Consider the following 62990-nt stretch of genomic DNA (forward strand, 5'->3'; position numbering starts at 1 on the left):
ATCAGAGGGCAGTTGACCTTTAATGAGGTGAATAGCCACTGTTAGGTAGATTGTAAATAGTATGGGGGCTATCACACAGCCTTGCTTGACACTGGTCTGGATTTTCAAGGTGCCTGTTTCGGATCTCCCACTGAAGACAGTTGCAGTCATAACATCATAAATCAGCTGCAGGATTGTGATGAAGTTTCTAGGACATCCAAAACTTCCGAGCACATTCCACAGAGCCTCACAATTTACTGAGTCAAATGCCTTGTTCTTGGATTTTACTGGCAACAAAGACCATATCCAAGTTTACTCTGGAAGGTCTAAAGCCGTATTGTGTCCCTGGGAGCATTTCCTCAGCTACAGGAAGTAGGCGATTCAGGAAAATGTGTGTTAGGATTTACCCGGCTATGGACAAGAGGGGAAAACCTCAATAGTTTCCAAAACTACCTTTCTTGAAGGTAGTTACAGTGGTCACATTGCAGAAGTCGGGGGGTGTTGGTCGTTGAGGGAATCAGGCCAGATCACCTGTGAGAAGGCTGTTCACAGAGACACAACTGATTATTGTGCATTTTCCTTTTCAATCTTTCCGACAACAATTTTGTTGTCCACATTAACAGTGGAAGCTGCCTCTGTAAACTCAGGTTGCAATGATATGATCCACCAGTGGTGGTGCTGTAGTGCCTTCACTGGAGGGAGGGTATAATTATAGAATAACAGCTTACAGAGGCAGTTGCCACTTTAAATGTAGACAGAGGAATCTATCTTGACTATTGCTGAAAAGCGAGACGTGTTGTTGAAGCTTTTTATCTTGCACTCATCAGGACAAACACAAAAATGCCAAATTTCAAACAATCACAACAATTTATACAACAGGAGAAAAGGGTGCTGATTGGTTGGCAAGTCAACTCTGATTGGCCAAGGCACAGCCATGGAGAAAGCAAAAGGAAACAATGGGCTCCCCAAGTTCCCGGGTAATTCAAGAAAGGTGCAAGGCCTGAACATATTCCTTTTGTTTGCAGAGAACAGGTCACTGTGTACAAATGCATGTCACTTACAGCAAGTATAAATGAGCCATGTTCAACTGATTATCTTAAATTATAGAATCATAGAAAGCTTATGGCACAGAAAGAGGCCACTTGGCTCCACGTGTCTGGTGGTTGTTACTGTAGCTATTAGCGCACTCAGGATTGTTCAGCAAGTGCAGCCCCATTGCAGAATCACATCTAACAGTAAATGTTTTGTTTTGAGTTTTGCAAGCATGGGCTGGTACGGTCCATATTGAAAATGTTAAAAATGAAGACAGAATGTATGAGTTTAAAATGAGGACTGAAATTAATGTGTGGCTCTGATCCAAACAGCCCTCCCCCCCTTAAACCTGCTTCATTTGAAGACTAGATTTGGTCCCACTCCCCAGGTACCAAAGTGACTGGGATCCCACTGTTTCTCTGTACCTCTTTCAGCTACAGCTGAAGGTCAGTCCAGTGGTGCCTTTAATGCTTTCCCTTGACTTTACTCCATTAAGCAAGCAAAACAGTAATCTCATTGAAACAAGGAACTTGACAGGGCAGCTGCTCTGTGGATGTTTCCTCTGGGTGGAGAATTTAGAACACAGGATCACAGTCTCACAAAAAGGGGTTGGCCACTGGGGCTGAGTTGAGGAGAAACTTCTTCACTCAAAGGGTTGTGGACTTTTAGGATTCCCTACCCCAGAGAACAGTGGACGTCCCATTGTTGAATATATTCAGGGCTGGTGATGATAGAATTTTGAACACCAAGGGAATTAAGGGGATAGCGTGGGAAGGTGGATAGAGGTAGATCAGCCATGATCTTAATGAGTCAGTCAGAGCAGGCTCGTTGGGCCAAATGGCCTACTTTTTCTTCTATTTCTTAAGTTCACAGAACAACAGAATTGTTACTGCATGGAGGGAGGTCATTCAGCCCATTGTGTCTGCACCAGTTTTCTGAATGAGCAATTCATGTGGTGCCATTCTTCTGTCTTCTCCTCATAACCAAGCACACTCTTCTTTTTCAGTTAATAATCCAATTCCCTTTGAATGTCTCGATTGAATCTGCCTCCACCAAACTCTCAGGCACTGCACTCCAGACCTTAATCACTCGCTGCGTGAAAAAGTTTCTCCTCATGCCTCCATTGCATCTTTTGCCAATTACTTTAAATCTGTGCCCTCTGGTTCTCGATCCTTCCACCATTGGGAACAGTTTCTCTCTATTACTCTGTCCAGACCCCTCATGATTTTGAACACCTCTATCAAATCTCCTTCTCTTCTCCAAGGAAAACAGTCCTAACTTCTTCAGCCAGAAGTGCCGAGTGGATGATCCATCTCGGCCTCCTCCAGAGGACCCCAGCATCACAGATGCCAGTCTTCAGCCAATTCGATTCACTCCATGTGATATCAAGAAATGACTGAAGACACTGGATAGTGCAAAGGCTATGGGCCCTGACAATATTCCAGCAAAACTACTGAAGACTTGTGCTCCAGAACTTGCCGCAACCCTAGCCAAGCTGTTCCAGTACAGCTACAACGCTGGCATCTACTCGGCTATGTGGAAAATTGCCCAGGTATGTCCTGGACACAAAAAGCAGGACAAATCCAACCCGGCTAATTACTGTCCCGTTGGTCTACCCTCAATCATCAGTAAAGTAATGGAAGGGGTTGTTGACAGTGCTATCAAGTTACACTTACTCAGCAATAACCTGCTCACTGATGCCCAGTTTGGGTTCCACCAGGACCACTCAGCTCCTGACCTCATTCGGCCCATCGTGTCTGCACCGCCTCTCCAAATGAGCATTATGGCCTAGTGCCATTCTCCTGCCTTTTCCCTGTATCCCTATTCAAATAATCATCCAATGCCCTCTTGAATGCCTCGATTGAACCTGCCTCCACCACACTTCCAGGCAGTGCATTCCAGACCTGAACCACTCTCTATGTGAAAAAGTTTTTCTCACATCACATTTGCTTCTTTTGCAAATCACTTTAAACCTGTGCCCTCTCGTTCTTGACCCCTTGACAAGCGGGAACAGTTTCCCCCATCTACTCTGTTCAGCCATCTCATGATTTTGGACATCTCTATCAAATCTTCTCTTAGTCTTCTCTCCTCTCCAAGGAGAATAGTCCCAACTTTTCCAACCTATCTTCATAACTCCAGTTTCTCTTCCCTGGAACCATTTTTGTTCTCTTCTGCAATGAGATCACATCCTTCCTATAGTATGGCACCCAGAACTGTACACAATACTCCAACTGAGGTCTAACGAATGTCTTATATAAGCTCAGCATAACCTCCCTGCTCTTGTACTCTATGCCCCAGTAATAAAGCCCAGGATACTAGGTGCTTTATTACCTGCTTTCTCCACCTATCCTGCCACCTTCAATGATCTATGCACATATACACTCAGGTCTCTCTGCTCCTGCACCCCCTTAAGAATTGTGGTCCTTATTTTATACTGTCTCTCAAGACCCCCTGAGAGAAAAACTTTTGCCTTACCTCTGTTTTAAATGGGTGACCCCTTATCTTTAAACAGTGACCCCTGGTTCTAGATTCTCCCACAAGAGGAAACATCCTCTCCACATCCACCCTGTCAAGACCCCTCAGGGTCCTAAAGGTTTCAGTCAAGTCACCTCTTACTCTTCTAAACTCCACCAGATACAAGCCTAACCTGTCCAACCTTTCCTCATAAAACAACCCGCCCATTCCTGGTATTAGTCTTGTTAACCTTCTATGAACTCCTTCTAATGCATTTACATCCTTCCTTAAATAAGGTGACCAATACTGTACACAGTGCTCCAGATGTGGTCTCGCCAGTGCCCTGAAGAGCTGAAGCATAACCTCCCTACTTTTGTATTCAATTCCCCTCACAATAAACAATAACATTCCATTAGCTTTCCTAATTACTTGCAGTACATGCATACTAACCTTTTGTAATTCGTGCACTAAGACACCCAGATCCCTCTGAATCTCAGAGCTCTGCAATCTCGCACCATTTAGATAATATGCTTCTCTTTTATTCTTCCTGCCCACAATATACTCCATTTGCCAGATCTTTGCCCAATCACTGCCTATCTATAATTCCTTTGTAGCCTCCTTATGTCCTCTTCACAACTTACCTTCCTACCTAGTGTCATTAGCAAATTCAGCAACCATACCTTTGGTCCCTTCTTCTAAGTCAATTATATAAATTGTAAACAGTTGAGGTCCCGGCACTTATCCTTGTGGCACACCACTCATCACACTCTGCCAACCTGAAAAAGACCCATTTATGCTTACTCTCTGTTTCCTGTTAGCTAGCCAATCTTCTATCCATGACAATATGTTAACACCTACACTATGAGCTTTTACTTTCCGCAATAACCTTTGATGTGGCACTTTATCAAATGCCTTCTGGAAATCTAAGTACAGCACATCCACTGGTTCCCCTTTATCCACAGCACATTTGGCTCCTTCAAAGAACTCCAATAAATTAGTTAAACTTGACTTCCTTTTCACAAAACCATGTTGACTCTGCCTGATTGCCTTGAATTTTTCTAAGTGCCCTGCTATAACATCTTTAATAATAGCTTCTAATATTTTCCCTATGACAAATGTTAAGTTAACTGGCCTGTAGTTTCATGCTTTCTGTCTCCCTCCCTTTTTAAATGAAGGAGTTACATTTGCTATTTTTCCAATCTAATCAAAACTTCCATGAAACTAGGGAATTTTGGAAAATTAAAACCAATACATCAACTATCTCACTAGCCACTTCTTTTAAGATCCTAGGATGGAGTCCATCAGGACCAGAGGATTTGTCAGTCCGCAGCTCCAACAATTTACTCAGTCCAATTCTCTGGTGATTGTAATTTTCCTGAATTCCGCCCTCCCTTCCATTTCCTGACTTACAGCTATTTTTGGGATTAATATTTAATTCACAATTTCCTTCCCATTTTCCTGTCCTCTTCTGAAAGTGCTGACTCTCACTGCGATCTGGTTTATGGGTTAATGGCCATTGGGGTGTGCGGATTGCCACTGTCAAAAGGGCCTGGGGATTCTCACAGGAAACTGCAGTGCTGTGGAACTATCAGTGGGTCGTGGGTTCAAGTCCCACTGCAGAGACATACACACAAGTTCCAGGCTGACACTCCCAGTGCAGTACTGAGGGAGTGCTGCACTGTCAGAGGTTCTGCCTTTCAGATGAGACATTAAGGCCCATCTTCCCTCAGAGGTGGATGCAAAGTATCCCGTGGCCACTATTTTACAGAAGAGAAGGCAAGTTCTCCTCATTATCCTGGTCAGTATTTATCCCTCAACTAACATCACTGAAACACCAACCTTGCTGTTTTTAGGATCTTGCTTTGCGTAAATTGGCTGCTGCATTTTCTACAGTACAGCAGTGGCTGCACATTGGCTATGGCATAGCGATGAAAATATAAATTTCTAAAGGGGGCTCTATGTGAATTTGTCACATGCAACGATCTGGTCCTGTCAGTGGTGGTGATACAGTGTCTTCACTGGAGGGATGGTGCAATTGCAGGTTTTTAAAATCTCATCCTTGTTTTCAAATCACTCTACTGCCCCGCCCCTCTCCATCTCTGTAATCTCCTCTAGCCTCAGAGCCCTCAGTCATTTCTGTACTCCTCCAACTCTGCCCCCTTTAGCATCCCCATTTTAATCACTCCAACATTTGTGGCTGTGCCTTCAGCTGCCTGGGCCCTAAGCTCTGGAATTCTCTGCCACACTGTCTCTCTCTTGCTTTAAGACTGCTCTTAAAAGCTACTTCCTTGACCATGCTTATGATCACCTGACCTAATATCTCCCGATGTGGCTTGGCATCAAATCTTCTCTGATTACGCTTCTGTCAAGCACCCTGTGATGTCTTGTTCACAGGGTTAAAGGTGCTAGATAAATGCAAGTTATTATTGTTGTTGTGAAGGGCATTAAATCTGATCGTGCCCACGCACACGAGTATCCCCACATACAGGGGCACCAGTTAGTTCCCAGAAGCAGGAATCCTGTTTTTATCCCTTTCCTTGGCAATACAGGAAGACTGAGATCAGTTCACTCAGCAGAGCTGCGGGATTGAACCTGAGGTTCCTGTCCTCTTCTTGTTTTCCTCATACATCTGAATCTCAATCTCTCTCTCTCTCCCAACCCAAACAGACCCACAGTTTTACTTCAACCTTTTGATGTTTGTCTATACATAACCGCCTCTGTTTCACAATTAATTGGTGTGTATTTAGCTGCTTGATCGGTGGGGCTTTAAGAGACCGTGTGCCAGCCAATCAGCATTCCACAGATTGGAAGTTAGGGACCGTGGCTAAATATTTGACAAAACAGCAGCCAAACCTGGAGATGAGTGGGAAGGGCGGGAGGGGGTGGGGGGAGTCTGATTTTCTAATTGTGACGTTTAGATCAGATCCCCGATCTGGGGCTGAGAGTATTGAGACTTTATCAAATGTTCATCCTGGCTCAGTGAATGGCACTTGCCACTCTCCCTTCTGAATCCCTGCTCCAGACTATTGAACACAGTTCAACTCCTGGAGCAGTTGGAGATGCTGTCTTTCGGGTCAGACCTTAAACCAAGGCCCCGTCTGCCCTTTCGGGGTGGAGGCGGGGGCGGGGGGCGTAAGAGGTCCCTGGGTCACTATTTTGAGAAGGACAAGGGAATTTCTCCCTGGTATCCCGAACCAATATTTATCCTTGTACAGAGTTGCCAACCCTCCAGGATTGGCCTGGATTCCCCAGGAACTGAAGATCAATCTCCGGGACACTGCTGCGTGTAATCCTGGAGAAAAATCATCGGGACATTCAAAAGGATTGTTTTTTTTTTGTCATTTTCTTTGAACATTTCTCTTACCAGATATAAAAAAATTGAAAATAGGGGGAAAAGGCTGTTTGGCTTCACCAAACATCATCCAATTGGGTAATGAGTCTTTTTGCTTTCCGATTGGCGTAGGAAGGCCATAAGTCACAAGGATTGATGTGTTGGCCGACTGATGACTGGAGCACGGGGGAAATTCATGTGATGAAACCTCCAGTTGGCACAGTTGGCAACCCTATCCCCCAAGCAACATGACTACAATACGGACTATTGAGTCATTCCTGTTTGTGGGAGCTTGCTGTGCACAATTGGTTGATGGGTCTCCTACACTACAAAGTGATTAACCAGAGGACACAGATTTATTTCTTATGTTCTTAAAAGGGCCAGAGGCAGAATGAGGAAACATTCTTTTAACACAGCGAGTTGTTGTGATCTGGAAGGCGCTGCCTGAAAGGACAGTGGAAGCCGATTCAATAGGAACTTTCAAAAGGGAATTGGATAAATACTTGAAGGGGAAAATTTTTTTGGTGGCCTGGGAAACGATCAGGGGAATGGGATTAATTCAATCACACTTTCAGAGAGTGGGCAAATTTGAAGAGAACACAGGTAAAAGAAACAACTAGGGCCATGGTTAATGTGTAGGAGACCATAAGTGATGGAGCATTCAGACAGTTTAGCAGGTTGGGCAGAGAGATGGTCAACAAATCATATTTCAGGGAGTGAATGGTTAACCTACGGAATGGGCTTCTTAGGGACACATGGGAGCAGTTAGTATTGATTTATTCAAATGCAAACAGGCCAGTTTCTATGAGGAAATATCATTTTAGGATACTGCCTAGGGGTAATTTGAGACATGATGTGCGGTGAGCGTGGGGTGACTCGGGAGGAACAGGTGACTTTGGGCTGCTGGTTCCCAAATCTCTCCACCCCTGGAGGTTTTCCTCACCTCACGTCTGGGTCTGTCGTAGACTCAATTGATAGAGACTGATCACTGCGATTGGTCAATAACTCCATTCACATTGGACCAATAACTACTGGGATGGGTAGAGGTGAACAAGGTGGACTTTGGCCTGTTTTTGTCCAACAATTCCTATTTCAGCTGAAATCTAATCGGGGAGGTGGGTGTGGTAGGTGGGAGAGGTGATTTATTTTGAAGAGAAATGGTAAAAGTGGTGGAGGAGCACAGGGCTTCAGATAGCCAGATCTTTAAATGTGGGAGCATAAGCTGCCAAAGAGGACACAAGATCCTGGCTTTTACAAGAGTGGGGTATGAATGTGGAGATGTGATGCTGGACATTTTTTTCAAATTCTTTCATGGGATGTGGGCGTCACTGGTAAGGCCAGCATTTATTGCCCATCCCTAATTGTCCTTGAACTAAATGACTTGCAGGGCCATTTCAGAGCCACCCACATTTGCTGTGGGTCTGGAATCACATGTAGGCCAGACCAGGGAAGGACGGCAGATTTCCTTCCCTAAAGGGCATTAGTGAACCAGATGGGTTTTTACAACAATTGATGATAGTTTCATGGTCACCTTTACTGAGACTAGCTTTATACTCCAGATTTTATTAATTGAATTTAATTTCATGCCAGACTGGAATTAGCCCTGGGCCTTGGGTTTACAAGCCCAGTGACACCACTGCTCCACCACCATCTTCCCCCTTGTAACAGGTTGCTGGCGGGGCTGCAGTTTGACACTGGGCTGGATTTTGTTGGTATTGGGGGATGGGGATATCTTGCCATATCCCAATAGTTGGATGACTCCCTTGCCCTTCAGCTCAAAAATATTTTGCGTCAAAATACGGTGGGTGTGGGGGGGGATGATAACAGCACAGCAAGGGCAATGGGGCATTGAATCAGAGAATGGTTACAGCACAGGAGGAGGCTGTTCAGCCCATTGTGTCTCTGCTGGCCCACTGAGGGAGCCATTCACCTTGTACTGGGCTCCTGCCTTTTATCCATTGCCCTGCAAATTTTTTGTATCCATTTCTTTCCCTGCCTGCAGCCTTTGCTCTTTGATATCTTTGATGAAATCTATCCCATCCTTTTCACCCTTTCTTCTGTCTAGTCGCCAAGTAAACTCCTCCAAACTCTATCCTAATCGGAAAACTAAAAAGAAAAATGGGGACCTCAGTGAATGATGGGACTGACATCTCCTTAACCAATGAAAATCGGGTGAATTAGAGTCAAATCAGAGGAACAAGGAAAGGAAAACATTGGGTTAAAAGAGGAAAAATTGGGTCACAAAATCACAGAATTGTTACAGTGCAGAAGGAGGCTACTCTGCCCATCATGTCTGCATAGGCTCTCCGAAAGAGCAATTCACCCAGTGCCATTCTCCTACCTTCTCCTTGTAACCCTGCACATTCTTCCTTTACAGATAACAGTCCAACTCCCTTTTGAATGCTTTGATTGAACAACCTAGCAGCTGAGGAAGACTATGGCATAGTGGTAATATCACTAGACTAGTAATCCAAAGGCCCAGACTAATGCTCTGAGGATATGGGCTCAAATCCCACCCATGATATGAAATTAAATTCAATTAATTAAAAAAATCTGGAATTGAAAGCTAGTAACAGTGACCATGAAACTATCCTGATTGTATAAAAACCCACCTGGTTCACTAATCTCCTGTAGAGAAGAAATTCTGCTGATCTTACCTGGTCTGGCCTGCATGTGACCCCAGACCCACAGTGATGATGTTGACTCTGACATGGCTGAATAAGCAACTCAGTTCAAGGGCAATTAGGGATGGGCAACAAATGCTTGCCAGTGCCACCCACATCCCATGGATGAATAATATGAAACACTTTCAGACAATACATTCCAGAGCATAATCATTCACTGCATGAAATGTTTTTCCTCATATCATTTTTGCTTCTTTTGCCAATTACTTTGAATCTGTGCTCTCTTCATTCTCGATCCTTCCATCAATGGGAACAATTTCCCCCTCTCTACTCTGTCCGGACCCCTCATGATTTTGAACACCTCTATCAAATCTCCTCTCAGCCTTCTCTCCTCCAAGGAAAACAGTCCTAACTTTTTCAATCTGTCTTCATAACTGAAGTTCCTCATCCCTGGAACCATTCTTGTGAATCTTTTCTGCGCTCTGTCCAGTGGCTTCACATCCTTACCAAAGTGCGGTACCTGAGACAAAGACACAGAGAGGAAAATATATAAACTTTTAAAATTTGCATCCATTTTTTAAATGTGGAAATCAGATTAAATTGTTCCTTTTTCTGGACTGGAGAGATTAACTCATGTTGCATTAATAGTGATCAAGTCAAGAAGGTTTACCAGACTAATACTTAGGAATGGGCAGGTTGTCTTATGGGGAAAGGCTGGACAGGTTAGGCTTGTATCAACTGGGATTTAGAAGAGTAAGAGGCAACTTGATTGAAACATTTAAGATCCTGAGGGGTCTTGACAGGGTGGACGTGGACAGCATGTTTCCTCTTGTGGGAGAATCTAGAGCTGGGGGTCACTGTTTAAAAATAAGGGGTCACCCATTTAAGACAGATGAGAAATTTTTTCTCTCAGAGGGTCGTGGATCTTTGGAACTCTCTTCCTCAAAAGGTGGTGGAAGCAGAGTCTTTGAATATTTTTAAGGCAGAGCTAGATAGATTCTTGATTAACACGGGGGGGTGAAAGGTTATCGGAGGTAGGTGGGAATGTGGGGTTGAGGTTACATTCAGATCAGCCATGATCTTATTGAATGGCAGAGCAGGCTCGAGAGGCTGAGTGACCGACTCCTGCTCCTAATTCGTATGTTCCTGTGCAAGTCCAACACCAAGGTGTTTATTACGAACACTTGCTTTCTGCAGCTGGTTTAATGGGCAATTCCTATGCATACCCAGCAGGTTGTTTAAAGTAATGGGGAGGTGGCGAGTGAGTTTAAAGGCAGGCAATGTTCTAGAAATTCACAAGTCATGGTGTACCTCTTCAGCCACTGGATAATTTGTGCATTAATATCAGCATGTACTGTTAACCCCTTACTCATCAAGATTCAGCCTAATGTGTCTTGGTCACATTCAGCTCTGGTCACCTTAGTTTAAGGGAGAATGTCAAGGCCATAGGAACAGTGCTAAGAAAGGCACCCAGGTGATTACCGAGCTGCAAGAGCGGGAGGCTGGAGAAACTGGGTGCATTGGAACAGAGGAGAGGAAAAGAGAATGTGCTGGAAATATTCAGCAGGTCAGTCGGCACCTGTGGGGAGATGAACAGAGTTAACGTTTCAGGGTCTGTGACCTTTCGTTTGAATCCTGATTGACCTGAAACGTTAACTCTGCTTCACTCTCCTTGGATGCTGCCTGAGCTGCTGAGGTTTCCAGCATTTTCTCTTTTTCCTTTCTCAGCACATGCAGTATTCTGCTTCAGTAAGAGGAGGTCTGATATGGAGGCATTGAAATTATGAGGCTCTTTATTAAATCAGTGGAAGCCAATGCCGCGGGTCAGTGAGTGGCTAACTGGAGCGAATAAATTTCACATCATCACCAAAATTTAAAGGGACAATTTGTAACATGGAACGCCATTCATAGCCTGTGGCAGCAGCAGAACCGACAAAAGCTTCTAAAAAAGAAAGACTTACATTTACATAGCACCTTTTACAAGCTCTGGATGTCCAAAAGCACTTTACAGCCAATGAAGTACTTTCAAAGTGCTGTAACGTAAGAAATGCAACAGCCAATTTGTGCACAGCAAGCTCCCACAAACAGCAATGTGCCAATGAGCAGGTAGTCTGTGTTTAGTGATGGTGATTATGGGATAGATACCGATCCAGGATTCTGGGGAGAACCCCCCTGCTCTTCTTTGAAATAATGCCATAGGACCCCTTGCACCCACCCTGTGAGAGTAGGCAGAGTCTCAGATTAACTTCTCATCTGAAAGATAGCACTGCTGACAGTGCAGCACTCCCCGATCAGTGCCAGTACTGAGAAAGTCAGCCTGGATTATCTGCCCAAGGATCTGCAGTGGGGCTCTGGTCCACTAACTTTTGAATGTGTTACCAACTGAGATAGTGCTAACTCGTAAACACTAGAACTAGACAAAAAACAAAAATACCCGGAAAAACTCAGCAGTTCTGGCAGCATCCGCAGAGAGGAGCACAGTTAACATTTCAAGTCCGAATGACTCTTCAACAGAACTAAGGAAAAATAGAAAAGAGGTGAAATATAAACTAGTTTAAGGGGGGGTGGGACAGGTAGAGCTGGATAGAGGGCCAGTGATAGGTGGAGATAACCAAAAGATGTCACAGACAAAAGGACAAAGAGGTGTTGAAGGTGGTGAGATTATCTAAGGAATGTGCTAATTAAGAGTAAAGAGCAGAACAAGCAAGGTACAGATAGCCCTAGTGGGAGTGGGGAGGGGGGAAAGAATCGAAATAGGTTAAAAGGTAGAGATAAAACAATGGATGGAAATACATTTAAAAATAATGGAAATAGGTGGGAAAAGAAAAATCTATATAAATTATTGGAGAAAAGGGGAATCGGAAAGGGGGTGGGAATGGAGGAGACAGTTCATGATCTAAAATTGTTGAACTCAATATTCAGTCCGGAACGCTGTAAAGTGCCTAGTCAGAAGATGAGGTGCTGTTCCTCCAGTTTGTGTTGAGCTTCACTGGAGCAATGCAGCAGGCCAAGGACGGACATGTGGGCAAGAGAGCAGGGTGGTGTGTTAAAATGGCAAGTGACAGGGAGGTCTGGGTCATGCTTGCAGACAGACCAAAGATATTCTGCAAAGCAGTCACCCAGTCTGCGTTTGGTATCTCCAATGTAGAGGAAACCACATTGGGAGCAATGAATGCAGTAGATTAAGTTGATGGAAGTGCAAGTGAAATGCTGCTTCACTTGAAAGGAGTGTTTGGGCCCTTGGACGGTGAGGGGAGGGGAAGTGAAGAAGCAGGTGTTGCACCTTCTGCGGTTGCATGGGAAGGTGGCATGAGAGGGGGTTGAGGTGTAGGGGGTGATGGAGGAGTGGACCAGGGTATCCTGGAGGGAACAATCCCTATGGAATGTCACTGGGGAGGGGGGAAGGGGGGGGTGTGAAGGGAAGATGTGTTTGGTGGTGGCATGACCCAGACCTCCCTGTCGCTTGCCATTTCAACACTCCACCCTGCTCTCTTGCCCACATGTCCGTGCTTGGCCTGCTGCATTGTTCCAGTGAAGCTCAACGCAAACTGAAGGAACAGCACCTCATCTTCCGACTAGGCACTTTACAATCTTCTGGACTGAACATCGAGTTCAACAATTTTAGATCATGAACTCTCTCCTCCATTCACACCCCCTTTCCGATTCCCCCCCCACCCCCACCCCCTTTTTTTTCAATAATTTATATAGATTTTTCTTTTCCCACCTATTTCCATTATTTTTAAATGTATTTCCATCCATTGTTTTATCTCTACCTTTTAACCTATTTCGATTCCTTCCCCCCACCTCACTCCCACTAGGGCTATCTGTACCTTGCTTGTTCTGCTCTTTACCCTTAATTAGCACATTCCTTAGATAATCTCACCACCTTCAACACCTCTTTGTCCTTTTGTCTGTGACATCTTTTGGTTATCTCCACCATCACTAGCTCTACTTGTCCCACCCCACCCCCACCCCACTACCCCCCCCCCCCACACGCCCCCCCCCCACCCCCCCCAACACACCCCCCCCAAACCAGCTTATATTTCACCTCTCTTCTACTTTGACTTAGTTCTGTTGAAGGGTCATTCGGATGGATGGGTTGTTTGAGGGGGGGTGGAGGGGTTATGCGCTCCCTCCGAAGCCTCGACTTCTCCTCTGCACATTCCCGATGGAGTCTCTCCGTGTTCGGTGCCTTCCCAAATGAACCATCCCCATTCTGGATGGTCTCCCGTGGAGTCGATGGGGATGTTTAACCTTTTCAGGGAAGCTTTGAGGACATCCCTAGAACGTTCCCGCTGCCCTCCTGGGAGTGTCCAAGTTCCAAGTGGAGCAGTTACTTCGGGATTCTGGTGTCAGGCACGCGAACGAGGTGTCCCACCCAGCGGAGCTGGTTTTGGGGTGATTAGCGCCCCGGTGCTGGGTGAGTTGGCCTGGGGAGAAGACACTGCTGTTGGTCCACCTTTCTGGTCAGTGGATTTGCAGGATGTTGTGAAGGCATCGCTGGTGGTTACTTCCCCAGTCTTCCCCAGCGCTTTGAGGTACCGGCTGTAGGTTGTCTAAGTCTCTGAAGCATTTCGGAGCCCAGTGATCACTGCTGCTTGGTAAAGTAAGAGAAAGAGAGGCAGCACAAACACAATGGTTGAATAACCTCGCATGCTGTAAAATGCTATGCCCCTTCATAATTTTTTTATACTAAGGTAAAATCTGTATAAAACGCCAAAAAAAAACAATGTCTGTTTTCTCTCCTACGATTACCGCCAGGGAAGAATTTAGCTTCTCCAAGCAAGAGACCGCACTTTGGAGACGATCCCTAACCCTGGGGGCTCCAGCGCCGCTGTTTCCAGGCTCCCCCCACGCATCCACACCAACTCCCATCAAAACAACCTCCGAGAGTGAGGGTGTTGAAGGCTTCGAAACTTTGTTTTTAAACACAAAGAAAACGGAGCCTGGGATCGCGAAGCACAGCCACGATAGTGAGGAGGCGAAGGGAGGGAGGGAGGGAGAGAGAGAGAGAGAGAGAGGGAGGGAGGGAGGGAGGGTGGGGAGGGGAGAGGAGAGGAGGGGAGGGGAGGGGTGGGGAAGGGAAAGAAGGAGGGGGTAAGGAAGGAAGGAGGGAGGGAGGGAGAACTCCGCCGCCTTCCGAGCCTTCAGAAGCCGAGCCTTGAGCTTGGAAACGCGGCCGCATCCTCTGGGCTGAGTCCCTCCCTCCCCGCCTGCAGCGGGCCGCCTTGAAACCGACACTGCCTGACGATCCATGTTAGTTTCGTGCCTCCGCTTTGAAACTGACGAGGAAAGGTTTCCATGTTGTGAGTGACTCCTGAACCGCGCTTTCTCCTCTTCCCCCCCTCCCCTCCCCTCCTCCATTTTAAAAAAAAATATCTATTTTTTTTTCTCTGGGGAGGAGGGAGGGGGGAAAGGGGAAAAAAAAAGACTTTCTTAAATCAAAAAAGAAGATTTAGCTCATGGACAATCCGTCCATAATCACCCAAGTCAGCAAAGAGGAGGCGAAAACCCCGCTACGAGAGAAAGGTAACAATTTTGTAACAATGTATCTGACACAGCAACAATGTATCAGCTTCCCTGTTGTTGTGGTTTAAACAGAGAAACTTTGTAGTAAACTCAACCGCAACATTGTTGCCATTCCTCCTCTTACTGTGTGTTTGTGTTTCCCTCCCTCTCCCTCCTCTATTTCCCTCGTGAATTCTGATATCTGCGGTTTCGTCTCTTTTTAAACTGGATTTGATTGGGTTTAGATCAAAAGAGGGGCTTTTTAAAGAGAAAAAAAAGTCCCATCCCTCCCCCCGCCCCCCGCTCTCTCTCTTTTTCTCTCTTTCTCTCTCATAAACAGAGTCAATGTTGTCTTCCCTGTCTAATCTCCCTCCCCTCTTTCGGCCCCCCTCCTCCTCCTCCTCCTCCTCCCAGAGAAGCGGTGGGGGGAAGAGAGAGGAAAAACACCGCCCCCACTTAAACCAGCTCTTGTTCTGGACGGGAGTGGAGCTGAACTCCGGGCGGGAGGTTTGTTTGTTTTAAGCAAATTCGTTTATTTTTTTTTGTAAAATGTCAACATTTTGAAGAATCTCTTTTTCGCACCCTAGCTGATGTTGCATCAGTTGGTGCCCTGATGGCGATGTGTTTTTCTCTTGTGTGAAGAGAGAGCGGATGCGTGTGTTTTTGTGGAACTTGGCTAGTGGGTGTGTCAGTGTTTTTGATTCTTGTGTTGGTGGTGGCGGCCGGGAGGGAGGGGGGTGGGGGGTGGTAGAGAGAGAGAGGCAACTATACCGTCTGTGTTTCAGAATGTTGACCCCGCCTCCCTCTCCGAAACATTCAGTCTCCAAAACATCCATCTGTGCCTGGGCTTTTTTTTTCAAATCTGGGAGTCCCCTACGATCTGTCTGTTTGTCCGTGTGCTTCGGCCAGTCGGTACTGCTTCTGGGAAGCTGGAGAGGGGTGGGGGGAGGGGGGGGAGGAGGGTGCATTGGGGGGAGACAAGTGGGCAGGATTCTGCCGCTGTGTGGGGGGCTCAGGGCCCCTTGGCCCGCCTGGACTCCAGACTGAGGGTCTCTCTCTGCCACAGCACCGCTCCCCGAAATCGAATCGAGTGACTTCCTGGTCCCCATGGGGTTGAGAAGGCTTTGAGCTGCTGAACTGTCATCTGGGCGAAATTTGTTGCGTGTAACATTGCTTCTAACCACTCTATATTTAACATGTGCCTGCTTCCAGAGTTTAATCGTGAACACTCGCATGCTGTCAATCCTTCATGACTTTGGTCCTCTCAAATCCCCCTCCATCTAGCCCCATTGTTGGTCTTTAGCTACCTTACCAGCTCCTAGGAGTCTCACACTCACCTCCTCTAAATCAGGAGGTGTGGGTTCGAGCCCCTCGCTACAGAGATGTAACCTCAAAGCCCAGGCCGACGCACGCAGGGCCAGTACTGAGAAAGTGCTGCACTGTTGGAGGTGCCATCTTTTAGATGAGGTGACAAACCAAGGCCCTGTCTGTCCCCTCGTCTGGATGTAAAAGATCCCATGACACAATTACAAGCGAGCAGGGGTGTTCCCCCCGCTCTCCTGGCCAATATTTATCCTTCAACTGACATCACTAAAGCAGATTATCCATCATTACCACATTGCTGTTTGTGGGATCTTGCTGTGTGTAAATTGGTTACCGAGTTTCCTACAGTTGACAATAGTGACTACATTGCCAATAGTACTCCATTGGCTGAAGAGCGCTTTGATATGCCCTGGAGTTGTGACAGCCGCTATGGTAAAGCCAGTTGGTCTTTCTGTAATGTGGCCACCCTCTGGGAATGCCTTTCTAAACCACCTTCTCCTCATCTAAACCTGCCCCTTTGTCCAAACTTTCAAACTGCCTCTCCTTCTCAGGCTAAGTGGCTATTGGCTACCTCACTCTCCCTGTAGCATTGCTGTGGGATGTTTGCCCATGTTGAAGGTGCTATGTAAATGCAGGCCTGCCTGACCATTACAGTGGTTGAGGTTACAAATCAAAAAGTCCCGGTTTGATTCCTGATCTGTGTTGAAGTTCCTTGTTTTGGTGCAGCAGCATTTAGGAACAAGAGTTGGCTTCACATGCAGATGTGATGAGTGGTTTGCCACAGGGATCAGAGCTGGGCCCTCAACCCCTTACAATTTATATCAATGACTTAGAGGAAGGGACTGATGCTGTGGTTGCTAAATTTGCTGATGACACAAAGATAGATAGGAAAGTAAGCTGTGAAGAGGACATAAGGAGGCTTTGAAGGGATATAGATGGGTAGGTTAGGTGAATGGGCAAAGACCTGGAGTATGATATGAGAAAATGTGAAATCATCTATTATGGCTGGTCAAATTTAGAAAAAAAAAAAGAGGCATTATCTAAATGGTGAGAGATTGCAGAGCTCTGAGCCGCAGAGGGATCTGGGTGGTCCTAGTGCATGAATCACAAAAGGCAGGTACAGTAAGTAATTAGGAAAGCTAATAGAATGTTATCACTTATTGCGAGGGGAATTGAATACAAAAGCAGGGAGGTTATGCTTCAGTTGTACAGGGCATTGGTGAGACCACATCTGGAGCACTGTGTACAGTATTGGTCTCCTTATTGAAGGAAGGATGTAAATGCATTGGAAGCAGTTCAGAGAAGGTTTACCAGACTAACACCAGGAATGGGCGGGTTGTCTTATGAGGAAAGGTTGGACAGACTAGGCTTATATCCACTGGTGTTTAGAAGGGTAAGAGGCAACTTGATTGAAACCTTTAAGATCCTGAGGGGTCTTGACAGGGTGGATGTAGAGAGGATGTTTCCTCTTGTGGGAGAATCTAGAACTAGGGGTCACTGTTTCAAAATAAAGGCTTGTCCATTTAGGGCAGAGATAAGGTAATAACGTTTCTCTGAGGGTTGTGAGTCTTTGGAATTCTCTTTCTCCCAAGGTGGTTGAAGCAGAGTCCTTCAATATCTTTAAAACAGAGGTGGGTAGATTCTTGATAAGCAAAGGGGTGAAAGGTTATTGGAGATGGGGCAAGAATGTGAGGGTAAAATCAGATCAGCCATGATCTTATTGAAAGGTGCAGCAGGCTTGAGGGGCCGAGTGGCCCACTCCTAATTCATATGTTCATACGTGCCCCTGGGCTGGCGGAGGGGTGAGGTGACAAACTAACTAAGATTCCTGCTTCGAATCACTGATTTACAGCACCCTCTCCAGTAAACTGCACTCGGGTAGATGCTGAATGAAGGCACGAGTGTTCCCATCATGGTTGAATATGCCGAGCTTATTCATTGACGGGTGACTTGGGGAAGCATTGGAGGTTTGCTGGAACATGTGGAATTGTTCATTGTGGGGGAGGGGACAGGAATTAACTCAATTCCATATATTCAATCACGGGATATGGTCTTCACTGACTGGGCCAGTATTTATTGCCCATCCTTAATTGCCCTTGAGAAGGTGGTGGTCAGCTGCCTCCTTGAACTGCTGCAGTCCAGGTGGTGTAGGTACACCCACAGTGCTGTTAGGGAGGGAGTTCTAGGATTTTCACCTAAAGAAATGGCGATATGGTTCTAAGTCGGAATGGGATGTGTAAGAATTGGAATATTTTGGGAGGTGATGTGCCTTTGTCCTTTGGTACAGACTGTGGGTTCAGTAGGTGCAACTGGTAGCTGATAGGGTGAGATGAAATAGGAGTTGGAGGAGGCTAGTGTGAACATAAACACCAGCATAGATAATTTGGGCCACAGGGTCTGTACAGTTAATTCTTTGTGATAATACTACAATCAGGCAGCAGGAATGTCCAAAGTTCTCTAATTCATGCCCACTATGGTATTAGGAAGGTCAGCACTCAATGTGTTACATAGAGGAGAGTGTATAGATGGTGCACTCTGTACTGTGCACAGGTTAATGGCCCTATCCTGAAAGCACGCAGGGACTGAACAGAAAGTTGGAGAGGGGTCAATGCTATTACATGACGCAGTAATTGACATCACAAACTTTCAGGAAATATTGTAAACTAACAGAATTATTTACTCTGCCATGTTCTTAACCCCCACTCCCATTAACAGACCTGTCCCCACCAGTACTGTACCACAGTGTTATACAGTGACAGACCCATCCCCACCAGTACTGTACCCCAGTGTTATACAGTGAGAGACCTGTCCCCACCAGTACTGTACCACAGTGTTATACAGTGACAGACCCATCCCCACCAGTACTGTACCCCAGTGTTATACAGTGATGGACCTGTCCCCACCAGTACTGTACCCCAGTGTTATACAGTGACAGAGCTGTCCCCACCAGTACTGTACCCCAGTGTTATACAGTGACAGACGTGTCCCCACCAGTACTGTATCCCAGTGTTATACAGTGACAGAGCTGTCCCCACCAGTACTGTACCCCCAGTGTTATACAGTGACTGACCTGTCCCCACCAGTACTGTACCCCAGTGTTATACAGTGACAGACCTGTCCCCACCAGTACTGTACCACAGTGTTATACAGTGACAGACCCATCCCCACCAGTACTGTACCCCAGTGTTATACAGTGATGGACCTGTCCCCACCAGTACTGTACCCCAGTGTTATACAGTGACAGAACTGTCCCCACCAGTACTGTACCCCAGTGTTATACAGTGACAGAGCTGTCCCCACCAGTACTGTACCCCAGTGTTATACAGTGACAGACGTGTCCCCACCAGTACTGTATCCCAGTGTTATACAGTGACAGAGCTGTCCCCACCAGTACTGTACCCCCAGTGTTATACAGTGACAGACCTGTCCCCACCAGTACTGTACCCCAGTGTTATACAGTGACAAACCTGTTCCCACCAGTACTGTATCCCAGTGTTATACAGTGACAGACCTGTCCCCACCAGTACTGTACCCCAGTGTTATACAGTGACGGACCTGTCCCCACCAGTACTGTACCCCAGTGTTATACAGTGACGGACCTGTCCCCACCAGTACTGTATCCCAGTGTTATACAGTGACAGACCTGTCCCCACCAGTACTGTACCCCAGTGTTATACAGTGACAGACCTGCTCCCATCAGTACTGTACCCCAGTGTTATACACTGAGAGACCTGTCCCCACCAGTGCTGTACCCCAGTGTTATACAGTGACGGACCTGTCCCCACCAGTATTGTACCCCAGTGTTATACAGTGACAGACCTGCTCCCATCAGTACTGTACCCCAGTGTTATACAGCGACAGACCTGTCCACACCAGTACTGTACCCCAGTGTTACACAGTGACAGACCTGTCCCCACCACTACTGTACCCCAGTGTTATACAGTGACAGACCTGTCCCCACCAGTACTGTACCCCAGTGTTATACAGTGACAGACCTGCCCCACCAGTACTGTACCCCAGTGTTATACACTGAGAGACCTGCCCCACCAGTACTGTACCCAGTGTTATACACTGACAGACCTGTCCCCACCAGTACTGTACCCCAGTGTTATATAGTGACTGACCTGTCCCCACCAGTACTGTACCCCAGTGTTATACAGTGACAGACCTGTCCCCACCAGTACTGTACCCCAGTGTTATATAGTGACTGACCTGTCTCCACCAGTACTGTACCCCAGTGTTATACAGTGACAGACCTGTCCCCACCAGTACTGTACCCGTGTTATACATTGACAGACCTGTCCTCACCAGTACTGTATCCCAATGTTATACACTGACAGACCTGTCCCCACCAGTACTGTACCCCATTGTTATACAGTGACAGAGCTGTCCCCACCAGTACTGTACCCCAGTGTTATACAGTGACAGAGCTGTCCCCACCAGTACTGTACCCCAGTGTTATACAGTGACAGACCTGTCCCCACCGGTACTGTACCCCAGTGTTATACAGTGACAAACCTGTTCCCACCAGTACTGTACCCCAGTGTTATACAGTGACAAACCTGTTCCCACCAGTACTGTATCCCAGTGTTATACAGTGACAGACCTGTCTCCACCAGTACTGCTCCCCAGTGTTATACAGTGACAGACCTGCCCCCACCAGTACTGTACCCCAGTGTTATACAGTGACAGACCTGTCCCCACCAGTACTGTACCCCAGTGTTATGCACTGACAGACGTGTCCCCACCAGTACTGTACCCCAGTGTTATACAGCGACAAACCTGTTCCCACCAGTACTGTATCCCAGTGTTATACAGTGACAGACCTGTCCCCACCAGTACTGTACCCCAGTGTTATACAGTGACAAACCTGTTCCCACCAGTACTGTACCCCAGTGTTATACAGTGACAAACCTGTTCCCACCAGTACTGTACCCCAGTGTTATACAGTGACAGACCTGTCCCCACCAGTACTGCTCCCCAGTGTTATATAGTGACAGACCTGTCCCCACCAGTACTGTACCCCAGTGTTATGCACTGACAGATGTGTCCCCACCAGTACCGTACCCCAGTGTTATACAGTGACAGACCCATCCCCACCTGTACTGTACCCCAGTGTTATACAGTGACAGACCCATTCCCACCAATCCTATTCCCCAGGGTTATATGGTGACAATGCCTCCACCAATACTGTAGCCCTGTGTTTTCTAGCTCTACAGTTTCCTTCAGACCCATGTATGGACTGACAGGATGTCAGAATGATGCTGTGGGTATTCCTCACAGTTTGTAAATTTATTGGGTGTGTAATACAGTGAAAATGGGTGTTCCCCAACTATTGCCATGAAGAGGGAGCATTCCAAATGCCTGACCTTCAGTGTTGTCACTCAGCACTGATCCATGTAGCATTGCGTGTGTTTTGTGAAAACATCTGAAGCAAAAGTGACAAGTGTCTGCCTTCCTGCTGAGTTTGAATGCATGTTGATGTCCAGGGTGATTGGATGGTTCTTGGTATCTTGGTATGTGTGGGGCTGCAGGGATCTGTTATTGGCCCAGAGGGTCCTGTTGTCATGGCAATGTGTATCCATTCTTGCCCCCCTTTCACTTTTCTATAGGTACAGTACACATTGAGTAAAAGGTGAAACACAGTGCTCCCATCTGATATCTCTTTATGGCAGCCATGCCCCTCTGGCTCACCCTGTGTGGGTGAAAAGATAAGTTGATTACAGAGATTCTGGGGAATGGCTGCATTACTGCAGATAGCTACATCTTTAAATCGTTCCCATCAATTTAAAAATCTCTTTTTCCATTTCTCAGAGATTGTTTGGGTCAGTGTAGAGGGAGCTTTACTCTGTATCTAACCCCATGCTGTACTTGACCTGGGAATGTTTGATGGGGACAGTATAGAGTGAGTTTTACTCTGTATATAGCCCCGTGCTGTACCTGTCCTGGGAGTGTTTGATGGGGACAGTGTAGAGGGAGCTTTACTCTGTATCTAACCCCGTGCTGTACCTGTCCTGGGAGTGTTTGATGGGGACAGTATAGAGTGAGTTTTACTCTGTATCTAACCCCGTGCTGTACCTGCCCTGGGAGTGTTTGATGAGGACAGTGTAGAGGGGGCTTTACTCTGTATCTAACCCCGTGCTGTATCTGTCCTGGGAGTGTTTGATGGGGACAGTGTAGAGGGAGCTTTACTCTGTATCTAACCCTGTGCTGTACCTGTCCTGGGAGTGTTTGATGGGGACAGTGTAGAGGGAGTTTTACTCTGTATCTAACCCCGTGCTGTACCTGTCCTGGGAATGTTTAGTGGGGACAGTGTAGAGGGAGCTTTTGAAAGTTCCTATTGAATCTGCTTTCACCACTCTCTTTCAGGCAATGCATTCCAGAGCACAGCTTGCTGTGTTTAAAAATAAAAACTCCCTTGATCCGTGCTCAGTTATTTTGTGTGTGATTATGCTATAGTGTGACTGGCCATTGTCCAGAACTAGCCCACCTCATACATGCAAGCTCCCCAGCAGGAATGTGGTTAGGGATTAGGAGCAAGAGTCCTGGATTATTCTCTTCCCAGCTCCACCGCCCACAACCCCAGCCCCTCTCCCAGATTTTTAACTGATCCAATGACACTGAGGCCAATTGTAACAACAACGATCGTCTGTATTCAGAGAGGTGCCTGGTAGAAAAACAACACGTCCATTGAACCATAGAAATGTTACGGCACAGAACAAGGCCATTCAGCCCATCGTGTCTGCGATGGCCAAGAAATGTAAAAATGAAAAACTAGTTGCCCATTTTAATCTCACCATCCAGCATCTGGTCCGCAGCCTTGGCAGGTTACTGCACTTTAGGTGCAGATCCAGGTGCCTTTTAAATGAGTCGAGGGTTTCTGCCTCCACCACCAAACCAGGGCAGTGAATGCCAAACACCCACCACCCTCTGAGTGGAGAAGTTTTCCCTCAAGTCCCCTCTAATCCTTCTGCCGATCACCTTAAATCTGTGCCCCCTGGTAATTGACCTCTCTGCTAGGGGGAAATAGGGCATCCCTGTCTACTCTATCTAGGCCCCTCAATCTTGTACTCCTCAATCAAGTCACCCCTCAGCCTCCTCAGTGCCAGGGAAAACAACCCCAGCCTATCCAATCTTTCCTCATAGCCGCACTTTTCAAGCCCTGGCAACATTCTTGTAAATCTCCTCTGTACTCTCTCCAGAGCAATTATGTCCTTCCTGTAATGTGGCGACCAGAACTGTCCACAAAATGTCCCTAGGTGCTTTCACAGCAGCATCAGCAGACACACATTGACATGGAGCCAAAGGAGGAGATATTGGTCCCATATTTTAGATCAGCTGTTAAACTGAGACCCTGTCTCCCCACCAAATGACATCTAAGACCAGTTGATCTGGCCCTTTTCATGTTGCTGTTTTTGGGAGCTTGTTCTGCACATGTTTTGCTGCCAACATTTCTTGCGTTACTATATAATTTTTATTTGAAGAAAAGTACTTCATTTGGGACATCTGAGGCTGTGAAAGGTGCTATATAAATGCAAGTTGCTTTTCTTTGTATGGGAATAGGGGTTGGTGTGTGGGGCGGGGAGCCATTGAGATTCCATGTTGTGCATCTGGGTGATTGGACTTTCTGTATTTTGGAAAGAGCCACTTGCTTTACAGCTAAACTCTCATCATCTGCCTGCCCTAGTCTCTCCTGTCACTGGGGCTCCAGGGCATCTATCGTGCATTTCAGTAATTACTAAGAGGGTTATTAATCACGGATGTGGAGAGATTGTATACCCTGGACAGTCCTGTTGGCACCAGTGGAACTGCACTAAACCCCCTCCTTAAATGTCAGCTTGTCTGAAACTCTCCTGACCATATCCTAACAGGTACATAAACAATCCCGTTCACCCCTCATCCCTGAGCTCAGTCCCAGTCCAGCAATACCTCAGCTTTTAAATTCACATCCTTGTTCCCAAGACTGTCCTGATCTCTGTAACACCCTTCAGCCTCCCAAGATCCCTCCTGATCTCTATAACCCCCCTCCAGTCTCCAAGGTCCCTCCTGATCTCTGTAATCCCCTCCAGCCCCTGAGATCCCTGTGCTCCCCCCAATTCTGACCTCGCGCCACTCGGATTTTAATTGCTCCCCCATTGGCAGCCATGCCTCCAGCTGCCTGGGCCCTAAGTGTTAATGTGCGGAGTAGGCGTCTGGTAAGGTAAGAAGTTTGAGCCAGCCAGTGTTCGACATAGGGTTGTTCATACTACTCAGTATAACAAGTGCAGATTACTTTTCCCTTCCTCACTGCTTCTTGTATCTGTGCGCTAACCTTTCCCCTATTAGTATCAACTGCTCTTAATCACAACTACAGCGTGTGCACAATTGTCACAGCATTTGCAACATTAACGCTGAGCTCTGGAATTCCCTCCCTAAGCAACGCCTCTGCCCCGTTCTCCTTAACAAACTTTTCCTCTTCTGTCCTGATATCTCATTTTGGTCCTCGGTGCCAGTATTTTTGCTTGACGTTCCTGCTGTGTTAAAGGGGCTGTATAAATCCGAGTAATTGGCCACTCAAGGGGAATTGGGAGTAGTGTTTGTGTAGAAAGCGCCCCCCTCCCCCCCAAGTCCTGGGGACATTGGAGGTGTGTCTGCTGTCTCTCGTACAGTGAACCGGGGCACAAAACAAAACATAAAGCCACAGTAAGAGCTTTCGGGCTTGTGACACCAGGGGGGGGGGGGGGGGGGGGGGGGGGGCGGGGGGCGGGGGTGGGGGGAGGAAGTCTGAGGAACACCACCAACCCCCCCACCCCCCACCCCCCACCTTCTGCTGCAGAGGCAGCGCCCACAACAGGAAACCGTGAGGATGGAGGAAGCACTGGGCCGAGCTTCGAACGAGGGAAGTGGCCAATAACCGTTGACAGGCACGGAAGCAGTGAAGGCAACGGCTTCCTGTATGGGGAGAGAGTTAGACATGCTCACCTACCATTACCAGGCTGAAGATCACCTCCCTCAGCCCTGCTCCCCCTGCCCCCTACCTCCCCAGCAGCCCCCTCCATGACTGACATCCCCTCCCTGCAGCACCCTGCCCAGAACTGATCACAGTTACTCCAGATGGTCTCTGACTAGTGTTTTATATGGTTGTAGTATAATATCCACCACCGCCCGCACAACATCCTCTTCCACTTTATGATCCAGGGAACGTGGGGGCTAAATTTAATATCTTCGATGAAGAACGTTGCGTCTAACAATGCCACCATCTGCTTCAGACATGTGATGTGTCAGTCTCGCTAACATCTTTTAAACTGGGACAAGGGACTTGAACCCAGGACCTTTGCACTCGATGAGTGTGCGGCCAATTCAGCCATGCTAAGTAAGACTTGTATCTATTAACTATAGGCAGGGAGTGCCAAATGATGGGTTTATGAGGGCATTTCGTATGATTATACAGCAGAGGAGATGAAGGCCATTTGCTCCATTGTGTCTGTGCTGACTCTTTGAAAGACATATCTAATCAGTATCAAATCTCATCTCATAGCCCTGCAAATTTCTGCTTCTCAAGTATTTAATCAATTCCCTTTTGAAAGTTCCTATGGAATCTGCTTCCACCGCCCTTTCAGGCAGCGCCTTCCAGATTATAACAACTCACTGTGTAAAATTTTTTTTAAATCTCCTCATGTCCGCCTCCAATGCTTTTGCAGATTATCCTCAATCTGTGTCCCTCTGGTTACTGACCCTCCCGCAGCCACTGAGATCATCCCCCATTCCTGCCCACTCCTCCCACCCTCTACCTCCTCTTCACACCCCCCGCTCCCAGACGCCAATAGATCCAGTGTATAGCTTCGCCTTACTCTATCAAACCCCTTCGAAATTTTGAACGCCTCTATTAAACCTCCCCCTTATCCTTCCTTGCTCTAAGGAGAACAATCCCAGCTTCTCCAGTCTCTCTGCATTAACCAAAGCCCCTCACTCCTAAAACCTCCACATTCTCTCCAAGACCTTGACATCGTTCCTAAATTGTGATGCCCAGAATTGAATACGTTACACCAGCTGGAGTGTAACCAGTGATTTATAAAAGTTTAGCATAACTCCCTTGTTTTTGTACTCTGTCCCTATCGATAAAGACATATTCTTTTATTAATAGCCTTCCTGATTTGTTCTGCCCCTTTTGATGATTTCTCTCTCTGCACCCAAGGGTATCTCTGTTCCTGCAACCCCTTTAAAATTGTTCGGCTTAGTTTATATCAAACCTCTCCATGATCGATTGGATAAAGGCCCCACCCAATCAGATACCAGTTTGTATAAGTTAGCAGGTCAAAGGTTCAAATTGGATCTGCGCAAAGTTCACTAGCACCTTCGGCTGAGCTGACACTGGTCGTTGCTGAGGTGGGGTAATCAGTCAAATCTCACCCCGCACCCCCCCCACCACCCCGATTCCTCTTGCTGCAATGACTGTGTCGTGGAACCTCCCCATTGCCCCTCAGGGGGAAAGAACATTGGCTTTTGTGCACCATGTGAGTTTAGCCGGGGGGTGTTGGGGGCTAGAAATCAGATGGCCGATCACTCCCGCGGGGTAAGAGGAAGGGGTACTGAGGAGGAAATGGCAATGGGTGGAGTCGGGGAGAAATACAAATGAAAGAATGTGCATTTCTAAGGCACCTTTCACAAACTCTGGATGGCCATTCCAGGCAATGTAGTATTTCTGAAGTGTAGTCATTATCGTAAGTAAGGAAATGCCGAAGCTAATTTGCACACAGCAAGATCCCACATCGAGGTAATAACCAGGTAACCTGTTCAGTGCCGTTGGACGAGTAATAGATGATGGCCCAGTACTGCTGGTGGGAGAAACTCTCCTCTTCACTTGTGGAATCTTCTAAGTTCACTTGAAAGGGCAGATGGGCCCTCGTTTTAACTTCTCACCAGAAATTGGCACCCCTGACAGTGCAGCACTCCCTCAGTACAGGCACTTGAATGTCAACCTGAATTTTAGGAGGGAGCCTTTGGTGTGGAGCTTGAGCTCGGAGATGGGAGAGGCACAGCTGACACTGCCACAAGTTTGGGTTCACACAGAGCCAGGTGGCTGAGTTTTATGTTCCTCTGTATCGTGCTGCTTTGCTAAAGAATGGAAAACTTGCATTTATATAGTGCCTTCCGCAGCCACTGGACTGCTCACTACTGACTTACACCCAATGAAGTACTTTTGAAGTATAGTCACTGTTGTAACGCTGATTCACCACCAGAGGCACTGTTTTGCTAATTGCAGTGCATTCTGGGCAAGATGAGCATGTTGACCTTTGGTGCCGCAGTTCACCAGGCTCAGTGCATTCTGGGCAAGCTGGCGGGGTGGGCAGTGCTGCCTCCCACCCACCCCTGCTGGGATTGATAATGCCTGCCCTTCCTGTCTCTAACTCCCTCGGGATGCCTCTACCTTTCAGGACACCTGCCCGTCTCCAGCAAGAAACCACGGCGACGGAGCATCTTCCATGCCATCTTCTGCTGCCTGCCCCAGAGCGATGACAATGCCAACCAGGTCCTGGGCAGCAGCAACAACAACACTTCACTGCTGCCCGATGGCAAGAGCAGTGCCACCCAGGTAAGGTGGTACCCCAGGGGTGGGCAAAGCTGCCTGCTCAACTGTGCAGGCTCTGGGTGGGGTTAGATATGGCTGAATCAGACCTGGGGGGTGGGGAGGGGTGGGGGGTGGGGGTGGTTTGGGAGGGAGAGGGTGATGGAGGTGACAGAGGGGAAGGGAGAGGAGGTGGGAGGGGGACAGGGCTTGGGGTGGCGAGGGGATTGGATTGGGATTGGGGAGGAGGAGGGCAATGGAAGTTGTTTGGAGGGGAGGGTGGGATGGAAGGGAGAAGATGGGGCTACACTGTCAGTGGAGGAGGGGGAGCAGAGGAAACAGTGATCACTATTCTAATCAACCCACATTTCCTGCTGCTTCATCACAGCTGCCTTGGCAGAGTGTAACTTCCTGGGAGAGGCCAATAAACCAAAAAAGTCCCCATGGCCAATAAGAATAAAAAAACACTCCGAAAATTCCTCTCTGACTACCCTCAGGCGATGGAAACCCAGTCCAGGACGTCACCCAGACCAAATGATCTGTATAGAGACACTTAACTTCCATATGATCTGATCTCTGCCCCAATCAGGAGCTGGTCCAGCTCCCACTCGAAGGGTCAGGGAGTCAGTACCCACCACACCAGCTGGCATCACATTCCTGAGGCTCATTGCTTCCAGGGAACAGGAACTGACCAACACCCAGTGGGTTTCAACTCTTAAAGAGTTTAGCCTCATGTCCCCTGGCCCCCTCTGATCTGTGAAACTGGGATGATCCCTCAATAGGACTATACCCAACTATTCAATTTGTTTCTCAATCCTTATTGGATCACCTCTGTGTCTCTGTTGCTCTAAAGTGAGCAGAGCTCATTCCTTAAGCCAAACTGAGAATTTGTAGTTCTTCATTGTGGGAATCATTCCTGTATCCAGTAAACAGGCAAGGGCCTGGGTTCTGATTTAGAATACTACTTCTGTTTTAAATAATGAAGCTTTCAAACGATTTAGTGCATTGGATAGGATATAGGAATGAGCTACCATGGTGCAAGTAATTGTGGGGAGGGGGCTAATGTGGGTCACAACTAATGTGTGAAGCAAGGAGCTTGGAGTATGGTGGGGAGGGGGGGGTTGGGGGCGGGTAAATACACGGCATGGTCTTATTAACTTCAAATATTCCAAATTATAAAGGGTTTTGATAGAGTAATTATGGAGAAACTGTTTCCACTGTCAGGAGAGAGGACACAGATTTAAGATAATTGGTGAAAGAACCAGAGGGGGAGGTGAGAAAGCATTGCAGGCAGCTAGTTATGATGAGCTGGAACATGCTGCCTGAAAGGGAGGTGGAACCAGGTTCAATACTAACTTGCAAAAGGGGAACTGAATCAATACTTAAAAAGGAAAAAAAAAATAGCAAGGGAGTGGATTTAGTTGGATAGCTCTTTCAAAGATCCAGCACAGGCATGATGGGCTGAATGGCCTCCTGTGCTGTAAGACTGTCTCGCTCAAGTATTTGGTACTAACCAATATTGGCCTTTTGGTTTAGGTTCTGTGCAGCAATGAGGCAGAAGCATTAGGAACAATCGAACACAAACCTCCAGAGACGTTTAATTCATTCTGCAAAAAGAAGCAGATAACTGAAGTAAGCTGAAAGTAGACTGGAGCTTGAGGGGTGACACCAGGGGCAAGGCTGCAGTCTAACTCCACCCTGGCTCTGGGATTGGACCCTGTGTTAACGCCAGAGGCACTCTGAGAGCTGAGCTCTTCTTACTCCTTTGGGTAGAAAGATAGAACAGGGTGGGTGGGGGTGGGGGGGGGGGGGGGGGGGGTGGGTGGGTGGGGTGGTGGGTGGATACGATCCAGCTTCCTATTCCTTTTTTTAAAAAAGGAAGATCCCAAATGGGCAATTCTGAAAAGTGAGGAAAAACTGGGAAACTCAAAATGGAAACCGGAAGGACCAGGATGATCATTCCAAGGTGTCCGAGTGTCTAATCGTCAATTGGCTAATAGACGACACCATCAGGTTGGGGGAAAGGATGATGAAGAGCCACCAGGTTCATTGTGTGTTTAGGATAGCAAAATATGTTATAGGGCTGCATGTATATACAGCAATATCCTACACCATGGAGGAATGCAGTGTGCCACTGTGTTGTACCATTGGACTAGTTGGTGACCTGTTAACAATATAACCACACCCTCCACACTGGCAACATTTAGTCCACAGAGTGTCTTAGTTTATGCTCAAAAACAAAGATTCCTGTTTCTGATTGACATGTAGTCCCTCCATTATGTGCACTGGGTATAGACAGGAAGGGACTCCAGCCCGCTAATACTTTGCCTTCTAGACTCGTGGGAGGTATAGCAGTGCACCTCATGTAAACCCAAAATATTTAATAAGAAACAGGAGCAGGAGTGAACCCTTTGGCCTCCTTTCCCCTCTGACCCATGGTAACCATTGTCTGCTCCATTCGAAAGAGACCCATGGCAAACCTGTTCTTCAAATTCTGGGCACCACCACAAGTCAGCTTGCACAATAAAGGATAACGTGGATCAAAGCTGCAAAGAGACATTGATGGAGCCAGTGAGTGGGTAGAACTGTGGCAGAAGGAGTTCAATGTGGGGAAGTGTAAAGTCATCCAGTTTGGGGTGTGAAAGAGAGTTCAGAGCATTTTCTACCTGGTGAGAACCCTGGAACTGAGGAAGAGCTGAGAGGTTTAGGGACTCAATTACAGAAATTGAGGGGAAAAAAGCAATGGACACGTACCAAAACAAAAAGGAAAGGGCTAATGGAATGTTTGCCTTTATCTAAAGAGGTTGTGGTTTAGTTACATAAATCTCTGGTTAAACCCCCCCCCCCCCCATCTGGACGAACTGGGTTCAGTTCTAGGCCCTGCACCTCAGGAAGGACCTATTGCCCCTGGAGGGGGGAGCAGCGCAGATTCACCAGAATGATCCTGGGGCTGAAAGGGTTAAGTTATGAATTTGCAGGTTGCACAGACCAGGCTGGTATTCCCTTGAGTTTAGAAGATTAAGAATTGATCTAATGAAGGTACTTAAGGAGGTCAAAGTAGATGGAGAGAAACTATTTCCCTCCGGCAGGGAGATTGAGAACAAAACTCAAGCCAGGCTGTTCAGGAGTGATGCCAGGAGGCACACCTTCACACAAGAGAGAGTGAAAATCTGGAACTGTCTCCCCAAAAACCTGTTAAGGCTCAGGATCAATTGTAAACTTCAAAACTCAGGTTGATGGAACGTGTTGGGTGAGGGGATAGTAAGGGTCACAGAACCAAAGCATAGAGTTAAGATTGCAGATCAGCCATAATCTAATCCAGAGTAGACTAAAGGGGCTGTCTGACTTCCTGTTCCCATATTCCACGGGCAAGAAAGAGGGTTAATGGTGCAGCAATTTCATCAATGTGACAAGCCAGAGGAGGGAACTGTTTTTTTTTTTTGTTTTGACTGCCTCAGTTGATGTGTGAAAGTTAAATACAGAATGGCCAGACCTGGAACTGGGCCCCCCCCACCCCCACCTCCCCCTCCCTGTCTTGTTTTGTTCCTGTAGTATCCTTAGCTTTGCCAGAAGGTGGCAGTGCTGCGCCACGTCAATTTAATGGCGCAACTCCCTGTTGGAAAACAAAATAGCAAGGCGAATGGAATTTCAGGAATGTGGAAGCTGCAGAGGGGGACCCCGGGCTGATTGAAAGCAGCGATAATCGGAAAGCTGAGCCGGAATGTTAAAACCTCTCATCTTTTTTCTGTTTTGTCCACTCCCCCTCTTTTGTTACAAGGTTGAATTCTACAAGTGCTGACCCCCCCCCCCGCCCCCCCGGCTGCATGTTTATATTGGACTTTTTGGGGGGAAAAAATGTCCTTTTTGACAACTTTTTTTTTAAAGTGTAGCAAGAACCTGGACTTTTCGGATTCTGTTTCTCAGCTTCAAGTCGGGTAAAACTCATCATGAGCCAGATGACCGAAGGAAATACTTTTTATTTTAATAAGGCCAGGGCTGCTAAAGGCAATGCAGGGAACTGAGGACGTTACACGAGGAGATTATGTCAGAACTGAGGGGCTGTAACCATCAGGAAAGCTCAAAACAGGCTGAGGCTCTCCTCGAGGGTAGAGGAAAAACGGGCTGAGGGATTGCCTGACACAAGCCTTTAAAATTTTGAAGGGGTTTGCTAGACGCAGATAAGATGTTTCCACTTGTTGGGAGAGGTTAGAATTATGGTCCATCGATATAAGAGAGAGTTCCTAACTCAGGAGAAGCTTCTTTACCCAGGGACTGGTGAGAATGTGGAGATCGACACCGCAGGGGAGTAATTGAGGAGTGAACAACCTCGATGCATTGATGGAGAAGGGGAAGGTGGATAAACGCATGAGGGAGAAACGAATAGAAAGATGCACTGAAAAACCCGCAACTCGATTTGGCCAACTCTCCAGAAACAGCCACTCGCATTACTTAGCACCTGTAACCTTGTCAAATATCCCAGGGAGTGTTACCAAGCAAAGCAATTTAACACTGAAGCTGCTTAAGGAGCTATTAGTGCTGGTGACCTAAAGCTTGGTCAAAGAGGCAGGTTCTGAGGAGCACCTTTAAGGAGGAGGGAGAGGTTTAGGGAGGGAATTTCCCAGCTTAGGGCCCAGGCAGCTGAAGGCACGGCCACCAGTGTTGGAGTGATCAAAATCAGAGGTGCTGGAGAAGCGGGAATGAGGGATCTCGGAGGGTTGTGGGGCTGGAGGAGATTACAGTGATAGGGAGGGGGTGGGGAGGCCTCTGTTTCCTGACTAAAGAGGAATATTGTGGCCCTGAGGTACCTGGTTGGTTCTAATCTCCCTGCGTTGTCATCACCTGGGTTCTTGCTATGGTTTTGCCACTGTTCGTCGTCTGTATTGCATCCTTATCGTTTGAACCACTGCAGCTTTTGTTCTCCTCTTCTTGTGTCTTTTTTTTATTTAAAACAAACAGACTGCTGTTACTCACCACCTTCTCCCAGAAGTGAAAGCTCAGGACAGTGGGAAGAAATGTGTAGTGATCGACCTGGATGAAACTTTAGTTCACAGTTCATTTAAGGTGTGTTAATGTTTTATTTTCTCCCTATATTCTTGAAGTTTTTTGTTTTTGTTTTATTTTGCTGTCAATCTTCCTGCCCTCTTGTTTTGAAGACATTGACTCCTCGCTGCAGTCTGGTGTCCAACACGTGGCTAATGTGAGTCTAGGGTCATGTGGCAGGAACAAGTGACCCTGGACCTCTGGTTCCTGATATCTCCACCACTGGGACTTTTATTCTTCCATGGGATGTGTGGGTGTCACTGGCAAGGTCAGCATTTGTTGCCCATCCCTAATTGCTCTTGAACTGAGTGGCTTGCTAGGCCAATGTAGAGGACAGATGAGAGTTAACCACGTTGCAGTGGGTGTACGAACATACGAATTAGGAGCATGAGCAGGAGCACTCGGCCCTTCAAGCTTGCTCTGCCATTCAGTGGGATCGTGGCTGCTCCCAATAACCTTTCACCTCCTGGCCCTTGTAGGCCAGACCAGGCAAGGACAGCAGATTTCCTTCCCTAAAGGGACATTAGTGACCCAGATGGGTTTTTTTACAACAATTGATAGTTTCGTGGTCACAATTACTGAGACTAGTTTTCAATTCCAGATTGGCTAATCGGATTTAAACTCCACCAGCTGCCAGGGTTGGGATTCGAACCCAGGTCCCCAGAGCATTAGCCTGGGCCTCTGGGTTACAAGTCCAGTGACATTACCTCTACACCACTGGCTCCCTATGTCTCACCTCATGCCTGTGTCTGTTGTGGACTCATTGATAGAGATGAATCATTGTGATCACTCCACAATGCCACTGCCCTCTTCCCCACCTCCCCCACACCCCCACCACCCCCCCCCCACCCCACTACCCAAACCACTCACCCCTGCCCCAACTAGCAGGGTGATTAGGATGTGGATGAATCTCGGGCTGTTTTCACCAGGAAATTCCTGTGGGAAGTTAAGCGCCAGAGACCCTGTTGGTCATTTGTGGAAACCCTGAGTCATTGACAATCCGACCCTTACCATTGACAGTCATCTTGCTCTGTGAGGGGGAAGGCTGATTAGATAGCAGCCAGGACCAGGAGCTCCAAGGGGGGGAGATGGTGATCGTGGTAATGATAGTGGACTAGTGACCCAGCCTAATGTTCTGGGATTATGAGTTCAAATCCCGCTGCTGCACACTGCCTTGCATCCAATCTCATGTAGGGAAAATTCAGCCCAATATTTCTGTTTCAGAATTTAAAAGGTGTATAAAATTATGATGGCATAGATAGGGTAGACAGGAAGGAACTTTTCCCCTTGAGGGAGGGATCAATAACCAGGAGGCATAGATTTAAGGTAAGGGGCAGGAGGTTTAGAGGGGATGTGTGGAAGAATTTTTTCACCCAGAGGGTGGTGGGAATCTGGAACTCACTGCCTGAAAGGGTGATAGAGGCAGAAACCCTCATAACATTTAAGAAGTATTTGGATGTGCACTTGCGATGCCAAGGCATACAAGGCTACGGGCCTAGTGCTGGAAAATGGGATTAGAATAGTTAGGTACTTGTTTGACCAGAGCAGACTTGATGGGCCAAAGGGCCTTTTTCTGTGCTGTAGACCTCTATGACTTTGTGACGTGTTTCTCTCTCTCTTTCTAACTTAAAAGGGGTGGGTTGAATGACCAATTTTTTTTATGACCTCCAATTCTGGCCTCTGAAACATTCCTGATTTTAATCACTCCAACGTTGGTGGCCATGCCTTCAGCTGCCTGGATCCCAATCTCTGGAATTCCTTCCCTAGACCTCTCCATCTCTCTCCCCTCCTTTTAAAATGCTCCTTAAAGCGTGAGCCAGTGTGGATCAGAGAATGGGGGTGGTGGGGAGCAGTGTGGGTGGAGGAGGGGCTGCCCTAATTGTGCAGGATATGGGTAAGGGGTGGCTTCCCTCCCTCATGGGAATGGGAGGGATCATCGTTCCTCTGTGCCCCACAGGTTGACTTGAAGGAGACCTGTCTTCAGCTGAGCATCTCCACAGGGTCAGAATGTGGTGTGAATAGGCAGAAAGTGCTGGGAAAACTCAACAGGTCTGCAGCATCTGTGGAGAGAAACAGAGCTAACGTTTCGAATCGTACGCTCTGAAGGAGAGTCATACGGATTCGAAACGTTAACTCTGTTTATCTCTCCACAGATGCTACCAGACCTGCTGTGCTTTTCCAGCATTTTCTGTTTTTGTCCTTTTAATAATGTTTGTTGAGGGATAAATATTGGCCCAGGATTCCCCTGCTGTTCTTCAAAATAATGACCAGGGGACGTTTTGCATTCACCAGAGAGGGGGAGAAACAACCTCGGTTTAACATCTCATCGGAAACAGGCAGCTGTGGCAGTGCAGCACCCTCTTAGTACTGCACTGGGAGTGTCAGCCTGGATTAATGTGCTTGTGTGTCTGTGGAGTGGGACTTGAATCCACAACTGTCTGACTCGGGCAGGAGTGCGACCAGTTGAGCCATGGGTGACAACAAGGTGTATGAGGAGGATTATGGGTGAATGAAGGGTGGTCCTTGTCTGAGGCATTGTGGGCTGGTGTGGAGGACAAGGGTTCGAAACAGATTCTATTCCTTCCTGATTGGATGATGCCTTTTCCTCCCCCCCACAGCCGGTGAATAATGCGGACTTCATTATCCCAGTGGAGATCGATGGCAACATGCACCAGGTGAGAGTGTGTAACATTGCAAGACAGGAGAGTCAGCAACAAGGTCTCTGCCATTCTCCCTCCTGGCAAAGGTGGGCAGGTGGATTGGCAATGGTACCATGGTGGTTATCACCACCCAGAGGCTGGGAATTACAATGGACATCAGTTCCGATCCCACCTCAAGCAATTTGGGAATGACTGACAAAAGTAACCATGAAGCTGTTGGATTGTCATAAAAAACCAAACTGGTTTATTAATATTCCATTTATACACAATCCCAACAGTCCAAACCCCTTCCCTTTCACTCCCATTATATAGAATCCCAATGGATCCAAACCCCTTCCTATTCACTCCCATTGCAGAATCCCAATGGACCAAATCCCTTCCCAATCACTCCCAGCATAGACCCAATTACTCAACCTCTCATCATTGGGTGACCCCCTCATCCCAGGGACCAATTCAATGAACCTTCACTATAGCACCTCCAATGCAAATATAGCCTTCCTTAAATGTGGAGATCAAAACTGCTCAAAGCATTCCAGATGTGGTCTCACCAAAACCCTGTACAATTCTAGCAAGACTTCCTATTCCTGTACTCCAATCCATTACAATAAAGGCCGACATGCTATTTGCCTTTCGTTTTGCTGGCTGCACCTGCTTGCTCGTTTCCTGAAGTTTCTTGTACAAGTACATTCGAGGGTCTCTGAATATCAACGTTTCTCTCTTGTTTCTGCTTTTCTATTCCTACAACCAAAGTGAATAACTTGACACTTCCTCACGTTATACTCTGTATGCCGACTTGTCCATTTATTTAACCTGTATTTAACTCTCGGCAGCCTCTGTGTCCTCCTCACAGCTTTCCACCTAGCTTTGTATTATCAGCAAACCTAGATACATTTCTCTCTGTCTAAGTCCTTTAAGTGACAAATAACTGAGGCTGCAGCACTGATCCTTGGGCCCGCTCTACTTGTCATATCCTGCCAACGTGAAAATGCTCTGTTTATCCCAACTGTTAACCAATTCTCTACCCATGCTAATAAATTGCACCAAATTGTGTAATAATTTTTTATGTATCATCTTATTGAATGTCTTTTGTAAATCCAAATATATTATGTTTACTGGATTCTCTCACATCTGTAAAGAGCTTGGTTTGACCATCAGCATCAGGAGGACAAATGCCCTGGTCCAGGCTGCTGCCACCTATCAGCATTGACAACGTAACGCTGGAGGTTGTAGCTAGTTCCATGTATCTAGGCTCCACCTCACCAGTAACCTGTCTACTGATGCTGAAATAACTCGCACATCACAAAAGCTGCAGCTGTTCCGTCCAATCTGAGTGAGAGAGTGAGGAACAACAGCAACCTGACTGAGAACACCAAACTGTGAGTCTACCAAGCCTGTGTCCTCAGTGCACTCCTCTACAGTGCTGAAACCGGGACAACGTGTGCTAGAAAGAAGAAAAGACTGAACAGTTTCCACCTTCGCTGCCTCAGATATATCCTCGGTATCTCCTGCCAGGGCAAGGTCACTAACTGAGAGTTCTGGAGCATGCTAATTCCATCATACACTCATTGCTAAGCCAACAACATCTTTGCTGGCTTGGCCATATTCGTGGGATGGATGAAAGCCATATACCAAAATACCTTCGGCACTGTGGATTGGTGACTTGGTGTCCATACCTCCACTACAAGGATGCACGAAGATGGTGGACATTCTGAGGACTGAGTGACAGTTGCTGGCGACCTCTGGAGTCTGACTGTTTGGAAGGACGTTGGAAGAGGTGAGCAGAAATGAAACACTCGGCTGGCCAAGCAGAGGTCTCGGAGAAAACAGAGGCCAGTGAATCTCCTCAGCCCACTCTCTCCCTCTGCAGCCAATGCAGCAGAGACTGACACGACAGAGTGGGGCTCCTGAGCCCACACCAGGCGATGCTTAACATAGAGTTAACCACCACGGCACAAACCTTCATCTTACCAGACGGACGGCTTCCCCTTTACCTGGCCCTACTAGTTACACCTTTCAGTTACATTTGTCACAAACACAATTTCCCTTTTGTAAATTCATGCTGACTTGATCTAATCACACTACACTTTTCTGAGTGCATTTTGAGTCTTCCAAATAATAGATTCCAGCATTTTCCCAATGACTGATGTCAGCTTACTGGCCTGTAGTTCCTGTTTTCCCCCCTCTCCTTTTCTTGAATAGAGGTTTAAACATCTGCCAACTTCCAATCTGCTGGGACCATTCCAAAATTGAGGAAATTTTGGAAAATGATAACCAGTGCATCCACTATCTCTGCAGCTACCTCTCTTCCAACCATCAAGTCCTGGGGATTTATCAGCATTCAGGCCCAATAGTTTCTTTTATAGGTTTTCCTCTTATTAATTACAAAGATTGTCAATCTCATTTATCTCTTGGCTACTTTCTGGTATGTCTTTTTTGTGAATTCTACTGCGAAGACAGACCCCAATTTTTTTTTTATGGACTTAATGGGGCCCACGACATAAGGTCAGTGGCGCTCAGAGGATTCGTGAGGCGGTGAAGGAGGGGAAGCGCGATGCATTGTGATGCATAGAAGGTTCTAGAGCTCCCCATGGACCACCAAATGGCTACCAATCAGTTACTGAGGAACTTGGGATTAAGAGTCGTCACTCCACATGGACCACGCCTCCACACACAGGATTGGAGTCCAACCGGGGGATGGGCGCAGAACCTGGTTCTGATCTTCAACTGAATGAATTCCGTCACCGGCTGGATCTCTGCTGAGGCTGTGACTTGATTCAAGTAATCCAGGATAGGCTGTTCAGTGAAACTCTGGCCTGTCCTTGACTGCTTGGCTCAGGAGGCAGCCCATGTCCTTCATTCACAATCGGCTCATCGCGTACCTGCTGCTTCTGAGTGACCATTGAGCAGCGTGAGTGTGCGAGCGTATCTTCTGGTAATGCTTCATTGCTGCAGTTGTCTGAATGTGAATTAATGTAAACCTAACCTAAGCACAGAATCCCAATGGACCCAAATCCCCTCCTCATTCACCTCCAATGATCCATTAGAATCCTTTCATTGGAATATTCTGCTCCAGCTCTTCCCCAACCTTCTCTTTGTTCTTTTCCCCCTCCTCTTTCCTTCCTTATCATCCTCCTCTTCTCTATTTCTTTCTTTACTCTTTCCCCTCTTTCTCCCCCACCACTTTGTTCTTTCCTGTCCACCCATTTCTCCTTTTTCACTTTTATCTCACCCCCTCCCCTTGCCCTCTTCTCTTCCCTCCGTCCCTCCCTTACCCCTTTTTTCTCTCTTCCCACTGATTTGTTATATAACCGTGAATATCACAGGCTGAAGGAGGCCATTCAGCCCATCGCACCTGTGTTGGCTATACAGTATGTAATTTGTCTCTCTGCTCCCTCTGCCTCACCGGTACCATTCTGTGTTGCAGGTGTATGTCTTGAAGAGGCCTTACGTAGACGAGTTTTTAAAGAGAATGGGTGAGCTGTTTGAGTGCGTGCTGTTCACAGCTAGCCTGTCCAAGGTGAGTCCTCCCTCGTTGGCAGCCCTCTTGTCAGTCACACACTCCGTGACTCCAACCCTCCTGTTTTGTCCATGTCCCTCTGCTTGCAAGATCCCACCTTCAGGTTCGAGGTATTTCAGGGTAGGGTGGGCCTGGGGAACCTTCTTCCTTTGTTTAAACTCTTTGAACAACTATTAGTACTTAGAGAGCCTATTTAACCCCGGAGAGTGTGCCAAGGTGCTCCACAGAAGCATCATCGACCAAAACCTGGGCCCCAAGGCACATGAGATATTAGGACGGGCGATTAAAAGCTTGGTCGGGAAGGTCGATTTTAAGAAGCGTCTTGCAGGAGGAGGGAGAGGTGGGGGTGGGGAGGGAGGGATTCCAGAGCTAGGGCCCAGGTAGCTGAAGGTATGACTGCCCATAGTGGAGTGATGAGAATCAGGATGTCCAAGAGACCAGAATTGGGGGAGTGTAGAATCTCAAGAGGGTTGTGGGGCTGGAGGAGGTTATGGAGGTAGGGACAGGTGAGGCCATGGAGGGATTTGAGAACAAGGATGAGAATTTTTAGGTTGGGCTGTGGTGATGGGCGAATTGGACTTGGAGCGAGTTAGGATACGGGCTTGGAGAGTTTTGAATATAATGGTTCCCTCACTGTGTTGCTTTTTGGTTTAGTTCACTGTTGGCCCTAGCCTGACTCCTGATTCCCATTACTTTGCAGTATGCTGATCCCGTTGCCGATCTCCTGGACAAGTGGGGAGCTTTCAGGACCCGGCTCTTCCGTGAATCATGCGTCTTCCATCAAGGCAATTACGTCAAGGATCTCAGCCGGTTAGGACGGGACCTAAACAAACTCATCATCATCGACAACTCTCCGGCTTCATACGTCTTCCATCCAAACAATGCTGTATGTAGCTGACGGTCAGGTGTTCCCTGTCCGGTCTCTTGTGAATCTGGTGTCTTTGATTGGTTTCAGAAGGGGTAGTCTCTGAATGCCTCACGCTCAGCCCCCCCAGTACACAATCGAGCTTAATACAGCCACTTGGTAGTTTCCATTCCATTGGATTACCACACTCGAAAATCCATTGGCCCAGGCTGGTGCTCTGGGGGACACTGGTTCAAATCCCACCATCGCAGCTGGTGGAATTTAAATTCAACTATTACAATCTGGAATTGAAAGCTAGTCTCAGTTTCATGGTCACCGTTACTGTCACTGACTGTCATAAAAACCCATCTGGTTCCCTAATGTCCCTTTAGGGAAGGAAATCTGCCTTCGTTACCTGGTCTGGCCTACATGTGACTCCAGACCCACAGCAATAAGACATAGGAGCAGAAATTAGGCCATTCGGCCCATCGAGTCTGCTCCGCCATTCAATCATGACTGATAAGTTTCTCAACCCCATTCTCCCGCCTTCTCCCCGTAACCTTTGAGTGTGGGTTGATTCTTAACTGCCCTCTGAAATGGCCTAGCTAGGCACTCAGTTCAAGGGCAATTAGGGATGGGCAACAAATGCTGGCCTTGCCAGGGACACCCTCATCCCGTGAAAAAATAAATAAGAAAGAAATAGGCTTACAAGGGTGTCTCCGTTGTTGTTTGGCGTATGAGGAGTTGCAAGGAAATGTTTAAAGAGAAAAGGCTTGAGGGCTTGAGTTTCTAAAGCACTTTTCATGGCCTGAGTCCCTCCCAAATGTTTCATAGTCAATGAAACACTTTTAGGAAGAGACGTAACACTGCTGTAAGAAAATTGTGCACAGGAAGATCCCGCAGGGAGCCAATGTGACAATGACTGGATCATCTATTTACAGTCATGTTGGTTGAGGGATAAATGTGGACCAGAACACCAGGGGGGGGCGGAGGGGTGGGGGAGAACTTCAAAATAGTGAATTGTGCCCTCCTGAGGGGGCGAGAAGGGGGGCCTTGGTTTTTAACATGGTGTCTGAAAGGTGGAACCCTGGTGTTGGCCTACATTCTTATGCTCAACTTGGGAGGAGGGATGTGGCTTGCGGATGGGCAAGAGGCCAGAATTGGGAGGAGTGCAGAGATCTTTACAGTGGGGTTTGAGCCGGGAGCAAGGTTTGTGAGTGAGCGAGTACGGAGCAGACACTGGGATTCCGGGAATTTCTAATGTGCTGTTACTTTCCTCCCCCCCACCCCACCCTCCAGGTGCCCATTGCTTCTTGGTTTGATGACATGTCTGACACAGAACTGCTGGACCTCATCCCTTTCTTTGAGAGACTCTCGAAGGAGGAGAACATTTTCACATTGCTGCAGGAACACAAGTCTAGCTAGCACTGAGCCAGATTGTGATTGAACGGGGTTGTGGAGCCCTTACCACCACCACCCACCACCCCCCGACCCCAGGGGAGTCTCATCTCTTAACAAAGCCATGATTCCTCTTACCAGCGTGCCTTTGAGAGAAAACAGCAACTGCGAGGACTGTGCATCCTGCCAGAGAAATGAGATGCACAAAGACTGGACCGATCACGTCCCACAGCACTTAACAGAAATCAGGGATGGCTCCTCCCACACTTGGATACATTCTCCCTTGCTCTGTCTTTCCACGAATTGGAATCTGGGGTATTGGGTTGTGTGTGGGGTGGGTGGAGGGGGGGGTGTCATTGGGGGGTAATCTCATCCATTGGTTTGGCCATCCTTCTCTCCTCTCGCCCCTCCCCTAACCCCCTTGTTGGGTGCACAGTGAGGAGCAGGGATTGGATCAGCCATGCTGGCAGGCGATTGGCGGGACTGAGAGTCGGGGGCTAACGGGAGGTGACTGATTCAGGAAGCAAAGCTGAAACGAAAGCTTGAAAAGGCACAACCAGGCATAAGAGAGGCCAAAGGGAAGTATTGTTCTGCTGGGCTGACCTGAGTTTCCATCATGTGTGATTGGGGTGGAGGGAGTAGGGAGCCCTCTGCTCTCCCCTGGGGATGGGGCAGGCAGAGCTGTCATCCTCCTGTTGATTTACTCCCCCAGCCTGCACTCTGAGGGTTAACAGTGCAGCTTCAACAGGTTGCATGTTTTCTCTCTCTCTCTCTCTCTCTCTTCAGTTACCAGTCTCGGTGATTTGAGGGCGTCTCACCCTTGTGAGTAATAAAGAGCACTACGATGGCTAAGACCAGTCTTGCTGGGGTCCTTCCAAGCTAACAGCACCCACAACCCCCTTGCGTCCCCTCCCCCGACCATGGCCATCCCACACGGGGAGGGGGGTGAAGGAGGACAGTTTTGAGGCTGAAAGCTCTCTGAGGTGGAGGGAGAGTGAAGGGGAGGGGTTGTGTGTGTGTGTGTGTGTGTGTTGCAGGCTGGGTGTGCGAGGGACAGAATCCTGGGATTGGCGTTGGAGTTTCCCATACATTTACTGTTGAGCTGCCCTCTTTCCTGGGGCCTAACCTCCATTCAGTTCAGTTTTATTTTTATTATTTAATAATGAAATCCTCTGGCAGCTTCCTATAGATCCTGGGTGGAGGAGGGCAGAGAAAGTCTGTGAAATACAAACTCAGGAACTCCCTCGTCATCAAAGTGTATGGTTCAGGCCCCCAGAGATTCAAAGAAATCCTGTGGTGAAGCTGAGGGGCTTTTTAACCCTCATTCCCTTCCCGTTGCCCCCTACGCATGCTGGAGTGTGGATCTGGAGTGAGGGGGAAGTTATAACCCCTCCTGTCCCTCAGCCTCTGAAAGAATGCAAAAAAAATAAAGCACAAAAACAGACCACTCGGCCCAACTGGTCCATGCTGGTGTTTCTGCTCCACATGAGCCTCCTCCCTCTCCCTCTTCACCTCACCCTGCCAGCATACCCTTCTATTCCTTTCTCCTTTGCGTACATGTCCAGTTTTCCCCTTCAATGTATCGATACTATTCACTTCCACCACTCCCTGTGGGAGTGAGTTCCACATTCTCCCCGCTCTCTGGATATAGGAGTTCCCCCCGGATTCCCGATGGGGTTTATTGGGGACTACCTGATACTGATGGCCCCTATTTCTGGCCTCTTCCCCATAAATGGAAACAGCTCTATGTCTACAGTCATACGGACTGGTTTCCTTACCTAACCCCTGGGCAGGACTATGGCAAAGGCTGGGCCAGGGGCACAGTTTATGCTGATTCTATTTCTTCAGTAGTGGTGCAGTTTGACACTGTGCCAAGTTATTGCCAATTTAATCATTTTTAAATTATTACATTCAATAAATGTAATTAAATTTAATTGATTACAATTAAATTTCTTAGTAAATGTAATTGTTTATAATTAATTCAATTCAATAATTGAATATAATTCAATTTAATAATTGCCTTGATTGTAATTAATTGACTATAACACCCTTAGTCATACAGGGGACCAAAACCCACAGGATTATTCTGGTGGGGATGGTGACTGTGTTTCGTGGTTGCAGGGTCACACTAAGGGGTGGCTGTCATGGGGAGCGAGGTTTTGAACAAGCCTGCTTTTAAGTTCTCCTTGGCTTTGTTCCATTCAGTTGCTGAGATTCTGTAGCTCGCTTATGTTGCTGCGTTGCCCGGTTATACCGAACTGGAGCTTATTTGTCAGTGGTCAATCTGGGCCAAGGCCCATGGTTCTTTACCGTAGGCGTGCGGAGAGCTGTGGTGGAATGCTCCCTTCCTTCCCCATATCTCCACAGTTCTCCCATCACCGTTCAGAAACAGAGCCTCCCTGAGCCATGCACAGATTCTGATTCAGTCGCTAGCCTTGTGCCACAGTTAACTGATTGCAATTTGTGGAGGATGGTGGAGGGGAGACCCTAGATTGGGTAAAGGCAGGGTGGAGAGGGGACAGTCGATCTCAGCCTGCACTGCCTCCCACCACCCCCTAGCCCAGGTGAGATGGCGAGATAGGGCAGAGACTGACTGGACTGATGTTGACTATGGGGCTCCTCACCTGGTTGAATAGCTGTCCACTCACACATGAGTGTGCTTGTAGATTGTGGACCCACGAGGACCAAAAGCTTTTCTGGGAGAAGGAGGGGAAGTCATTTTTTTATTTGGAAGGTGGGTTGATGAATTTGGACTGACCAACAGTGTCTAGGCTTGGTGAGGGAGTGGGGGGGTGCGGGGGGGGCGGTGGTGTGAATGTGATTGGGGCGAGGGGAGGGTTGGTGGTCATTCTTTTCCCACACCTCATTAGAGCTTCATCAGGGACCAGGGGACTAAGCTTCATTTGTCTAAACGCACAGTATTCTGAGGGGGCTCTGGAGTGACTCCCAAGGATGAAAACTCCCCCGAGCTCCTTCTCCAGGCAGCTATTCCATACTCTGAGACTCTTTCCATCTGTGCCTGATAGGAGTGGCAACGAGGTCATACTCCGGCCCTGAAAGTGATCCTTCAAGTGCGTAACAGACAGCGGTGTGACGAAGACATAGGGAAGATATCGGAGTCGTGTGAACAAGAGGAGAGTGTTTACAAATGTTGATTATTTTGTGGAATTTGTGATTTACTTTGGGGTGGATCAGTACTCACATGGATGCCGTCACTGGTGACGGGGGGTGGGGGGGGGGGGGGTGGTTTGTGTGTGTGTGGAGGGGTGGGGGATGGGGGTATGTGTGTGTGTTTGTAAGTGCCATGCGTATGAGGGTGACTTTGTACAGTGGATGCGTATTCACATTATGGGATAGCCAGTGCAAAGATGCAGTCTATGGTAACTCGGCAGGAGAATTTGATCGAACCAATGGAAGCAGACTAAAGCCTTACACTTGAGGGGGAGTGGAGTGCTCCAGATTTTGAAAGTATATAAGAGCTGTCCTTCCACCAACAACCCCCCACCCACCCCCACCCCACCCCACCCCCCTCTCCCCTTGCCTCATTTGGTTCTGCAGCAAGCTTGCAGGGCCCCAGGTTCAGGGATGCCACAGATTGTCTCTATCCCTTATCTGGGATGGGAGAGGAGGGTAGGAGAAAAGCCAGCCTGGGGCACTGCTCCTTGTAATGCAGTGGGGTTAGGGGTGGGGGTTTTGGTGGAGAGTAAGGAATTGTAGAGGGTAGGGATCAGGCTTGTACTGTGACGCCCTTCACAGTGGAATAGTCTACTGACACTCACATGGTCTTGTGTGCTTGGCCACACGAAGTGGTATGTTATCCTGGCAGGAGTCGACACTTTCCAGAGGTGAGAAAATGGTCCAAGTGGTTTATTGAGGGGGACAGGAGGGCGGAGATGACTAACATTGCCTGCTACCTGGAGCAGTGTTTAAAAATTTCCCTTCCCCTCTCCATCCCATCGTCTGAAAAATGGGACCCCTCCTGTATGCTGCTGGGTCCCAGCCCAGTCACACAAGTGCCCACATACACCCATCACTGGCATTAACACCCTCTGGATCCCATGCCCTGGACAAACCCACCCTGTTCATCTTTTGAATTTGCTTTGAATCAGCGAGGTGCTGGGAGTAACCTTTAGGTTTCCCCTGCCTGTGGGGGGGAGAAGCTGGAGTGCTGAGAGGGTGAGTTGGGTGGGGAAGAGTGAGAAGGGGGTGGCTGGCATGTCTAGTCTGAGTGGGTGCTGCTCTGCTGTAATTCAAACTGCCTCCACCTGGGGGAGCAGTGTAGAGCTAATCTTGCCTTGAAATAGATCAAGTGCCTTCTATTAAAATATAATTAAAGGTTTTAATACATCAGAAAATGGGAGCTGGTACTTTATTATTTTTGTGCCTATTTTTATATCTGAGTGCTCTAAGCGGTCAGTAACTTGGGAGGTGGATATTACAGCTTTGTGTTTGGACTTGCAGAGCAGACTGTCTGTCTCTCATTTTCTCTTTCTGAAAGTAAAAAGCTTTCTTCTCAACACTTTTGAGTAACATGTCTGATTTGTGTGGTGTTGAAATTAGAGACTCCCTCTCGTTTAAGAGCAGGGAGGATGTTTCCTTGGTTGGGCATTATTGTTCATTCACACCCAAGTGGCGACTTCCCATCTCCAGAGACTGAAGCCAGACTTTAACATCCAGCCCCCTCTCCGATGGTGTGACCTGTACTTCCTCTGCCGGGTGCACAGCCTAAATTAGGGCCTGCAGCTCTTGTTTATAGGCCTGAGTGGCCTCAGTGCCTCTCTGAAGGAATTGCCTGTCTTTTTTATCCACCCCCCACCCCCCCCAGGAACTGATCAAAGTCTGGAACGTGGTTCCCTTGCCCCAGAGCGCGCTCCTGTCAGGGGGAGCAGCGATCGCCTGAGAGTTGCTGCTGCTGTTCAGGAATCCGCACCCCCACAGTACGGGTTTGTGTGGCTGGGGAGGTGGCGGGGGGAAGAGAGGGCTCAGTCCATGGGATGACCAGAGTCGGGGAACGCGCTGGATAGCGGAGGAGGGGTGGGGGTCGGGGGTGGGGCTGGATGATGCCACAGGAACTGGGCGCATGGCGCTCCTGCTGCCCAGCTCACAGCCAGAGTCACCCATAGTCCTCGGCCCCGACCGCACTCGAGGTGTTGAGGCAGGTTCAAGCTTGCGGTGAGCTCCCGTCTGAACGGAACCCCGTTCAGGCGGTGTTTCACTTTGGCCCCGCACCCCGACACCTCCCTCAGGAACCTCAGCCCCACCATTTGAACTGCCTCGCACAAATACCCTCCGTGCCTTTGCGTTCTGCACGGGGGAGTTTCCTGTACAGGCGGCTGCTGCACATCCTTCACTTGCTCACCCTCAACAACCACCCATACACACTGTGGCCTGCTGTCCAGAGGTGGAGGGGTCTCTCTCTGTGTGGGAGGCGTCCCCTTCACCATCAGGGATTTGGTGTTGGGGTGGGGGCGGTGGGGGGACGCTGTTGCATGCAGCAGTCCCGGGCAACAAAAGGTTAAAATGGTTTCCGCACTCTCAGGCCCACCTGTATTTTCTGTGGTCTCGAGGAGTCCTTGCTCCTTGTGTATACAGACTGTGGGAGGTTGCAGCCCCCCCCGTTTTGATTATCTGAAGGGGCCGCTCCTCAAGTTCTGGTTGCAATTCAGCCCCACGCTCCTGGTCTTTGGCCACCCAGTGCAGAGAGAGAGGGGTGGGCAGGGAGGAGGACCTCCTTGTGAATCTGCTCCTGGGCCTGGCCAGGGTGGCCGTTAACAGGTCCAGGCAGCTGCCAGCCAAGAGGGTCATCTGGTCCGACTGTCTGCCCCTCCTCTGCGGCTATGCTTGTGTCCGGGTGTCCCCTGGAGAAGGGAGCAGCGATCGCCTGAGAGCTACTGCTGTTCAGGAATCCGCACCCCCACAGTACGGATTTGTGTGGCTGGGGATGGGGGAGAGAGAGGTCTCAGCCCATAGGGTTGAGGCCTTCCCCAACCAGTGGGCACCACAGGGGCTGGGGTGCATATTCAGCTCTGGGAACATTTAATTTATGAGGTTTCCTTTAAAAGTTTTGTTTTTTTGTTACAGTGCCTCTTTAAGGGGCTTTCAATTGATTTAATTTGTTTACATTTGTTCAGTTGGCTTCTGAGAGTATGCCTCCAGTCCCCTCTGCTCTTGTACCCACATTAGAATTGCCACATTATATAGCCTTGCAGTGTTCTTCCTACTGAAATGTAGCAGTTCACATAACGTCCTATTTTAGTGATATTGATTGGGGGGGATAAATATTGGCTGGAACTGCCCTTCTTTGAAAAGTAGCGTGGGATCTTTTATGTCAACCCGAGGGGGGCCTCGTTTTCAATTTCTTACCTGAAAGGCAGCACCTCTTACAGTGCAGCACTCCCTCGGTACAGCCCTGCCAGTGTCAGCCTGGATTCTGTGCTCAGGTCTCTCGAGCGGGACTCGAATCCAGCATCTGCTGCCTTGGAGGTGAGAATGCTACTGATTAAGCCGCCATTGAAGAGTTGTCAACCACCCAGGATTGTCCTAGGAATTAAACATCGATCTCCAGGCCATGGTGAAAGGGGAGGTAACTCTGACACTAGAAGGGGATCTTGATTAGGCTGCCTGTAAATAAAGTTAATAAAGCACACCAGGACTGGATGAGGCGCATTCAAGGATACTGAGGGAAATGAGAGTGGAAATTGGGGAGGCACTGGCCATAAATTTTCAGTTTTCCTTAGACTGGGGGGTGGTGCCAGAGGACTGGAGAATTACAAACATCACACCCTTCTTAAGAGGTGTAATGATAAGCCCAGCAGCTACAGGCCAGTCAGTTTAACTTTGGTGGTGAGGAAACAATAATTTGGGACAAAATGAATAATCACATGGACAAAGGAACCAGTAGTGGTTAATGGATGTTTTTGTGCTGGAGGAAGGTTAGTGTTAGGCCCCTTGCTTTTCCTAATGTATATTTATGACATTGGCCTTGTTATACAGGCCACAATTTTAAAATTTGTGGATGACTTTCAAACATTGTGAACTGTGCTAATAATTTCAAAAGGACATAGAGAAGTTGGGGAAGGGATGGGCAGGTGTCAGTCATTGGGATCTTATAAAACAGCTCATCCTTTCGGCTGTTCACAACAGGCAAAATACAACGGTACCCAACCAGCCTGTGCTTGCAAAACTCAAAACTTAGTGTCCAGCATTAGAAGTGACTCTGTGCTTGGGCAACACTTGCTAAACAACCCTGATTGTGCTGAGAATTGTACTGAAAACCAATTTAAGGTTATCAGTCAGGCTCTCAGTGTGGCTCACTTATACCTGCTAGAAGCCACATATTCACACTCAGGGCCCTGTCCTTTACAGACAAAAGGAATATGTCCACACATTGTGCCTTTTTTGACTAAAAAGCTTGGGGGACAGCCATTCCCTGGTTCATTCCCCAGGGCAATGCCTTGACCAATCAGAGTCGACCTGCCTGGTTTGAATTTTAAACCAATTGGCAGTTAGCTGTTTCCTGCAGCATTTCCCATGGCAACACCTCTACCACTCAGAGTCCACTTGCCAAACAATCTGCACTCTCTTCTCATGCAGTATAAATTGTTTTCCCTTTAAAGTTGGTATTTTCTCGCCACCTGACCTGATGAGTGTAAGACATGAAGTTTCGACAGCATGTCTTTTTTTTCAGCAACACTCCAGTTCTGCACCACCAAACAACTCTCCACTTTATATTCCATCTGCCATGCTCTTGCCCACTTACTAGGCCTATCCGAATCCCCCTGAAGCCTCTTTGCATCACCCTCAGAACTCTCATTCCCAGCTGGTTTTGTGTTATCTGCAAACTTGGAAATATTACACTTGGTCCTGACATCCAAATCATTGATATAGATTGGGAACACCTGGAGTCCAACTACTTACCCTAGCACTACCCCAGTAGTTACAGCCTGCCAACCTGAGATTGAGCCGTTTATTCTGTTAACCAATCCTCAATCCATGCCAGTATATTACCCCCTATCCAAATGCTTTAATTTTGTTTACTAACCTCCGGTGTGGGACCTTATCGAAAGACTTCTGAAAATCCAAATACACCACATTCACTTACTCCCCCTTATTCTGCGAGTTGCATCCTCAAAAAACTCCAACAAGGTTTGTCAAACATGATTTCCCTTTCATAAATCCATGTTGTCTGTCCAATCAGATCATTGTTTTCTAAGTGTCCCGTTATCACCACCTTTAAAATAGATTCTAGCAAATTTCCTACTACTGATGTAAGGTCAACAGGTCTGTAGTTCCCTGTTTTCTCTCTCCCTCCTTTCTTAAACAGTGGGGTGACATTCGCTACCTTCCAATCTGCAGAAACTGTTCCAGAATCTGTAGGATTTTGGAAGATGATCACCAATGCATCCACCATCTCTACAGCCACCTCGGTCAACCCTCTGGGATGTAGATCATTGGGTCCCAAGGACTCATCAGCTTTTAGCCCCATTAATTTCTCCAGTGCTACTTTTTTTTACTGATACTAATTTCTTTCAGTTCCTCATTCACGCCAGTCCCTTTGTTCCCTATTATTTCTGGACGTTTTTTTGTATCTTCTCCCCTTGGAGACAGACACCAAGTAATTCCCCATTATAAACTCTCCTGTCTCTGCCTGTAGAAGGCCCACATTTTTCTTTGCTAATCTTTTCCTTTTTACATCCTTATGGAGGCTTTTACAATTAGTTTTTACTTTCATGTTCTATTCTCTTTCTGTCAATATCTTGGTTCTCCTTTGCTCGGGCTGTTGTGGCAAATTTTGAGGTGCAGGTTGGCCATGTCATCTCTAAATCTACGATCATTTTATATATGTATATATACCCCCCAAACATCAGAAAACTCTGCCTCCATGAAAAGTATTGGTTGCATTTTATTTCAAACCATGTGGTTTTTCAAATCATTAATTATTAGCATCGTTAGAATTTCATTATGCAACAGTTTAATCATTTAATTGAATCCTATTAAAAACACGAATGACAGAAAACTTTACTTTTGACCGGGGGATGGTAAATAGAGGGGCCGCTGCTTTTCTTGATTTATATTAATAACATAGACCTGGGTGTACAGGGCACAATTTCAAAATTTGAAGATGATGCAAGGCCTGGAAGCAGTGTGAACTGTGAGGGGAGGGTAGTGATAGACTTTGGGAGAATATAGAGAGGCTGGTGGAATGGGCAGATGAAATTTAATGTAGGGAAGTGTGAAGCGATACATTTTGGTCAGAAGAATGAGCAGAGGTGACATAAAATAAAGGGCACAATTTTAAAGGAAATGCAGGAACAGAGGGACCTGGGTGTATATGCATAAATCATGGAGGGTGGCAGGACAGGTTGAGAAAGCAGTTAATAAATTACACTGAATCCTGGGTTTTATAAATAGGGGCACAGAGTAAAAAGCAAGTAAGTTATGAAACTTCATAAAACACTGGTTCAGACTCAATGTGGGGGGGTGGGGGGGGGGCGGATGTGATGGTTTTAGAGAGGGTGCAGAAAAGATTGACAAGAATGGTTCCAAGGATGAGCGATTCCAGTTGTGCGGATAGGTTGGCGAAGCTGGGGCTGTTCTCCTTGGAGAAGAGACGATTGAGAGGAGATTTGTTAGATGTGTTTAAAATCATGAGGGATCTGGCTGGCATAAACGAGGAGGAATTGTTCCCATTGGCAGAAGGTTGAGAGCCCTAAGTTGATTAACAAAAGAGCCAGAGATGATGTGAGGAAAAACCTCTACATGCAGCGAGAGGTTTGGACCTGGGACCCGTTGCCTGAGCACGTGGTGGAGACAGATTCAATTGCAGTTTTCAAAAGGAACCTGCTAATTATCTGAAGAGAAAAGATTTTACAGGGGCTACAGGGAAAAGGTGGAGGAGCGGAACTAGCTGAGTTGCTGTTGTAGAGAACTAGTAATTTGCTGAATGGCCTCCTTCTGTGCTGTAACCAAAACCCTGGAACTCCCTCTCTAATAGCCCTGTGGGAATACCTACACCACAGGGACTGCAGTGGCTCAAGAAGGCAGCTCACCACCACCTTCTCAAGGGTAACTAGGGATGGGCAATAAACGCTGGACCAGCTGGCGACGCCCACATCCTGAGAGTGAATAAAGAAAACCATTCATTGATTCTAGTATTGCTAACTCTGACCGGTAGAGGCATTGCCAAGGGGGATGTACCAGTTAATGGCGACTGAGAGTTAAATGCCAAGCATTGTTTGAAATTTAAAACAGGCGGCTTGACTCTGATTGGTCGAGGCATTGCCCTGAGGAATGAACCAGTGAATGGCTGTCACTTATTTTGTTTAGCAGAAACAGGTGCAATGTGTGTATATGTTCTTTCTGTCTGCAGGGAACAGGGTCCTGTGTATTAATATATATAGCTTCCAGTACACACAAATGTTCCACATTACGAGCTTGACTGACAATCTTAAATTGGTTGTCAGCATGCTGTGGTTGTCAGAGTCCATTTGCCAACCAATCAGCACTCTCTTCTCGTACAGTATAAAGTTGTTGCTTCAACTGACATTGGTATTCTCGCAATTGTCCTGATGAGTGAAAGATGAAAAATTTCGACAAAATGCCTTTTTTCAGCAATACTCACATTCTGTATTACCAAATGAGTTTAGTGTAGATACTTGCGAGCAAGCTGATAAACTCATGTGGAAGAAAAAAGCTGAAGGTCACCTTGATGTGTGATTGAGAATGGTGGGAGGAGGCTTGTGTGGAACATAAACTCCAACATAGATGGGATGGGCCAAATGGCCTGTTTCTGAGCTGTAAATACCATGTAAAGCTGCCAGCAGGGAATACAAACATCTATCACATCCACAGGTCATCGCAGCCAAGGATTAATGTGAATCACTCTCCCCACACACTCTCTTCCCCAACCCCACACTCTCTCTCCCCTCCAATACTATATCCCTCCAAAACTCTCTACCCACACCATCTCAAACACCCTCCCAACACACTCTTCCCCCAACCTTCTCCCTTCCTCTCCACACTCTCTCTCCCCTCCAACACTTTCTATCCCCCCTAACACTGACTCTCCCTCAACACTGTCTCCCCCACCCTCTCCCTTCCCCCCCACACATTCTTCCCACCCACACTCTCTACCTGCCCACACTCTCCCCCCCAACATCCTTTCTCCACCCCATGCTGACTTCCCCCAACACTCTCTCCCCCCACCCTCTCCCTTCCCCCCAACACTCTTTCTCCCACACTCTCTTCCCCTTGACATGCCCTTCCACCCCATAATCTCTCTCCACCCCATGCCCTCTTGCTGCCCCATGCTCTCTCTCTCTGCCCCGCACGCTCTCTCTCTCTCTCCTCCCTGCACGCTCTCTCTCTCCACCCCATGCCCTCTCGCTGCCCCATGCTCTCTCTCCGCCCCGCACGCTCTCTCTCTCTCCACCCCATGCTCTCTCGCTGCCTCACGCTCTATCTCTCCGCCCACACTCTCTCTCTCTCCATCCCCATGCTCTCTCTCCACCCCCACGCTCTCTGTCTCTCTGCCCCCACGGTCTCTCTGCCCCATGCTCTCTTTGCCCCACACACTCTCTCTCCGCCCCACGCTCTCTCTCTCTCCGTCCCCATGCTCTATCTCCACCCCTACGCTCTCTCTCCACCCCCACACTCTCTCTCTCCACCCCCCCCACCACCCCCCCAACCCCCACACTCCCTCTCTGCCCCGCACTCTCTCTTTCTCTCTCTGCCCCACGGTCTCTCTCCCTCTCCGCCCCACGGTCTCTCTCCCTCTCCACCCCACCGTCTCTCTCCCTCTCCGCCCCACGCGCTCTCTCTCTCCCCACCCCCTCACCCTCACTCTCACAGTCTCCAGTCACTCACTCAGACACCATTGGGTCCCCGCTGCTCCAGCTGCCTCGCACTCTGGGCCCTGGAACGTACCTTTAAAACTTACTTTCCCTCCCTTTGCTCATCCAATCACAGGCTGGTTTCTCTATGCATTTGCAGGCTGCCTCTCTGTGATTGGATGAGCAGCTTTACAGCAATTTTTCAAATGTCAGTCACCTGAATATCCAACAAGTCTGTTGGCTGCACTGAGTTGGACAAGTCTGCTTTAAACAGAAGGTGCAGCAGCAGATGTCTGCTGCGCTCTTTAAATACCATTTTTAAATATTAGTTATTTAAATATTGTCATTGCCTGTCTACTGACATACCTTTTACCCAATCCAATATAGCCAACTCGCCCCTCATACCTTCATAGTTTTCTTTGTTATAAATATTTTAAAATAAATATATAAATATTTATATAAATGCAAGTTGCAGTTGTCATGAGTCCAACCAAAGTTTACAATCCCAAATCTATAGCTTTTGTTGCCTTGAGTCTTTGAAGGGTTAAGGACTCTCTCTCTCTGAGTCACTTCGTCATTATTGGGTGGAGGCAGATTCTGGGGCACCTGACAGTGCAGATGTGTTAAAAAAAATCTGTTTGAAAGGCCTTGGGTCCAGGCTTTTCTGCTCTGTTCCAAAGGCCTGAGGCTTAGTTCTGCTTTAAAGAGCCTCCTGGTTTTCCCCTTTCAAGGGGCCTCCAAGAGAGAGATTTATCCTGCAAGTGACTGAGAGTTGGACACTACAGCCCGTTCCTGTCTCAAAGACACGTGACCTTTGCTTCCAGACTTGGAAGCAGGAGGGTGTTTACGCCCATTTACAGTTTAAATACATCACTCAGGACCTGAAAGGGAAAACAATTAAAGACTATTGGAAGGTCTTTAGCATTCTGTACGAGAGAACAGACTTGATGGGCCAACTCAACTGAGTGGAAAATGGGCGTTAGTAATTACCAGTCACAGAGAGCTTGATACAGCCACAATTTATAATCTCCCTTTATTTTCATTGTGTTACCCCACCCCTACGATTTCCTGTGTCCCTTCTCCTGTGTCTCATTTAATGATCAGTGATTTACGGAGAGGCTGCAAATTCCTTAACCCTTAAGAGACCAAAACGGAGAGTTAGGAGCAGGGCAGCGATCTGGGGCCCAAACCACTATCAAACAAGACGACATGGAAGCAGAGGCTTAGAATGGAGAGTGATAATCATCCCTTTATGTTTCAATGGGTATCACTGTCACTTCGGAGTTAGAAATTCACGATAGGGTCAAGTCCCACTCTGTAGTGCATTGGGAACCTTGGTCTGCGTGTTTGTGCTCAAGTCTTTCAGGTGGAGCTTGAACCCACAATCTTCTGATTCAGAGCTGCGGGTGCTACTCACCGAGCCAAGACTGACACTATGGGAAAGCCATTGGCTGGCCCAGGGTCAGTCCATTAAACTTGTATTCATCTGATCAGGAGTTTGGAAGTTACAAGCAGTTCAATAAACCCTCATCAATAGCAATTAACCTCTGTAGTGACAGCAATTGTTCCACACGGTAGGCCATTCTGCCATTGAGCTTGCTCTGCTGTTCCGTTAGATCATTGCTGCTCTGATTGTGGTCTTAAATCCACTTTCCTGCCTGACTCCCTCCCTCCCCCCACCCCACCCATAGTCCCTGACTCCATTATTGGTTAAAAACCTGTGTAAATCAACCTTGAATATATTCAATGACCCAGCCTCCGCTGCTCTCTCAGTTAGAGAATTCCAAAGACTAATGATCCTCCCAGAGAAGAAATTCCTCCTCATCTCCGTCTTAAATAGGAGACCCCTTGTCTTTAAACCATGGCCTCATTCTAGAATCCCCCCCCGCCCCATCCCCCCTCAGCATCTACCCTGCCAAACTCCCTCAGAATTTTGTTTCTATGTTTCAGTAAGATCACCTCTCATTCCTCTAAACTCCAATGGGTACAGGCCCAACCTGCTCAACCCCTCCTCATAAGGCAACCCCTTCATCCCTGGAACCAGCCTAATGAACCTTCTCTGAGCTGCTTCCAATGCAAGTATATCCCTCTTTAAGCAAGGTGACCAAAACTGTACCCAGTACTCTAGGTGTGGTCTCACCAATGCCCTGTACAGCTGAAGCAAAACATCCTGACTTTTATATCCCATCCCCTTGCAATAAAGGCCAACATTCCATTTGCCTTCCGAATCACTTGCTGTACCTGCATGCTAACATTTTGTGATTCATGTACCAGGACACCCAGATCCCTCTGTACCACAGCATCCTGCAAATCTCTCTCTATTTAAATAATTTGCTGCTTTTCTACTCTTCCTGCCAAAGTGGACAAGTTCGCATTTTCCCACATTATACTCCACCTGCCAAATTTTTGTCCACTAGGTTAACCTAACCATATCCCTTTGTATCCTCCTCGCAACTTGCTTCCTTGCCTGTCTTTGTATCATCAGCAAATTTGGCTACAGTCCCTTCATCCAAGTCATTAATATAGATCGTAAATAGCTGAGGCCTCAGCACTGATGGCCATTTGATGTACCGCTTCCAATATGAAAATAACTGAAGGATATTACAATCTTTGCAGGGAACAAGAGATTACAAAAAAAATGAGATTTGAACTTCCAGTTGCTAGTTGAAAGAATTGAAAGAGTTGAAAGACACAAAATTTCACATTTTGAAACTTTTACTGTAGCAACTGACTAAAAAACTCGACACGCTATTTTCTTTTTGTGGGCAACTTATACTTTAAACTACAGAAAGTGATGTTCCCCTTTTATACTTATCCCTCTCTCCACAGAATTACATACCTGTTAGCCAACAGTCCACAGTTGCTCCCAGCATCCAATTGGTTCCCGTATCCCCGCTTCACTTAGTAACTTTGAGTGACCATTTCCAGGTGCTTTCCTCAGTTTTTTGGAGAATGTCTTAAATCCACCACCAGCAATAAAGCCTGTTCTGATGATCCTTCTCCCTGGCCAAGCCAGAACAATTTCCCTAGAATCAGTAGAAGGCTGCAGGATGCATTTTTTTCAATATAGACCATCTACTTCCTGCATCCGGCTGCGATGACTCACAAAGTGCAACAACCTTCTCTCTCTGCTGACCACACAACACTGCTGTCTGTTTGTGTCATTCTTTGATTGATTTGTAGGGAAGCTGGTAAACTGATCTCAAAAATGGTTTCCCTTGCCCTCTTCTCCATGGCAACATGAAACACATTAATCTTGTATCTAGGCAGAAATACTAATTATCTATCTTTGATTCCCAACTCCCTTTCATCTTGGAAGTAAATCGACTGTTTGCAGCACAACTGTTAACAGCCCTCTACCTATAACATCTTTCTGGGACTCTGGGAGATTCAAAGCCTACTTGTTCCAAACCCAGAGACTTCTGCTGTGGTCTCCAAGTGTAAATACCTCACACTTTCTTCTCAGTAAAACAATCTAAACCCTCCTTTGATCTCGAACGATCAGACTATCCAGGCTTACTTTAACGCAGACTCCAGAACAGGTCACATGACCCCTTCGCTTACCCCTCACCCCTCAAATTTAAAGCTGCAGCCCCAAAATATAATAATCTTATAAACCTCATAATTATAACAAGGAATTAAGTAATGCTACCCTTTGAAGGGAAAGTACAAATTTGGCTTATAAGAACGAAATTCGGCAGACAGGAGGGCAGTACAGCACTTCCGCCTCACACCATCCTGCCCTCATTACCCCTCTCCCCAGTGCCCCCACAACCCCATCACTCACCTCTTCCCTTTCTGATAAATCTCAACAAACTCCATTCGCCCATCACCCTCTATGACCATTGGCCTACGCTGGCTCCCCACTTCAGGACTTGATGGCTACAGAAGGCGCATTCATAACATGGTCACACAGGTTTGATTATCAGCCTGTAAATTCCTTCCAATACACCTGTAGCAGGCGGTAAGAGTGGGAGAGTCTCCTGGTCAACCAGAACCATGTGGTAGCTGCAGGGCCAACAGCCGCTCCATGTTAAAAGACTCCGTGTGTCGGCTCTTGCCATGGGGTTGTATCCTGTAGTAAGCGTCCTCCTCACTACAGAGACACACGGGCTCCCGGTCTGGCAATGCCACGATTTTTAAAATTTTCATCCTAGGTTCCAGATCACTCCATGGCTTTACCCTTCCTTATCTCTGAAACCGCCTCTGCTTCTACGCCAGTTCTCTGAGATCTTGGCCCTCCTCCCATTTTGACCTCTTGCACATCCCCAATTTTAATCGCTCCACAATTAGCTGCCATAGCTTCAATACTCTCGGCCTCACGCTGTCTTCTAAACCTCTCTTACTCTTTACCTCTCATTCCCATAAGGTGCCCCTTAAATCCCACCTCCTTGGCCAATCTTTTGGTCACCTGTCTTAATATCTCTTTATTTCACTCAGTGTTAAATGTTAGATAATTATTCACGTGAAATAATTTGGGAAGCTTTACGCTCTTTGAAAAGCGATATAAATGTATGTTATTCCAATCTACAGGATTTCAAAACCCAAGATCAGAGTTATCCAGTTCGAACAAGGCAACGTGGACTCAGGAGAAAGGTGAAGACTCTTTGGTTGACGAGCTTCACACAGAGGGTGGTGTTTGTGCCAATCTCACTGACCCTGTGATGTGGTAGAGAGGATATTGAAACCAAATCCAAGAGGGGACTGGATAGTCAGAGGACTGAGAATGGGACTGAGGGGCTCAAGGAATTACAGATTTTTGGGACTGACCACAACATTCTGATGACCTTCTCTAGGCCGGAACCTTCCCATTTATCTCCAGATATAACCTGGCTTTTGCTCCGGGTCCATTCCACGTTGCTCGTGTCCTGCATTGCAGGAGGGCAGCAGGAATTGACTGAGCTTAGATGTCAGCTCAGGGGCTCAGTGGAAACAGTCCACGCTGCTCAGGTGAAAGGTTCTTCCAGCTGGCAGACGGGGTCAACGTGTGATCTGTTTGGGACGTTTCAGCTGAGACCTGAGTGAGCAAGTGCCTGGAATGATACTCATCAACACATTTAGTATCTCACTCCGACAGCCAACTGGGGTGAAAAATGTCACACTGAGTACCAATGTGGGAATGACACGTGTTATAGTGGCAGTGTAGAGGGAGCTTTACTCTGTATCTAACCCCATGCTGTACCTGTCCTGGGAGTGTTTGATGGGGACAGTGTAGAGGGAGCTGTACTCTGTATCTAACCCCATGCTGTACCTGTCCTGGGAATGTTTGATGGGGACAGCGTAGAGGGAGCTTTACTCTGTATCTAACCCCGTACTGTAACTGCCCTGGGAGAGTTTGATGGGGACAGTGTAGAGGGAGCTTTACTCTGTATCTAACCATGTGCTGTAACTGCCCTGGAAGAGTTTGACTGGGACAGTGCAGAGGGAGCTTTACTCTGTATCTAACCCTGTGATGTACCTGTCCTGGGAGTGTTTGATGGGGATAGTGTAGAGGGGGCTTTACTCTGTATCTAATCCCTTGCTGTACCTGTCCTGGGAGTGTTTGATGGGGACAGTGTAGAAGGAGCTTTACTCTGTATCTAACCCCGTGCTGTACCTGTCCTGGGAGTGTTTGATGGGGACACTGTAGAGGGAGCTTTACTCTGTATCTAACCCCGTGCTGTACCTGTCCTGGGAGTGTTTGATGGGGACAGTGTAGAGGGAGTTTTACTCTGTATCTAACCCCGTGCTGTACCTGTCCTGGGAGTGCTTGATGGGGACAGTGTAGAGGGAGATTTACTCTGTATCTAACCCTGTGCTGTACCTGTCCTGGGAGTGTTTGATGGGGACAGTGTAGGGGGAGTTTTACTCTGTATCTAACCCCGTGCTGTACCTGTCCTGGGAGTGTTTGATGTGGACAGTGTAGGGGGAGTTTTACTCTGTGTCTAACCCCGTGCTGTACCTGTCCTGGGAGTGTTTGATGGGGACGTTGTAGAGGGAGCTTTACTCTTTAACTAATCCCATGCTGTACCTGTCCTGGGAGTGTTTGATGGGGACAGTGTAGAGGGAGATTTAATCTGTAGCTAACCCTGTGCTGTACCTGTCCTGAGAGTGTTTGATTGGGACAGTGTAAAGGAAGCTTCACTCTGTATCTAAACCCGTGCTGTACCCGTCCTGTGAGTTTTTGATGGGGACAGTGTAGAGGGAGCTTTACTCTGTATCTAACCCCGTGTTGTACCTATCCTGGGAGTGATTGAAGGGGACAGTGTAGAGGGAGCTTTACTGTGTATCTAACCCACTGCTGCACCTCTCCTGGGAGTGTTTGATGAGGACGGTGTAGAGGGAGCTTTACTCTGTATTTAACCCTGTGCTGTAAACATCCTGTGAGTGTTTGATGGGGACCACATCGATGGAGATTTACTCTGTATCTAATCATATGGTGTATCTGTCCTGGGGTGTTTGATGGGGACAGTGTAGAGGGAGCTTTACTCTGTATCTAACCCCGTGCTGTACCTGTCCTGGGAGTGTTTGATGGGGACAGTGTAGAGGGAGCTTTACTCTGTATCTAAGCCTGTGCTGTACCTGTCCTGGGAGTGTTTGATGTGGACAGTGTATAGCGAGCTTTACTGTGTATCTAATCCCGTGATGTACCTGTCCTAGGAGAGTTTGATGTGGACAGTGTCGAGGGAGTTTACTCTGTATTTAACGCAATGCTGTATCTGTCCTGCATGTGTGTGATGGGGACAGTGCAGAAAGAGCTTTATTCTGGATCAACTCCCGTGTTGTACTTGTCCTGGGAATGTTTGATGGGGCAGTGCAGAGGGAGCTTTACTTTATATCTCACCCCATGCTGTACCTGCTCTGGGAGTGTTTGATGGGGACAGTGCAGAGGGAGATTTAATCTGGATCGAATCCCGAGTTGTACCTGTCCTGGAAGTGTTTGATGGGGCAGTGCAGACGGAGCTTTACTCTATATCTCAGCCCATGCTCTACCTGTCCTGGGAGTGTTGATGGGGACAGTGTAGATCGAGCTTTACTCTGTATCTAAACCCGTGATGTACCCGTCCTGGGAGTGTTTGATGGGGACAGTCTAGAGGGAGCTTTACTGTGTATAAATCCCCATGTTGTATCTATCCTGGGAGTGTTTGATGGGGACAGTGTAGAGCGAGCATTACTCTGTATCTAAGACTGTGCTGTACCTGTCCTGGGAGTGTTTGATGGGGACAGTCTAGAGGGAGCTTTACTGTGTATAAATCCCCATGTTGTATCTATCCTGGGAGTGTTTGATGGGGACAGTGTAGAGCGAGCATTACTCTGTATCTAAGACTGTGCTGTACCTGTCCTGGGAGTGTTTGATGGGGACAGTGTAGAGCGAGATTTACTGTGCATCTAGTCCCGTGCTGTACCTGTCCTGGGAGTGTTTGATGGGAACAGTGTCGAGGGTTTTTATTCTGTAACTAACCCTCTGCTGTATTTGCCCTGGGAGTGTTTGATGGGGACACTGCTGACGGAGCTTCACTCAGTACCTAACCCCATGTTGTAACTGTCCTGGGAGTGTTTGATGGGGACAGTGCTGAGGGAGCTTTACTGCGTATCTAATCCTGTGCTGGACCTGTCCTGGGAGAGTTTGATGGGGACAGTGTCGAGGGTGTTTACTCTGTATCTAACCCTCTGCTATATTTGCCCTGGGAGTGTTTGATGGGGACAATGTAGAGCGAGCTTTACAATGTATCTAAACCCGTGATGTACCTGTCTTGGGAGTGTTTGATGGGGAGAGTGCCAAGGGAGCTATACCCTGTATCTAACCCCATGCTGTACCTGTCCTGAGAGTGTTTGATGGGGACGGTATAGAGGGAGCTTTACTCTGTATCTAACCCCATGCTGTACCTGTCCTGGGAATGTTTGATGGGGACAGTGTAGAGGGAGATTTACTCTGTATCTAACCATGTACTGTACCTGCCCTGGGAGAGTTTGACTGGGACAATGCAGAGGGAGCTTTACTGTGGATCTAAACCCGTGCTGTACCCATCCTGTGAGTGTTTGATGGGGAAAATGTAGAGGGAGGTTTACGCTTTAACTAACCCCATGTTTTACGCCGGCAAGTTTGATGGGGACAGTGTCGAGGGTGTTTACTCTGTATCTAACCCCCTGCTGTACCTGTCCTGGGAGTGTTTGAAGGGGACAGTGTAGAGGGGGCTTTACTGTGTATCTAACCCACTGCTCTACCTCTCCTGGGCGAGGTTGATGGGGACAGTGCCAAGGGAGCTTTACCCTGTATAAATCCCCATGTTGTAACTATCCTGGGAGTGTTTGAAGGGGACAGTGTAGAGCGAGCTTTACTCTGTATCTAACCCACTGCTGCACCTGTCCTGGGAGAGTTTGATGGGGACAGTGTAGAGGGAGATTTACTCTATATTTAACCCGGTGCTGTACACATCCTGGGAGTGTTTGATGGGGACCGCATCGATGGAGATTTACTCTGTATCTAACCCCGTGCTGTACCTGTCTTGGGAGTGTTTGATGGGGACAGTGTAGAGGGAGCTTTACTCTGTATCTAACCCCGTGCTGTACCTGTCCTGGGAGTGTTTGATGGGGACAGTGTAGAGGGAGCTTTACTCTGTATCTAAGCCTGTGCTGTACCTGTCCTGGGAGTGTTTGATGTGGACAGTGTAGTGCGAGCTTTACTGTGTATCTAAGCCCGTGCTGTACCTGTCCTAGCAGAGTTTGATGTAGACAGTGTCGAGGGAGTTTACTATGTATTTAACACAATGCTGTATCTGTCCTGCGGGTGTTTGATGCGGACAGTGCAGAGAGAGCTCTATTCTGGATCGACTCCCATGTTGTACTTGTCCTGGGAATGTTTGATGGGGCAGTGCAGAGGGAACTTCACTTTATATCTCACCCCATGCTGTACCTGTTCTGGGAGTGTTTGATGGGGCAGTGCAGACGGAGCTTTACTCTGTATCTCACCCCATCCTCTACCTATCCTGGGAGTGTTGATGGGGACAGTCTAGAGGGAGCTTTACTCTGTATCTAAACCCGTGATATACCTGTCCTGGGAGTGTTTGATGGGGACAGTGTAGAGCGAGCATTACTCTGTATCTAAGCCTGTGCTGTACCTGTCCTGGGAGTGTTTGATGGGGACAGTGTAGAGGGTTTTTACTCTGTAACTAACCCTCTGCTGTATTGCCCTGGGAATGTTTGATGGGGCAGTGCAGAGGGAGCTTTACTTTATATCTCACCTTATGCTGTACTTGTTCTAGGAGTGTTTGATGGGGACCGCGCCGAGGGAGCTTTAATCTGGATCGAATCCCGAGTTGTACCTGTCCTGGAAGTGTTTGAAGTGGCAGTTCAGACGGAGCTTTACTCTGTATCTCACCCCATGCTCTACCTGTCCTGGGAAGTTGATGAGGAAAGTGTAGATCGAGCTGTACTCTGTATCTAAACCCGTGATGTACCAGTCTTGGGAGTGTTTGATGGGGACAGTGTAGAGGGAGCTTTACGCTGTATAAATCCCCATATTGTAACTATCTTGGGAGTGTTTGATGGGGATAGTGTAGAACGAGCATTACTGTTTATCTAAGCCTGTGCTGTACCCGTCCTGGGAGTGTTTGACGGGGACAGTGTAGAGCGAGCTTTAAACTCTATCTAAACCCGTGATGTACCTGTCCTGGGATTGTTTGATGGGGACAGTGTAGAGGGAGCTTTACTCTGTATCTAACCCCGTGCTGTACCTGTCCTGGGAGTGTTTGATGGGGACAGCGTAGAGGGAGATTTACTCTGTGTCTAATACCGTGCTGTACCTGTCCTGCGAGTGTTTGATGTGGACAGTGCAGAGGGAGATTTACTGTGTTTATAACCCCATGTTGTACCTGTCCTGGGAGTGTTTGATGGGGACAGTGCAGAGGGAGTTTTACTCTGTATC

At 47.6% G+C, this 62990-nt stretch overlaps 1 protein-coding gene across 2 annotated transcripts; it reads left to right on the plus strand.

Moving 5' to 3' along the window:
• The first annotated feature begins 14513 nt into the window (after window positions 1–14513).
• Window positions 14514–43268, plus strand: LOC121284849 (carboxy-terminal domain RNA polymerase II polypeptide A small phosphatase 1-like). 2 transcript variants are annotated; one of them, XM_041200653.1, is made up of 8 exons: window positions 14514–14949; window positions 27666–27823; window positions 29333–29428; window positions 32753–32857; window positions 35455–35511; window positions 38921–39013; window positions 39714–39899; window positions 41157–43268. In XM_041200653.1, exons 1-8 carry the CDS (start codon window positions 14883–14885, stop codon window positions 41280–41282), a joined length of 888 nt encoding a protein of 295 aa, XP_041056587.1. In that variant the 5' UTR covers window positions 14514–14882; the 3' UTR covers window positions 41283–43268. The 2 variants fall into 2 exon arrangements, with proteins under 2 accessions (XP_041056587.1, XP_041056588.1); XM_041200654.1 differs by lacking the exon at window positions 29333–29428 and having other exon boundaries at window positions 14518–14949.
• Window positions 43269–62990: the final 19722 nt, after the last annotated feature.

Source organism: Carcharodon carcharias, chromosome 12, assembly GCF_017639515.1.
Source record: "Carcharodon carcharias isolate sCarCar2 chromosome 12, sCarCar2.pri, whole genome shotgun sequence".
NCBI classification, from domain to species: Eukaryota; Metazoa; Chordata; class Chondrichthyes; order Lamniformes; family Lamnidae; genus Carcharodon; species Carcharodon carcharias.

Excerpts from the sequence above, each read along its gene's own strand:
- LOC121284849 (XM_041200653.1), top strand. The coding sequence starts at position 14,883 with ATGGACAATCCGTCCATAATCACCCAAGTCAGCAAAGAGGAGGCGAAA. Across the intron at positions 14,950-27,665 it reads AACCCCGCTACGAGAGAAAG|GACACCTGCCCGTCTCCAGC; the intron begins GTAACAATTTTG and ends TCTACCTTTCAG. Across the intron at positions 39,014-39,713 it reads TCACAGCTAGCCTGTCCAAG|TATGCTGATCCCGTTGCCGA; the intron begins GTGAGTCCTCCC and ends ATTACTTTGCAG.